This window comes from Maylandia zebra, linkage group LG4 (assembly GCF_041146795.1).
Source record: "Maylandia zebra isolate NMK-2024a linkage group LG4, Mzebra_GT3a, whole genome shotgun sequence".
Classification (NCBI taxonomy): domain Eukaryota; kingdom Metazoa; phylum Chordata; class Actinopteri; order Cichliformes; family Cichlidae; genus Maylandia; species Maylandia zebra.
The window spans coordinates 7,697,996-7,770,084 of NC_135170.1; the positions used below are offsets into that span (position 1 = coordinate 7,697,996).

The following is a 72,089-nucleotide window of genomic DNA, read 5'->3' on the forward strand; positions in this document are numbered from 1 at the left end:
TGTATGTTGTGCAACATTCTTCTTTGTTGAACTCTCACTATTTAATTCTTGCCTCTGCCTTCACTTGCTTTCTCTGATTTCTAAAGTCCTATTACAGACTACCATCCAACGTTAGACAGCTATATTTTCCCCTGATGCAACTTTGAAGTCTTCTGTCTCTTTCAGATTGCACCTTCTGCAGAAGATGTAATCTAGCGGTCCCCAACCTTTTTTGCGCCACGGACCGGTTTATGCCCGGTGTTGTGCAAAATCTGTTAGCATCCATACTTCTGCATTTCTCTCCTTAACACCCTACCTACTCTTTCACAGTCTTCTCCATTGTCTTTTTTTTTTTAATAAATAGACCAGTTTTTATATAGCTTTTCTGCTCTATCTGAACTTCACACAAATTGTACATTCACCAACCTGCATCTATCTAACATTCAACATTAATGGGGTTAGTATCTTGGTATGCAGACTGGAGGAGACTGGGATCAAACCACCAACCTTCCGGTTAGTAGGCGACCTGCTCTCCTACCTGAGCTACAGACACCCCACACAGACCGCTCTTATCATCAATCTGTTCCCCCATAGATCAATCAATCTATCTATGAAACTGTATATAGTAATGTATATAGTAATAATGTTTTTACAGCTTAGTAAAAACTTAGCAAAAACCTTTTGTAGACCCCTTGTAAGTAATCACCCCTCCTGCAGCCACCTGTGTTAGGAATCACATGAGATAAAAGGAGCACACTTGTGTAAAGTCTAAGAGTTCCAGTCTCTGTGTATAGACACTATAGATACTCATATATTTGTATTGTAAATATGTGTATTTGTCTGTATTCTGAGTATATTTTTCAATCTGTAAAACACATCTGCGTAAATAGTTTGAAGACTTCACTATCTTTTTTTTTTGTGACTGCTGCCTTTAGGGGTCGCCAGATCCTATATGCAAAAGTGCTTTCGGTTCTGGAAAAACGCATCTTCATTTTGTGTTGTCAGCAGCTGAGGTGGCAAAAGCACAGACTTTCTTTACTTACCTAGATGTACAGATAGCTGCAGTACTTCAACAATAAAAAGCTGAAGTACTGCAGCAACGTTTTTATTTAAGTAAAAGGGAAAAAGTACAGGCTTTCAAATGTACTTAGATTAAGAAAGTAAAAGGTAGCTCCTTAATGGATAATTCTACTAACAGCTTTTGTGCAAAGGTAGCTGAACCTTGGGATATGTTAATATGATAATAAAATAATATTAGTACATGATAATACAAAAATTGTTCAAATTTAAAGTCTAATTCTAATGAATTTACTTAGCTTGAAGTGTGTTGTCTAGGACACATGCAGTGAAAAATATTTTATATATATATATATTTATCTTCCCCTGATTTGTAGAGGGTGACTTTACCTCCACACATAAACAGTAAAATAAGATCAGTCAGGCGTTGAAGTGGAATTCAGCAGGTTGGGAAACCCGAAGGTCAGTGTAGTGGTTCAGCATGGAGAAAAGAATCACAACTTACAATAATTTCTAATGTGAGCTTCAGTGGGTTTTCTTAGTGTACACGTTATGATCAACTGACCTGCTGCTCTTTGTGGATTTACACAGCTAAACTTAACAAGATGTCTGCAGTTTCACTAGCTTTGATGGTTCATGTCCATCCTCTGCACTGAAAGTCTTTATACTATACAGTATGCGGTTGGTATAAAGCTGGAATTCAGTGATTGAGTCTGAATTCATCATTGTAAATGCAAATTTATTTCTGCATTTAATATAACCTAAATCTTACCATGAGCACCAAAGCCACTGTGCACAAGTCCAACACAGAACTTTACTGTGAATTCACCACAGTACTGCAAACTAACCTGTTTATCCTGAACAAAACTACCCAGTATTTTCAGGCAACATCTGAATAACACAAAGTTTGTATAGCTTTGCTTTGCAGAATACTTCACAACATGAAAATATATAATTCCTCGACACATATCATATACACATGCAATATGTGATCAAAATTAAGACATTACAAGTAGGCTTTAAATTTGCAGTTCATCAAACACCCCTGAGCAGCCCTTACCTTTAAATCTAACCTCTCGTCTTCCTGTTTTTCTTATCTTTCTCCATCTCTGAGTGAAGTTAGCTCTCTCTCTTTTCTCTCGATGTGAAATACAACAGCTGGATCTTTAGCTGCAACACACTGTGAGACAAACTGCACACAAACAGTTTGTGTGTTTGCTGATGTTTGTTGAGCTGACATTGAATTTGAAATTACCTGACACTTAAAAATCGTCATTCTTTTCATGCTTCCTCCTATTCTTTTGCACTAGCTAGAGTTTTGAAGTACTCCTTCCGGTCACTTTAACTCCTGTGTATAAACGCTATAGATGATACTGCTGAACCTAAACTAATGAGTCTGTTTTGAAAATGCAAAGAGTAGAAAGTACAGATATTTGTTTAAAAATGTAGGGAGTAAAAGTAAAAAGTTGTCAGAAAAAGAAATACTCAAGTAAAATACCTGAAAATTCTACTAAAGTACAGTAATATTGTAGAGTATTTGTACTTTGTTACTTCCCACTTCTGTCAAACAGGCAAACTTAAGCTGCTGCAGGAACTGTATGAGAATGGGAAATGGTGCGTGATGGTCCCTGGGTTGTTGACCTGCTGTTTTGAGTTTTGTCATTTCCTTTTTCTTTTTGAATTTGGTGAAGTGGTTATAGTCCTCGTTCTTATTAATTGTGCTTTGTGCTTTTGTTCCACTTATTGAGCTTATTATATTTCTTCTTTCAGTTTAAACCGTCTCGCCAAGTGTTCCCCGTCTATGCTTTAGTATCTGTCAGTGATGTCCCCTTGTTTAGTTCTTCATGAGTTATTTTGTTAGTCATCTGTGCTTGTGCTTTGTTTATACTTACTTCCTATGTCTCATTATTAGATTTAGTTCAGCTCTGTGTTTTTTACAGGTGTTTCCACTTTGGCCACATCCCAATTTATATTTACTCCCTCAGTTGTTCTTAGCTCATTGTCATGTCATCCTGTTCCCCTCTGCCTATCTCCAATCTCACCTGGCATTTGTCTCCACCCATTCCTGCCTACCTGCACTCTCTTCTTCACCGCTCTTGTGAAAAATCTTTTGCTTTGGATGTTTGACCTCAGGTATTTAAAATTAGCTACCTTCACTATCTTAAATCCTTGAAGCTTCAAAGTTAAGAGATACGTATCTGTTTCCAAAATATGAATTATGATTTCATACAACAACTGATTTCTGAAAATCTGTTTGAGACACAGACATGTGTAACATGGTTTGAACATTAGCAGAAATCTAAATTGTTAAAGCGTTTTTGAACAAAATGAACTATTAGCCAGGGTCATCTGCCTAATCATAATAAATTACCTAGCCTGAAGTGCAAGCGTCATGGGTCCATTTGATCTTGCACCTTCATGAGGTTAGAAGAGTATCAGCATGCCAAATAACCCATTAACCATTTGGTTAATGGGTTATTTGGCATGAAAAACTCACTTCTTGTCTAAATAGACAAGAAGTGAGTTTTCATGCCTCTAACTGTATTTTTATTCATATATGTACAGTGCGTGAAAAACAGTTTACTTCCGATGCTGGAAAACCCTTCAGTGTGGCTGAATTACAAACATTCTGAAAAGAAGAATGGACCAGAATTCCTCCACAGTGATCTGAAAGACCCACTGAAAGTTAAAGAAAGAAAGAAAAAGAAAATATTTAAAGTGGGATAATGTAACAAGGTGATATAGAAACTACAATCTGTGGAAAGAAGGATGGGGGCTCATTCAAATTCATTCGTGAAAGAGAATAAGTACCATATTGTGTTATAATATATACTATATTATCGTACATCTGTTGATATGTCCAATAATGTACATCTGTTTGACTGACACTATTTCAGTCAGACCTTTAATGCCCACTTTTGCCATATTTCAGAAACAAACCATAGAAGAGCAATGTCATGCTAAACGCATCAATTTTGACAATAAAGAGAGGACAATTAATTATTAATAAAACTGAGTCAGAAGCTGTCATTCTATCATTTTTTTTGTCTTTCTCTTGTTTTGTATATATTCCTCTTGACTGTATATATATTTTTCTGTTTCCTATTTATTCTTTATGTCTTTAGTATTCATATTTTTTACTCAAGCACAGTTGGCCTGGAGCACCCATAATTTCGTTGTACATGTACAATAACCATAAAGGGCTTTTCTGTTCTATTCCAAAATTCATCTCTATGACCCCATGTTCGTTTCTACACATGTGGTACAATGGATATTAATAATCATTCTTAACTAGTATTCAGACGTGTCAGATGTATTAGGTAACTTGGCGATTCTAGATGGGCTGTAGGTGTGAAAGTCAATGGCTCTCTGTCGCTCTATGTCAGCCAGACCAAGATACTCAATATGGTGAAAACATTTTTCGGTCGAATTCCTACTAATATTTCATCCATACTAATATTTTTTTTGATTGCATGCACTTTTATTCCACCTATTTTCAGGCTGCACATTCACCAAGGATCAATTAAATAAGAGTAGCTGCTATCACGCTGAATCTTACTGATGCTGTTATAAAGGATTTACCTCTTTCTTCGACTAAATTAATAAATAATCAAAAAATAACATTACAATGCATGGAAATATATTTTTCATGACTTATTTAAATACATTGTTACTCTTTAAACCATTAAATATAATTAACTATGAAGTAATACATCAAATAGGTCTACGATCAAATATTACGATTAAACACTGGTGAAAATCAAGAAAAGACAACCTTCATTTCAAAAGTATTATTCAGTTTTATTTCAGGATATCAATAATAATTCAATTTCAGCCAAAATAATAAATAATCTGGTAATAACATAAAAACATTAATTTTCTCTTTGTACCTTAAATTTAAGGATTTCGTCTGATTTCTTGTGCCCTCCGATGAGTTGCAGGCGTGTGCGGCAGCCAGCCAATAATATCATCGGAAAATAAACCCATAACGAACCATTGGCTCGGTGAGTTTAACCACGTGCCAACTGACGTCACCTGATTTCTGCAAATAATTTTCCAGACCACGCCCACACAAACGAAGTCTTTTAGAGTGCTTATTAATATTCATTATGTTAGACACTTTTGAACGCAAATAAATGCGGCATCCACGGGGATGAACTAATTGAAAGTAAAAATAAAAGTACAAGAATATATAATGGCTAAGCAGACCATCTGAAACCAGGACAAATATAGTTTTATTATCTCTCTTGCAGACAGAGAAAACAACATTGATATGTAAAAATAATAATTAGTTTCTCTTTGGCCATATTTCTCTCCACTAACAAAACATGTAATGTCTTTTAAAATCTTTAATTATCATCACAACAGTAGAATAGACAATATTCTTTGTAACTCTGGCCACAGGATCCTGTGCACTTTTTTATTTATTTATTTTTATCTTTTTTAAGCTCCCATTGGTTCTAAAATTCATTCACATGTGCAGACTTTCCTTAAATTAGATTTCCTGCATCTGTACCACAGTGCCTTCTTAGTGTCATAAAACATAACTGCATTTGCTTTTGGGCTTCAAAGAAGCATTATGGAAATCATGAGTGTAACGAGTCAATTGAAACTCAATACAACAAACTTTTAGTATTACCTTCTGTATTCTTGTAGTGTTGTAATAGAAATTAATTTGGCTTTGTAATATTGTTGACACAGTCAAACACACACACACACACACACACACACACACACACACACACAATGTGAAAGGGGGGGGGAGCATAACTCTTCAAAGAAACCCAGAAGCCACGATCAGTTCGGTGGGACTGAGAACAATGTTGTTCCACCAATCTCTTGCACTTCTTTTGATAATTCAGGTACTGGATAGCTGCCCGCATATTACTTATGATAATAAAATAAGAAGTGTCATTTGGCTTGCTAAATGGCACCTCCACATATGGGCTATGTTTACTCCCAAATGAATTAAATACTTGTCACACACAATAGAAAAAAAATGTCACAAAAAACACACCTAAGGCAGCCTATTGGCCATCACTTCAGTAACATCCATCCCTTCAGTTTGGCCCTGTAAAATAGCTTTGGGACTGGAAACATTCTTTTTGGAAAATCAGATTTGTTTTCAGTCATTTCAGTATAGACCATTTGATCTGCTCCTTGGCTGATTGCAAAACCTGCAAAAGTAAAAAAAATGAAAGAAAATTATATAATAACAAAACATGAATGACAACTGCTTTATAAACAAACAGAAAATGCAACCTTTGTGTAGTATGCACATATATCATTTAATGTGTTTATTCTAACTTCTGATATGTATTTGGTTTAGGCATCAGAAATAGTTCGTTTTAGGAAAAGATTGGGTTTAGACTATAGTAACTTAGTTATAACACTGCTCGTTCTGTTGCTCTCATATATGTGTTACAGAAGTTTTTGAAACCTTAGCACAGTCCAGTATTACCCTTTACATTACAATATAATGTCAAAAAGTATCTTACCGTAGAATACAAGTCTGTTTAGTAAAGGTAGAGTGGTTCTAACGCTTTACATAACTGAGAACTCCTGCACAGTAAAGCATGGTGCTACAGTACGACTGTTTAAACACTAGAGGGCAGGCTGAGCTTATGCTCACAACCATGTGAAGTCATGCCACCATGTTAAAGCGCAACAAAATCGTAATACAAAACACATCTTTGTTCTACTGCCACTAAATAAATACAGTGGGTTAATGTTTTCAAAATCTACATGTTTCAACAGCTTGTTCTTGTATGTTCTTTACTGGTTTATCTTTTAACTGTTTTTCAGTCCTTAGAAGAGGTTAAATTACAGCAGTGAGAAATCGGCCAGCAGGTGGCGCACTAAGCTCAAATTTAAAGGCCCTTGATTCAGTATGGCATTTAAAGGCAGCCTAATGTGCAGCGTGTCTATTGTGTTGATCACGTAAAAACGTTAGATGCACGTTAGAGTCAAGATATACCGCAAGTTGTGTTTAGTCAATAGCATTGCATTGGTCAAGATCTACAAGCTGTCAAATTTCTATCATCATGTACAGGCAGCATAATTAGAAACTAATGGAAATGAGATGAGAATGTCAACCAAGGTATGAACGTTCATAGCTTATAATCTTTTCAAAAACTCTTTTAATTTGAGTAAATGGGGAAAACACACGAGTGGACATGATCTCTGAGTTTAGTATTCAGCTCTCCTCCATCTGTCCATCAATCAAGATAAATAATAAATGTGCATGCCAAATATTCTCGGCCAAAAAACTAACCGCAAGTTGCTCTCCGATGCATCAATCAGCGCATGAATGAATGTCAGATATAAAGCACTTTAGCAGAAAAAGCATTAAAATGCTTGTATGAATGGGTGAATGAGGCAAGTTGTAGAAAAGCACTATATAAGAACCAGTCCATTTACCATGTGACTAAAACTTTGGAAATATGTGAGGTCAGGCATTGTCTGTTATAGCTCAAAACATAATTGTAATTGCTCAGTAAGCAATTGATACGTCAACTAGAGAATCTCCTCTTCTGCCACTAATGGTTATCCTCCTTTTCTTCATTGTGGTGTGTCAGTTATAGAGCATTAGCTTTTTTGGGGGTGACATTATTAAATGCCTTTATGTCCTTCCAGTGCCTCTAAAACAGCTCCGACCCACTGAAGGATTGACTTTACAATTAAAACTGCCTTGAAAAGACTGTTGTTGCAAATTGGTGCTATATAAATAAAACTGAACTGAATTGAACTGCATTTGTGTATGCATGTGATGCCTTCATGTTTGTGTGTATAGCTTTGGCAATGATATTCACAGAGTCTGTTTGCTTGTGTATTACCTGAGCCACGCTTTGTTCAGTTAATGGGTTCTCATCCGCCTGTAATCAAAATGACATGAAAAAAAGTCAAATACTTAACAAACACACACACACACACACACACACACACACACACACACACACACACACACACACACACACACACACACACACACACACAGTGCATTAGATCTGTGGAACAAAGAATAGCACACTATAACCCAGTGACATTCAAACAGTGCTAGTTAACAGTTCAACCAGTCACAATTCATAGTGGAGCTTGTAGCCATGCTTGTGGTGTAGCTTCAGGGCAAGCACCGTCTGGTATGCAATCATTCACTTTAATTATCTGATTGACACAGTTCCCAGAGAATAACTCTTTTCACTTGGATGACGTCTTCAGTGTTACTCTAGCGCCACCAGCAGGTCATAGTTATCAAGTATAGAAAAATAACATGTTAGTCCACATGCTCTCCCACCATGCATTTACCTTTTCTGTTTTGCCCATTCCTCCTTCCTCCCTTCACTGAGTCTTACTCCTTCTCATCCATTCATTCTTACTCTCTCACTCACTCACTCTTTCTCTCTCTCCACGTCACTATCTTTCACATTGGCCTTCTTCCTCTCTCACCCTCGGTCTGTCTGTCTGTCTACAGCAGCTGGCTCCTGTCTGTTTGTGCCTCTAGGTTACCGGTGATGTAATCAAAGAGGACGAAGCCATAGGCTGGCTCTGACATTAGCTGACACCAATCAGAAGAAGAGAGAGAGGGAGAAGGACAGGAAGAAAAGTAAAACAGGGAAGAGAAGGCAAGAAGCAAGTCAAAAAAGCTAAAGGGAGCTACAGCAAATCTTGATGTAGCCGTTCTAATCAGACCAAACACCTGCATTGATTTGTATTTCTACAATCTAACACACTTGTTTTCTGTTTGAATTTCCAATGGTTATACTGATACAATAGGTTTTGGGGAATAACTGACAGAAATCTTACCCTGTAGTTGACTTTCTGTAGGACCTGCTGTGGATCACTCTCCAGAATCACCCTGGCAACAGGAAAAACAACCAATAAGGGTAGAGTTCTGTATAAGCAGGACTGGGATTGCTTATGGGATCATGGCATTTTACATACTAAACATTTTTTTATTTTAATAATAGAAATACCTATCATCATTTTGCCTATAAATATCAGGCAAAATGATCAAAAGGAACTCATATTGACTATTCTAGTTGGATAAACTTTTCTTTCTCTCACCCCCCATCAATGATTTCATCCACAACAAGAAACACTCCTTCCATGTTTTCCAATAAACACCTCCGCTCCACATTTTTCCTGCAGGATAAATAAAAAAATTACACGCGTCATTAGATACGTTACTTAGGATCTCATATGATCATCATCATTTTAAGTTAAAGTTTTTATTCCTCTAACTTAAGTAACTTAAAGTATTCACATTTCTGGCTTTTTAAAAACCCATTATTGCTTTATTTTTATTTTTTGCCCTCACAATAGCTCAATCTCTCCTTAGTCTCAGTTACTCACACACTGCATTACTATTGCATTGGTTCCCATAGTAACCATACCCATCATTGTTTGACTAATGTTGCAATAAACAGTGAGGGACTCTGATATGAGCTTTAACAGGTTAAAATGAAAAAGGAGTACTATTTGTCATTTAGTTTAATTTATTTATTAAATATAATTATTTATATTTCACATTATTTATTATAACACTTTGATGCTACTGAGGCTACATGGAGGACAAAAGCTCTAATTCATTTGCATGAAGAAAAGTCTGAAAAAGAAGATTGTGAATTTCTCTATTTGGGCTCTGATTACCTCTGTATTGTTCTAAACATCATTACAAAATATCAATGAAACCACTCACTTATGCAGTTTTTGTTTTTTCTTGAAAACAAAAAACTTTTTTTTGAAGACGGTACCTGAGGATGTGACTGGTGGAGTCAAACAGGCAGTTAAGTACTGACATCAGCATGAGCTACCAAGAAAAAGAAAAGTCAGTATATGAGATACAAAGATATAAATCAATGCAAATTGATGTTAAAGCAGAATCAATTAGATTTCATGGCCTAAATAAGCTAAATACTGCACATTCAACATATACCAGCTTAGCAAAGTATATAGGTCAGAGGTGTCGAACTCCAGGCCTCGAGGGCCGGTGTCCTGCAGGTTTTAGATCTCAATCTGGGTCAACACACCTGAATCAAATGATTAGTTCATTATCAGGCTTCTGGAGAACTTCAAGACATGTTGAGGAGGTCATTTAGCCATTTAACCTGCAGGATACCGGCCCTCGAGCCCTGGATTTCGACACCTGTGATATCGGTGAATATGCTGCTCATGAGAAGTGTTCTTTTATTAATCATTATAGGTTTAAAACTTTCCAACCAAGCTGTAACCCAAAATAATCTCCACACAACTGCAACATATAGAACAATCCCTGAAAATAGCTTAAAAAAATCCATAAATCCCACAGGCTGTACAAATGAAAGAGACTGTAGCTAACTGAACCTTTATGGTAAATGTTACTGCCCTGAAGCACCTCAATTTGAAGAGCAATTACTAGACTAATTAAGTAGATTTCATGGAGTATCTTATTTTTCCTTGAAAATAATCTTTAGCATTTTACAATAGAAATCATTATTATGTGAAGGTATCGCCAAGTTTTCAATTGTAGTGTATAAACACACAACTTTTTCCAGGTTTTTTTCCGTCTTTACTTTTTTTTTTTGCATTGCACCAAAGAGTATTTATAGAAACACATAAATATTATATTTATGTATTTCTATAATACATAATACAATAAAATATATTGTATTTTGTCTACAATATATTGTAGACAAAATACAATATATTTTATAGTCTTATTTTATATTATATAGTAATATTAATATAATATAATATTAACATAATATAATATATAATATAATATATAATATAATATTAATATATATGTAATATTATAATATGTATAATATAATATAATATTTTATAGTCTTCTAGAAATTTGGACAATTGACTTCATTTGATTAACTTTAAGGAGTATTTTACTTCTAACACTGAATTATTAAAGTTCAAATAACCCCCAACAACGTTCTAACAGAGCAAAGAAAACCCCAGCACTGTCTTTGTTTCTTATATTCCTAAAATGTTCATTCTTACTTTGGCTCAGTGTCCAGTGGACATGCTGACCTATTCAAGGTTTTTTGTTTTTTGCTTTCTTTGCCTGTTTGTCTTAATGTCAGTGAAACATTAATCTGACTCTGAGAATGCTGCATAAGAAATGCAACCTTTCTGTGACACCAGAGCAGGCAACTGAATTTAGAAACAACAAGTAATTACCTTTAAACTGTCTTGTGTGCCTACAGCTGAGAATTCCATAAAAAAATATTGATATGAGCCTAACTCTTGTTAAGAGGTTACTACTGTAACTTATGTGATTTGTGTGAAAAATAATATTGGATGAATTTGTTGTTTAAGAGCTGAGAAGAAACAAGAAACCGTCTGGTGACATGGAACACATGCCATTCTGCCTTCAGAATACAAAGCAGAATAAAATTTAAAAAAATAAATAAAAAAATAAAAGCACGCTTATGTGAGTAAACATTTGAACAAAAATGACTGAGCTCCTTTTAAAACATATGCAGATAAACTTGACGTAACATATTCACAATGAATTTTAATTTTATTACTGCAGATGTACTTTATTGGCAGACAAAATTTAATTCACCTCATTTTCCTGAGCACTTCCCACAACGTAGAAGAAAAGATCTATACTGCTCTTGTACACGATGGTCATGCCTTCCAGAAAAGCTATTTCATCTAGATAGAGAATGAGACGTGACAGGGTTAGCATAAGCATGACTTTATTAATTTGCTTCTATATAGAAGTGTAAAATAAAGTTTATTCAGTGACACAACTGCCAAATATATAGTGACAGGCAAGCAAAGGGGTGAGAGGGAAAGAAGGCAGAGACGAGTGACAGAAAAGCAATTAGACAGAAACTTGATATAAAGAGAGGAAGGAGATGAGTCGGAGAAACAAATGATACAAATGAATGTTGGGAAGGAGTGGAACTGATAGATAAAACATAAAAGGGGAGAAGAAAGACAAAGCAGAAGTGGAGAAAATAAGGAATGAAGATTAGGACAAAAGGAGAGATAATGGCAACGTGTTAAAGAGGCCAGGGGTAGAGACTCAGGTATCAGTTGGGTGAAACTTGGAATCCTACAAAAAAGCTTATGGGTAGGTCAGGTTTTTCATCCAAAAGAATGAAAATCCAAAAGTTTTACAAGGGTAATACCAACTACAGCGTTCTGCCACAAATAATGGTCTAGCATGGTTTGGCGGGTGGAAACCAGGTCAATGTAAAAAGTGATTTAGGTTACAAGTGACAAGAGAGTGTGTAACAGTCTGGACACTGGAGACGTCTGTGAACATTCAGCACAATACAAAGGGAGGGAGCGACGGGTGGGGGTGGGGGTGGGGGCGCATGCATCACACACCAGAACAGATCTACATAAAACAGAAGAGAGTGGAACTTACTGTCTGCTTTGTGTGTCTTGTTAAAAACATTCCTTTCAAAGGTTTTCTGCTCCTTCATGGAGGGGTAAAGCTCTGGGTCATAGTACTAAAACAGGAACTTTTATGAGTGACTCAGTTTACTTACATAGTGCGTTGCTAGTAAATTCTAAACTTGATAGTTAAACTTTACCACTTAGTATTTACTGTTACAAACAATGAAATCAACTCAATCAAATGCACCCCTAACCCACACAAACATATCAGCGGCATCCTTTGCACTCACTGTTAGTTACTTTAATCAAGTTGAAGCTGAGAAATCTTTTCTCAGGTTTATCTACTTCGGCCATAGCCACTTATTATTTCTGACTGTAGGTAGACGACTCAGCTGGTGATAATCAGGGCAGTCGTTATTTGTGAATCAGTCACTGAAAACTCAGATTTTGTTTTGTTTGGAAATTTCCAAGCTAGTTGGTAAGCTAACTGACTGGTTTCATATTTACTCTACAGACATCGCTTGTCCTATTTTCTGTCTTCGCTTTTCATTCACCCCCCCCCCCCCCCACACACACACACACAGCAGGTGACTGTCTCTCACTGATCCTGGTCCTGATTGAGGTGCTTTGAAGAAAGGACGTTCTTCTACCCTACTCTCACTAAGTGCTGCTCTTAATCATCAGAGGTCTCTTTCTAATATTGTACAGCAATAATTATTTGGAACAGTTCTGAAATAAACATTGCAGATGTATAAGACAACAATAAGGCTGATCAAGGCACATCTTAACAAATATATTAATGTGTTCCTCAAAATACTGTTTACATTTTCTACAAGAAAAAAGTACAAAAAATTCAGATACAGGGCTTTGAAGTAAATTTAAATTACCCTCAGTAGTAAATGGTTATTGTTTATTGTGCAATGTAAATTTCATGTTTAAGTCGTATAAAACTTATGTCCCATATTGTGACTTATTCATGAAAGTACTCCCTTTCATATTTTTGTCATACAAAACAAAGTTTATATTAAAGCGCTTCCATTTTTTCCCTTGTGTAAAGACCACATTGAACTCACCTTTGACAAAAGTCTGTTTCCATCATTGTCGAGAATAAAAACTGCTTTAACTGTGTAGAGGGACGGTTCCTGCAGCGATAAACAGAAAGAACATTGAAAATATTTTAGCTTCGCTGAGTCATCTTGGGGAAACATCTTGAACATAATAGCATAGCTTCAGTCACATCTGTTCCTCTCATACCTGGATAACACTTAAAAGAGCATTGCAGCAGCAGCCTCTTTTAAATACTCTCTCATCTACTTACACACACTGAAGCTGCCCAGTCCAACCAGTTTCTACAATTTATGCTGCAGTTTATTCAGTGTTTTAATCTTTGTTGTTTATCCTGGTTTGTTTTACAGTTTTCCAGTTCTGGGAATTATCACATATTTCTACTTAATACATTTTCCATTCTCCTGCATCCACATCTAGACAGCTATCTGTCCATCCCTGCGATGATTTTTCAGACCCGGGACAAAGTTCTGTTATGCACTGACTAGCACAGATTCACAGTCAGAGTGTATCACAGAACTTAGACCAGACACTTAGCTCATCCAAAGTCCAGTATTCCAGGCTCACATAACCAGAGTCCTAAAGCTGTAGATGGCTCAGTCTATCCTTCATTTGATCAAACGTGTTTCTTGTTATGTTGATGCTGACTGAACTTTAAGTGATGAGTAAACATACACGGACATACTCCAACATACTGTAGTTATAGCATATAGCATTTGTAGGTAAACACTACATAACCAATGACAAGTACTGCAAGTCTTTTACTTTAATTTGTCATGTAACGAGGTCATTCTTAATACTATTTTTTACTCCTTTCTTTTCCTTTCTCCATACACCCTGGAAGCAGGTGAAGATGCAGCAGAAATACCTACTCTTAACAACATTCTGATTAGCAAAGTGCACGTGAGGTGTATGCTGACAACTGACTGAAGGAAAGCTAGCAGCTAGCTCAAGTCACAAGGCAAGGCCATAAAAATAAAGACTATTATTTGCTACCAAGTGCAGAAGGAGTTCTCAATATTTTTCCAGGAAACCAGAAACTCTAAAGTATAAAAAGAATATCTTTGATCATGGAGTGTAGGTTATGTCAACCTATAGCCCAATACATATTATATTAAAAAATGTTACATCAAATAGTTTTCATTGGGTCTTCAGAACATGTTTTAGCCGGTAAAGATGCCACTGAATTATGAATTAGTTACTAGGAGACAAATGTACCACTGTCCAATTAAACAAATATGAGTTTCAGGCATGAGAACAGATCCTATATGCTTATGTCTCTGTTCTTAGCTAGTTTGCTAATGGCTACAAGCACGAGTACATTCAGCAGTCACCTAGTTAGTAAGTTTTATTAAGTGCTGAAGGGTCCAGGTGCAATATGTCAGCCATTATTAAGTATTGTGCAGTCTATGTTTAGATAAACAGCAAACTTAAACTCATTAACAGATATCAAGCTGAAGAATCATATTTTGGAAAGAGATTTGAATACTGAAACTTCTGGTGCAATCTGCCTCTGACCCTGTCTTTCATATCCACATTGCATAACATTATGATCACTGACTGGTGATATGAATAACACTGATTAACTCTTCATCATGGCCTCTGTTCCACCAGAGAGTCTGGCAAGGGCCAAATTGTGGTGGCTAGATGACTGTCAGAGCATCTCCAATACTGCAGCTCTTTCTTGGATGTTCCCAGTGTATAGTTTTCAATATGTATCAAAAGTAGGGATGGGTATCGAAAACCGGTTCTTGTTGAGAACCGGTTCCCACTGTTTCAATTCCTTGGAATTGTTTGCCATTTTTGCAAACGATTCCCTTATCGATTCCAGTCGCCCCGAATGACGTCACCACGTTGCGGAGCGTCATTTACCTGGCAGGAAACGGCGCCTAAGCGGCTTAAACGCTCAAAAGTTTGGTTATACTTTATGAGAACGGATGACAACAGGGCAACTTGCAATACTTGCAAAGTAGATATTTCATTTGAGGGAGGAAACACTGCGAATATGCAAAAGCATTTGCTCACAAAACACGCGATGACCTTAAATGAATGTCGTGATTTTAATTCCGCTCCGGACTCGTGAATCTCAACCCAGCAGCAGCGGTAACGTTTGCACGTCTTCTCCCGTTAATGCGGCAGGTAAATAATCAACTAACAGTGCGTATTATGTTAGCGCGATCCGCCTTATTACAAAACCTGCTATTACTGTGCATTTAGTGACCATGATGAGACAGAGTCTGGCTGGCTCAGATGCTGGCAGTTCTCGCTGCAGTCTACCGGTAGCGTCTCCTTTCAGGCCAGGATAGACGAATGTGACTAAGTTTGAGCAGTGACTAAGTTTGTGGTAAAAGGCTTGCACCCATTTGCCACAGCAGATGCCCCGATTTTCGGTAAGTGAATGTATTTAATTGTAGGCAGGGACATTACTGGATATTCTTGTGTAATTGCTACAGAATAATTTATGTTATACTTTGTTATTCCTACAGAAGAATATTTATTTTATTATTTTACAGTTTTTTTTTCCCCGGGGACCCTGTGACACCCCATTGAAGAGCCATAGGCTGGATCTCTTAAGATCTCACTGTTGGGTTTGTAAGGCCATGCTACTCCTAAATTTCTATCTTGTTCAAAGGGAAGATATAAAACAAAGTTCTAAGCTAATTGACTTTAGTGTTCTCCTTTTTTTTAAAAAGAATCAATAAGAGAATTGATAAAGAATCGAATCGTTAAACAGAATCGAAAATGGAATCGGAATCGTGAAAATCTTATCAATACCCATCCCTAATCAAAAGTGGTCCAAGGAAGGAACAGTGGTGAACCAACGTCATGGGTGGCCAAGGCTCATTGATGCATATGGGGAATGAAGGCTGGTCTGTGTGGTCGGATTCAAGAGACAAGCTGTTGTAGCTCAAACTGCTGAAAAATGTAATGCAGATTCCGATAGAAAGGTTTCAGAATACACAGTTGGAGCATCATGGCCGCAGAACACTCAGGATGCCATGCTGACCCCTATTCACCGTGGAATGTGGCAACAATTGGAATGTGAATATCAGAATTGGACCTTTGAGCGATGGATGAAGGTAGCTTGGTCTGCCAAATCTTTGAATTTTTTTCACATCAAGTGGATGGCATGTATGTCACTTACCTGAAGAACACCTGGAACCAAGATGCACTATGGGAAGAAGACAAGCTGGCAAAGGCAGTGTGATGCTTTGTTCAATGTTCTATTGGGTTCTGCCATTCATGTGGATGTTACTTTGACAAATACTGTCTCCCTAAGTAGCCGGTCTTTAAGTGATGACGTATCAACCCTGCTTCTGGGTCCAAACTACTCTGCGTTTATTAAGGCTGTTGTGTTTTTAACATGTTTTAATGTTTTGTATCTTGTTCTATTTAATCTGAACAAGCCCCTAAAAAAAGGCAGTGATCACTGTCAGCCTCTGTTTTTATTACCACTATACATTTTAAAGCTCAGTTTTTAAAACCTTATGATGTAACTACAGCCCAGCCCATGCAACAGTAAATTAATGACTAACCTCGTATTGTGGATGGGTTATCTCAGTTCTCCTGACTGAAGTTTGGTCCATTTACAGCATCTTGCCATGCGATTGCATGGTAGGAACACAATTTGCAAAATAAAGGATATTTTTAGCTGATGCTGTAATAAAGGAAATGCTAAATGTGGCTCATTTTAAAGTCAAACATTGATTTTAATAAAAAAAAATGAACTGTACTTTATCAATGACCTCTTTGCTGTTTGGTACGGAGCCCCTCTGATGACATGGTCCAAAATATAAATAAATTGTGGCCACAAAATACTACTTCGTGCCCTTGAAATAGTATAACGTGCCCACGAAATACTTATTTGTGGCCACAAAATACTATTTCGAGGGCACGAAATAGGTATAACGCACGCACGAAATGCTAATTTGTGGGCACGAATTGAGTATAACGTGGCAACGAATTATGCGTTTGTGGCAACAAAATAGATAACGTGCGCACATCATATTGATACAATTCCTGGACAGCTGTGTAGAGACATAAGCATAAGAGTAGGCTAAACCTATACACCATGGACAGAGACAGTATGATTGAGTTTTATTTTAGGCTGGGAATGAGCTACAAATGCATTTTGAAAATCCTGGCATTGCAAGGAACCATTATTACGGAGAGACATTTAAACAGGATATTAAGATAAGATAACCTTTATTAGTCCCACACGTGGGAAATTTGTTTTGTCACAGCAGGAAGTGGACAGTGCAAAAGTTATATAGCAATTATTATTATTGAGAGCCCAGTTGCTTTACAGACGTAAGTACGACCTGGACGCCGGGATAGATTTTATTGCCAACCAACTGCAAGGGCCTGGGAAGGATCACGGTTATCGGTCAAGTGTTTTGTGCCCACAAATTAGCATTTCGTGCGCACGTTATACCCATTTTGTGCCCACGAAATAGTATTTTGTGGCCACAATTTATTTATTTTTTGGACCATGTCATCAGAGGGGCTCCGTAGTTTGGTGATCTATTATGTTTCTTTTTTGCTGAAGGGTTGTCGGATGTTCAATACTGATTATAAATTTTACCCCTGTGGCTGATACTTTTATTGTCCTCTTAATTTAATTGTTCTGGTACACTGTTATAATGTTAAACTTTTGAAAATATTTTGTGGCTCATCTACACCTTTTGGACTACAATGTCAGTCTCAAATCTCTGAGATCAGTTTTGAGCTGCAAAACTTGCGCTTTGTGTGGAAGCACAGTTAGCATGAACAAATAAACGGGGTTTAGTGATTTATCATTGTAATAGATTAGTCTCCTCTTGCTAACCACCTTGGCCAACATGTTGAGAAGATAACATGAGTTATTAATAACTCCTTTAGTACATTGACAAGCAAAGCTCTAATGATGATGGAGATGGAGAAGCAACAGCAGCTCTCACCATGTCTGGGCCAGTAAATTGGGCTAGCTAACCAAGTACAGACTTAGCTGGTTTAGCATCTATGTGAAATGAATTTGTTGGCTGAATATTTCACTTGACCTTTTTTTTAATTAATATTTTTAATCCCCTGTGTAGATATTGAGAGTTAACCATGTCCCCCAGTGTTTTAAATGTGCAACTTATAGTGGGGGGTTTTTTCTGAAGGATCAGTTGTTTTAAATGACTCCACTTAATAACAGTGATCCAAAAGAAAAGAACCAGAAAAGGCCAGATTAAAAACAGATCATGTAAATGTAACTTTAATTTCACAGACATGCAATAGTAAATAGGGGGTGTAACCCTGTTATTAAGATGCAAATGCATGAGAAAGGAGCAAGACACATACAAGGGGCAGAGATGAAACCAGGGAGGCAGGAAAAAGAAAGAATGAGTCTGAGAAAGACGCATAATCAAAAATCTCAACGGAAGTGAAAGAGCAAGATGGTGAGAAGAAGTAAGAGAAAAGTAAAAGAATTACTCAGATAATTTACATTAGCTAGACATAAATCAAATTATACAGCTGGCATTGTAAGAATCATACGCTGACGATGCAGTTCTGAGTATTATCAGAATAATGTACTTATATTACTTTATTTAGGATGTCAATTTAGAATTGTAGTTACAGTTACATTTATCCAAAAGTATTTGGATAAATATCCATCAGTGCATGGATGGGGATGCAGTAGGCCAACATCTATACCAGTAACATTTGGGCAGTAACCAGTGGCATCTGTAGTATTTTAAAGAGTTGCATTTTTACATGACCTACCTTATACACGAGATACATGTTTTTATATTTGACTTTTGCTATTACTTTTCCATTGCTCACTTTTAGTTGTAAATCAGCCAGTTAATTGTAGAAGATTCTTACTTTAAACATCAATATCAATATAAACCACGATCTCTGAACATTTAGCCAGTGGAAAATGGTTGTAACACAACTAAAAATAGTACACTGATATCAATAAACACATTATCCCTGCTTTCTGTCCTATATATGAATGTATTCCTCTTATAAACATGTAAGCAGCAATTTGGTGCTGTGGCTGTTCCAGCCAATTTAGAGCTGAAAGAAAGGAATGGAAAATGTGAATCTTTCACTTAGATTAAGTTACTTTGTTGTAGTACACATGGTGATTACTTGAGTAGCAAAGCCACAATGTAAAAATACTCAACACTCACAGACTACTTACACAGAAACTACTGACTAGAAAAGTGTAAATAGATAAGTATATTGAAAGTAACAGCCCTTATATTATATGATATTCATTCATTATCAAGTAGATTTCTCCTGTTATAGATATTCGAGTTGGGGCTGTTGGGACAATAAAGGATTTTGTATGTAAAAAATGCCAAAGTTCTACAGTAACATGCAGTAAAATGCAAAGTTTCTTTAAAATACTTTAGTAAAATTACATAAGAAAGCTACTTTTTGCCTTTGCTGCATATTGTTCAACAATATATAACAAAGCAAAACATTGTGTAGGAGTATCACTAGTTTTGTATGCAAAATGATGCAATTTACGGTCCTTTATAAGGAAAACGATGATAAGCAGGCTAAGATCATACTTTTAAGAGCCGAGAAAGAGTAAACCAAGAAGAAAGAATTAGGACAGATAGAGGTATTCTGGAGAAGCACGGATGAGAGAGAAAGAGAAACTTACACTCACACACGCAGAGAGAGAGAGAGGGCGAGAGGGAGTGAATAAATGGTGCGCAGGGCAAAAGAGGAGCGAGCGAGCGAGAGAGAGAACAGTGGACGTGGCACCTGCTCTGGTCTACACGTCAGTCCACATATGCTCAACACACGCAGGCATTTAAATACGCAGACCGGCTTTAACCATACCGCTTGTTCCATTAAACACTACAGTGTCCGCTTTACACGCGTGATCCGTGCAGGAACCGAAGCTTTGCTTGATTACCGTGTAGCGCCATCCTGTTGCGCTCCACGCTGGACTCTGTGTGGATAAGTGTGTAACAGCTGTGGGTCAGCCGCTCCACGGTAATGGAATTTACTTCACAACGTAAGAAGTTGTCGCGCTGTCAGCACCATCAGCAATAATATTTGTACATATGACATACACATAGAAAGAAAAAGTGTGACTTTAGCTTCGTGACAAACAGTTACCAGGCCTGCGTGTCCACAGTCAGCTCCAGTCCGAGTCCACTAGCATTAACTTAAAAATAAAAGCTGTTTCTGCTTTATGGACAATCTGCACCCAAGCCCCCCTCCCAGCCTCCCTCCCGCCTGTCTACCACCCCCCTTCTTGCCGAACACCTTAACTGCTATAGTGCAACAAATGTCCCGCACACTGCTAACCAAAATATATAAACCGCCGAGCACATTAATATCCCATCCACCTGGAAATGAAAGCACACTGGTTCCCGTTCTAGTTGGTGAAACGGCGGAGAGGCTCACCGGAGACGTGGAATCCATTGCTGCTGCTGCTGCCGTCGCTCCGCTCTCTCGGTGTGTTGACGTGGACAGCTCTGAGCTGTCACGCCGAGATCAGCGCTTTTATTTTTTTTCTTTCTCTTCTTTACGGAGCCGCCCGGGCGCGCTCACGCGCTCGCAGCAGCCAACCGGATAGAACCATAGGAGTGAAGCGCGATCCCGACGCTTCGCCCTCCTCCCACTTCTTGTCTGTCTGAGCCTTTCACGATAAAAGTCGAGATGCTCTTAAGGAGTCTACTCTGGATAAGAGCAGTTCATGTGCCACATGTAGCAGGCGGCAGTCAAACACACCACCCCGCACATGCTAGTTCGATCCACATCTACAGTAAAATCATTCCTTGATCCAGTTATTTACTGCAATACTTTTCCTAATCCTAGTGTGGTGATGTCACGAATATTCCACGGGGGGGATTGGTGGAAAGTATTTTTAGATCTTAACAAGTTAGATGTGGAAACTGTTCTTTGTGCATTTCTGCTATGATGTAGAAATATAATGACAGCTGACTGGTGAATTTGGAAAAGCAAACATTGTATTTTTACAGTGTAAGAAAATCACAGTCAAGGCTTTACATGTTCCGCTCTCCCTGTAAAATGAGAAAGATCACAAATAAAAACACTGTAAACCTTTTATAGAGGTAATTGGTTATTCTTTTGTGTTCTATTAGAAAAACGTATTCATTACTAAAATCACATTCTTTGTTTGAATGATTCAGCTGAAATGTGAAGTGCACTGATCATGTTAAGTGGGGGTAGGTGATTATATTAAATACTGTCAAATCTATACGGTAGTCAAACCTCTCTCATATAGTGCTATGTACCCAGATCTTACCTGCAGAGACATCTCAACCTTAGGATCCTGCAGTGCATATAGCCATAGTCACTTCATTTGCATCCCACCAGCCTATACTGTTCACAAGCTCATGCCTTTGTTGTCACCACTGTGTTGCTGTCTCTTGTTTGATCCCCCATACTTTTGCAGATTTGGTCAAATAACCCCATGTAGGTTCTACATTTCTTTTTTTGTCAATGACATAAAAATGCAACAAGTGTTTGTTATTGTGGATTATGTAAGGACTGATTTTTACAGAAATCTGGTACTTTGTAACCTGCTGTATTTCTCCATAAAAGTAGCTATTATGTCTAGTAGCTGTGCTAATGTTGCTATCAATACCTGTATTGCAGAGATTCGAGGATTCAACCTCTAAATGCTCAAAATATGCATGATTTTCATTCCTGACACTTATCTGCACATTAGAATAAAAATAAATACAGAGCGTGAAGAATGAATATCCACACAGATTGTCAGTTGACCTGATATTGGCTGCTTCTGTGCTTGCCCCAAATATCTATTTTATGTTCTGTAGAAGACAAATGTCCTGTACATGACATTTTATGCAACTTTAACTTCCCAAATCTATCCCAGCTGACGTTGTTCACTCTGGACTGGCTTCCAGTCTGCTGCAGGAAAGTTTTGTTGTTTTATTTATTTATTTGTTTAAGATTCAATTAATCTGTGCATTATTCTTCATAACCAAGCAAAATAAAAAATTACTAACTAAAAGAAATAATGGTATGGAGCACAAAGTATAGCATTTGAATCAAGAATATAGTGATGCAGAAGTAGAGTAAGATGCAGAAAAAATATATAGAAAAAGCACACTGAAACTGTACTTCAATAAAGTACTTTTTGGAAAAGTTACTACCACTCGTCCTATCCATGTTCTCATTCAACTGCATTGGGTAGTGGGGGTGGCAATGTCACTGTGGACAAGGTCTGGGTGCTGTCCAGTAAAGGAAATTTTCACTGGTAGAGAACATGGTGGGGAATGTGACTGTATCTAACTGAAGATGGTGAAGCAGCAACCCTGAGGTGATGAAGGCAGACCCATCATTTGAAGTAGTGGTCACACATTCTGTAGCCCTCCACTGCAACCCTAAGGAGATCCTGAGACAGCTGGAAGGAGCTAAGCAGGATGGACGGAGGACCATAAGAGGGTCGCAGAATACTCACAGCAGGATGTAATCTTAGACCTAAATCGGTCACTGGTGACCTGGTAGATGTGAAGAGGTTAAGCAAGCTGTACAATTAACGGCACCGCACAACACACTAAAATAAATAAATAGATATATAAAAAAAGTCCAAATTTGACACAAAAACAATCACATTTGATGAACATACAAAACAAAGGAAGAACAACCCAAAGAGCCATTTCAACAGTTATGTCTTAGTTTTTGCACATTGATACATGAATGTTTTAAATAAAAGGCGATTACTGGCACAGCACTTTGTCTGTTATGACTGGCTTTGAAGAATTACGAGCTTTTTTCGTGATGGCTTGCAGCACAATGCTTCCTTCAGAATGCCATGAAAAGAATAAAGATTATGCTCTCCTCCTCTGCATTTATCACGCTTTGTAAAGAGTGATAAATGCAAAGATATGAATTACTCCAACCATATCTCAAATTCATTTCTGGTCTAGAGTGATCAGTATGTATGAGCAAGGTATGTAAGTATACTGTTTCATATCCACCTCCCACAGAGGTCTCACTTTGTAAAATGTCATAGCTTGTGGTCAGTTTTTCAGCTGCCTCAGCCAGCAAATCTCACTATCAATGACAAAGGTCTGACAAAGGTCTCTCCTGGAAATTTAAAACAACAAAGAATAGAATATCTGTAAAATTGTTGTGGTTAATTTGTACTGGATCAAATTTGGTTTGATCCAGTGGGACTATTTATTTGGAAAGGTTTGAAAGAATTAGATGCTGGTTGAGAGATGAAACACTAGTATAAAATTAATTGTAACGGCATTAATGGAAGAGAGAAAATTGTGTTTTCAGATTAATGATGAGGCAGAACCATAAAGCGCTTTGAGGGCTCAGATATAGAAAAGCGCTGTATAAGAACCAGTCCATTTACCATTTACCATATTATTGTTGATATGTGGAACTATCTAAATCCTCTGTCCAAAAGGTATCATTCAAAGAAATCATAGGACGTATCCAGAGGTTTGTACCTTGAAGTCAAATAATTATCACTTGTTAGTATTTTTGAAGACAACACCTGGAGGGACAGAAACATTTTATTTTACGGTACATCTATTTCATAAGTTTAGTTTTACAAATTAAGATTGAAAACATGAATAGGTAACCCCAAAACCATTCCCTTCTTCTGAATACTCAAATTTATTTTTATAGTTTCAGTAACTATATACAATTGAGAAAACAAAATAAAAATATTAAATAGATTAAATCACAAAGCAACTATGGGTGCCTTTCAAAAAAAAACAAAACTTTTTTTCCTGTGCCACGCGTGGACTCTGTGTAATATAATCGATTTTACTGAATACAGTCGAAACTAGGTGCTAATTGATAAAAATAGCAAACGTGGCAGTTTAACTAATGTAAAACATTTTAACATCCTAAAATATGCTCCACTTATTGACTGAGTACAAAACACAACGGGCTACAAGTGAGTGGTAATAAGAGGTATTAGTAAGGATACTTCAGTGTTCCCAAACTACTGCGTGGACGAGCGCGCATTCTCGCTATTAGGGATTGCGCGCTCGAGCCAGTTCGGCTCTGAAGCGTTCTTCCCCATTTCTTCGTCCCCCGTTGCACTCTGGGAAAGCTCGTGTATTTATCGCTTAGAAAAGATGGCAGGCGTGCAGCCGCCACCCCTCCGGAGTCTGGATGATTTCCTCCTGTGTTCGACCCGGTTCGCCACGCCAGATGTGCGTAACTTGGACCGCTGGAATAACCGCATCATTAACAACCTGCTTTACTACCAGAGCAATTATTTCCTGTGCGTGCTTGGCTTCCTGCTCATAGTGGGGTAGGTTTCGTTGTTCTGACGTGGTCAGCACCCCCCTCTCACACTGACCATTCTCTCTCTCATTCTAGTAAGCAGCAAAGTTTATGAATTTGCAGGGTTGTGCTGAACTCCTTTTAGTGACTTGCATTTCAGCAACAGCCAAAACGAACAGGCTCCATGATCATGACATCGTCTCTTGGCCATACAGTTTCACACACGAGAGCGAGACACAGATTTGGAGTAATGAACATCTTAGTCAGATCTGCCAACCTCCATTTCTCGTGGGAATGGAAGAAGGCAGCTGATCTCAACGATCTGTTACAGCACGTTAAAGGAAATGCCACACAGTCCGAGAACTAACACATTTCCTTCCAGTTCTATCCTTAAACCCAAAATTTGAGGTTGTGCACCAAGAGTGTGTGTTGTTTGTTTGTTTTGTTTGTTTTTATAGAGTAGCAAATTGGGAACAAACAAGTTTTAGAGACCGGACAGTGAGCTCATAGGAAGGATGAAAAGCGTATTAGAAATAAACATCAAACCAAACAACCTCCACATTGGTTCAAGTTTAATTACTTTAATTGTGGACAGACCTCCTGCCTCCATAAACGTGCACTAGGAGAATCTTCTGGACCACACTGAACCAAAAGATTCAAATGCAAGTTGTAACTTTAAGGAGTGGAGCAGATGACTTGGAGGCATATCATCCAGTTTCAATTTGACTAATCAAGATCATCTTCTTATGTGACAAGTACATAAGGTGATGAAAGAAGCTTGTAGTAGTTTCTCTTCTGGCACAATATGGCTTGCTGGTATGCACCACAATTTAGATTATTTACACTGAATGTAAGAAAAGCACTGTTTGTGTTTTTGTTTTTTTTTCCTCAAGAAACTCAAATTACTTTCTTTAGGACATTGAATGCACACACTGTTCATCTGCTGTAGACAGTTTTTCAGACCCACGTTTTTGTTGAACTTTGAATTTAGTTTCCAACAGGACTGCTAACATATTCAATGAATTCATGTAGAGTTACTTTATATAGTACACTTAGTAATATCCAAAGTCTGTATATGACAATAACATAGAGAGTGAATCAGGACAACGTTCATTACAGTTAGTCCAAATAACAAAGGCAGACGACAGATCAGGGGTCTGTACCAGAAAGCAGGATCACTGACCAGTTTCTTGGTCTGAGTGAACGGGGTTTAAGCAGCTGATTTCTCAGTGACTGGCAGAACCAACAGAGAATCTCTCAGTAATACTTGTTTTTTCCTTATTAAGCATTAAGCTCCTAGGACCTGGCGTCCACATATGTGGACATCACATTTTGGGTTGTCTGGACCAAAATACTAAATTTTGCTCTACAAGGACCTGATATCCACTTACGAGGATATTATACTGCCACTGTTCTATCGAAATTTAAAACTAATTTCTTCATATGTGGATGTCATTTTTTTCAGAACCAAAAATCAGGTAAAAAAAAAAATCACGTAATTCTTTATTTTTACAGTCATCAGGTCCCAATCAGCCCAAATAGCAAAGAGAAATTGAAAATGCATGACATGAAAGAGTTCGGGTCTTTGGAGGTCAAGATGCTAGTCTCATTATGTATATCCATTACTTACAGTTATTCCTGTCTCCTCTCAGGTATTTCGAGCCCTTCCAGCTTTTCACTGGCATGACGGTGGTCACCTTGTTGTTCACTGGCTTTGTCTGGGCTGCAGAGAACCAAGCTCCTATTCGCCGTTTCCGTAGAAACCACCCAACAGTCTCTATGTTGGCCATTCTTGTGGCTAGCTACCTCTTCATATCAGTGCTGGGAGGAGTGGCCGTATTTCTGTTTGGGATAGCCTTCCCTATATTCAGTAAGACAGAAAAATACACACTAAATCGTATGCTGCAAATTTGACCAGATTATGAAAACAAAGTTTGGCTGTTTTGGGAACCTGTGAAGCAGGCATTCTTTTCACAAGTGCATGGGCTTGGTTTTGATAAATCAACATCTCTAAAGACTTTCCAAACCACTGCCATGTGATACATTGGTTTGCTTTATTAGCACTGGAGTCAACACTTGTGAGTTAGTCTGACCGATCAGTAAATTTGTCTTCATTGTTGTTTATCAAGTTGCTTTTTAAAAGACATTTCTGGAGTAGCCAGGCATTAAAGTCCTGATGCATGATGACCAGCTCTACCTACTGAGCCACAGCTAGGTGGTAGAGCAGATAGCATCATAGCCTGCATAACAGCCCCATCTTTACTTCTGTATATGGTGTTTGCCGATCAGTCTTGGTGTTGCAATGTAAAAAACGTTGATGTTTTGACTCTGTCTCTTGCTCATATTTAAATTGCGAGAAGTTATACATATACTGAGTTTTTGTACCTGTGCTTTGATACAAAATAGGATAAATGAGGAGTTGCAGGTGAGCATTCTGGATAAAAAAAAAAGAGAGATGAGACATTAAAAGGACACGTTGTAAATTAATGGTTATTCATTATTGGGTTGTACAATTCTCTCATTGCATTAAAGGGAAATAGTATGACGTGTAAAGGCTTCTTGCAGATGACAGCCTCACGTTTCTGTTGGATTCTCCTGAACCACTTATTGCTTTGTCCTTGGGTTTTCATAGCAATTATAACTCAGGCCATAGGTTTGTTTGTTAGGAAGTTAGTTTAAGTTCTAAAATCAAACTTATGAAATTATGCTGTGGGTAGAGCCATCATATTTTTGGGTTGTCGCTCTAGAAAAAGACTTAAAATTCTAGCCAGAACCACAAAGTTATCAACTTTTTTTGCACAAATTTGCAAAAAAGCAGCTTGTTTGGGGAAAACACAGATAAGGTTCAAACATAAATCGAAGCATGAAAAATTATAAATATTATTATAAAATAAAGGCCTTTATTATTAGGTAATGTGTTACAGATAAGAAAATAGCTGCCTGGTCATCCAAAGATAACATGATTGTTTTTTGGTGTCAATATGGACAGCTGCTGAATTTGAGCAGAAGCTAGAAGAAGGAAAGCAAATAGTTTGCAGAACTTGTTGAGGACTTATTGTGTGTCTGAATGCAGTGTGTGTGGGTCTTATTCAAACAAGAAGCAGAAAAGTTCTGTTGTACAGAAAGTCTTGTCTCTCTTCTTTCCAGTGGTTCTCATCCATGCATCAGTGAGGCTCCGCAGTCTGAAGAACAAGCTGGAAAACAAACTCGAAAGCATTGGTTTGAAGAGGACTCCAATGGGAATTCTTTTAGAGGCCTTGGGACAGGAGCAGGAGGCAGGATCCTAAACAGAATGAAGAAGATGATGGTGGACAATTGGGGGGAGAGATGAAGGTGAAGATGTAGGTGGGCGATAGCAGGGAGAGAAAACAGAGCATCACAACATTACCATAGCGAGAGAGGGGGAGTCAGCCAAAAAATGTCAAGTTGTGATTTGGTTTGTTAACTGATCAAAATCAGAAGTAACAGCATGACTGACAGGTGACAGTCTCAGAAGTCAACAGATATGAAGTCATTTCTGGTCTGTCTTTGCACTTTAAGCACATTGTTTTGCAAAGTCTGTCAATTCACTACATGTGAAGTGATGTAACCATGTATTTAGCTTTCTGTGGATGATATTTCCATAGAGCTTGATAAACTCTAAATATTTCTGGAAATTACTTAAAAAGAAAAACACATACACTCTCAAAGTGGCTTATTTATATCCGTCCAGTGTGTAATATCTAGAAAATTTATTTTTACATCAAAATATGTATTTTGAAAAGAAAAAAAAGAAAGAAACAAAACCATGATTTGTGGGTTTTATTCTGTTGTGAGATCTGATGCCACAATTTAATTTTGTCCTCTGCACTCTTCAAATCAACCGTCTGAACCAGAACAAAAACTGTGCTGCATCCTGTCTCACACTGAATACCAAGTAATCCTTTTTATTTCCATATCCTAAAGTATGACAAAGCTTATTCCTAAAAGCTGTCATATGAGATTATTAGCAGAATTCATGTTAAACCAGCCCAGCCTGTTTACTTTGAATAATGAATCTAACCGCCCAAGTATCAATCCAACCATGTTTTCCTCATACAATTACAAATCAATTGTATAATGTTAACTTCAAAAATGTCTTCAAATATATTTTTCCCTGATTTTTAGTACTCTACTGTTTTCAGTTATTTCTTTTCCCCGTTGACATAATAGTATTATTAGTACTAAAAACTAAAACATCTAGGTTGCACAGGCAAAAACCTCAACTTAAGGCTTCGCAGTGGAACTTGTGTATTCAATCAGCGACTTTAGAGTGGCTACTTCCATATTTTATGTCAATTCTTTGGTAGAGCTGAAGTGTAACGTCCAAATAAATCTGACTGTCCTGCCAATACGGGACATTAGAAGTCAAAATTACAAACTATCTATCAATCCATTTGTAACAAGGCAATAAATGTAGTGTAACCTATAAACATTATAGCATTTAAGCTAATATGGTTTTGTGGAAGCAGCAACAGAAATTGACTTTATAAGATGGATATTTTGTATTAATACAACAAGCAGAGCCAAAATCTTGAAACACCCTTGGTATTGTAGTAACCCAACCTGTATTAACCAAATTTTTTTATAAGTCAGTTTCCTGTTTTTGGTGCTAAAAATGGGGTTGTGCTACAAGAAAATCTTGGTGTGATATGAAGAATGAGGTCAGGATAAATCTGATTGATTGTAGAAATCTTTGAGGACCAGTAAGTGCAGAATAGGTGTATGAAAGAAACAAATTAATATTTAAAAATAATTATTATATCTATTTTCTCAAGAAGAATAAGCTTTACTCACATAGCTCCCCATTACATTCCACATCTTCTTATCACTGGGATTGCCCAGTCTCTCAGTGCTGACAGCTGATTAAACCATTTCAGGAGGAGATCAGTAAAGTAAAATTTTCTTAGAATTTCTTAATAAAGTTTTGTTACCATAAATAAAATGCATTGCCTGCTTTAAGAGCATTTGTGGTAACAGTACACTTTTCTCCTAGCCACACTGATGTGTCTCAGCACAGACTGTCTGAAAATCTTCTTCACTATTTTTCTGGACTGTAGAGAAAATGTTGATAGACTTTAGTGATCTCGCTTGTGACTGAATATATTATTTTAATCCTATTTGTGACTTTTCTTCTGTTCATTTCAATGCAAGTTTGCAAATAATGCTTCAAAAAGGTTCCTCCAGTACTGTTCTCTTTAAACCAGTCATTATGAAGTAAACAATATAAGATTTTGTTTATGTGTGCACTTTTTAATGTTTAAAGAACTTGTTACCCTGTTGTATATGTGCCATTACAGATTTGAAAATCTCTGTTAGTACAGGTAAACACAGCAATCGTGATTCTTATAGATCCTGAACAAGTCATGCTTCTGCTAATCTTTTTTTTAACCATCAGCCAAACCTCTTAATGGTTGGTCTGACCCTGCTTCACAACATAACTTTGGACACTTAAATCCGAGCTGCAAGAATGTAAATTGAAAGAAGTTTGTTGAATGACGATAAAAATGTAACAAATCCTGAAGTGTTGCCTTCAAATCAGCTTAATGTTTGAATTGTGTTTCTTGAACAATGTCCTGGAATGTTTATAGCATTTTTTTATAAATAAAAAAGAATGTCAAACTGCAGTTTGTGCTGATTTTCTAGTAAGCAATGCCAAAAATGGAATAAATTCAACTAAATTAATGTGCAAAAAAACATGATATAGAGATTTTCAAAGAACCTTTGGTTTGTCAGAATGATGTACCAAGTAAATATCTTACAGTAAAAGTATGACAGCGAACGCCAGACAGAGGTCACAGTCAACTAGTTGGCAGGTTAGAATACAGAAGAAATTATATCAATCTATCTTACTTCACCAAATGTTATAAAAAGAGGCAGATTTTAACCTAGGTCTGTCCTTACATTGTATGGCTTTAATGTGCTCGGCTGTGGTTATAGAGCTGACATGACACCCAGGGAAATCACTGTAGCAGTTGTGTGTTTTTGGCCTGTGAGCAGCATCTGAAGGTAGGGAGCATCTACTATGAGGCACTTTGACATTGTATAGGTCAGGGGAAACTCCTTGTTTGCTGCAAGATGATGGAAAACAATGTGATTCACCTTAGAACAGACAGAGATTTATGATCTATATATTTTCTTACTTATGTAATTCTTATTTCTTTGTGCATTTCTGGTGACCCTTCTCGAGAGAGTGAGCACAACCTGAATGCTCAGTTTCAGGTCTGTTTCTTTGCGCTTGTTAACTTTACAGTGTTAATTCTAGACAAACACAGTGGAAATTTTTCGGTGTTAGGGATGTAGCCATATGATATGCTCTGCTGGTGATATTCAAAATATCATATTTAGAAATATGTTAGTAAAATTACTTATTAGTCCCTGTATTCTTATTTTGATTGCTGGGAGAAAGACACAAATCACGAGACCAGCAGCCTGTTCTTATATTTCACATTCACTAATAAATTCTAGTAAACTGTTTGCGACAGACCGAAGTAACACGTCTTCAAAATCTGCCGTCAGCTTTGCGTGAACGGAGAGGAAACTTCACGGCCTGTATTATTGTTGTCGCAGGCATTACTTGGTGAGCAATATTTTGTTTATTTCTTTTAAAAGAAGTCCCCAGCTTAAGTAGGGAAATGCTAACACACACGCCAGTGGGTTTTTTTTTCCTAGGGAGGGCTTATTACACGTCACCACGAGGGTGCTACTTTAAAAAGGTCCCACCCTCCAGGGCAGTTCTAGTGAACAGAAACATAAGCTGCGGTAGTGTAGGAGAGATCAACAAACACCCTGAGCACACACTAAACCTGACTGGTAAGACAGCATCTTTTATGCCCACACTTATTATCGATATATTAATTACTTTGATGTGCTTTTGTATATTATTTTGTGTCTGTATACTTCTGTGTGAGGGTGTGTTTGGGAGTCGCCAGTGGAGTCACAGCAGTATCCCGGTAATGCTGTATAATGTACGCTACTAACGTGCTTACACTGTTAGGCTCTCGTTGTGTTATGTTTCTTTTTGTAGGGTACAAATAAAATGCATGTGTATGTATAAACGGCTTCTCCGCGATAACACAGTTATCAGGATGTTCTGGATGATCGGGGATAAAAACACTGTGCAACCTGCTGCTCAGGCTCTCCGACTAGATTCCCGTCATATTTATAACCAAGCCTAATTTCAAGAGGCAATGTTACATAATACATGTAAAATGCAATCGTATTTTACAAAGTAAGATTTAACATTTGACATATACAAGAGCCAGCCGGACCAGTAAAGACACACATTAATCCAGTAGCAGAGAAACATTTTTCTGAATTATGATTACTTGATACTTGGTAATAGCCTAATACGCTTTAATTGATTCTTATGGTTATGATCATAAGATGAGAAGACTGATCAGATAACAACAACATTCCTCAATTCTAGCTTTTCATTCTTTTTCCGCTAATTGCTTTTTACATTACACAGAATTGTTTGATAAACTGAGAAGGGGCTAAAATGTTATGATTTAATATTGTTTTACCTGTTCATTTAAAATCCACTCACTTATGACCACAAATCAAAGTTAGCTACTGCTCTTCTGTGTGTAAGAGAGAGTACTGAATTCCTTTGCGTTCACACTTTTTTCACAGTTGTGGGCGCTAACAACTTTTCCGTAGGAAACCCTGAGTTTATTAATCATACTTCCCACAATGAGAAGTTTGCAGGGCTGTATTAGTTTGCCAGGTACCAAGTACAATGCCAGATGACTGTCTCAGTCAGGAGTTCTACACCACCTTCTCTAAACAGATCACCACAGAAGTAAAAGTAAACTCAATTCTTGGATGGAGTACATGGAGAGGGGTTTTCCAGGCAAACATTGGTAGTTACATCATGTGGCTGCAGCGAGTAACACAGGCGTTGTGTGCCAGGCAGGTGGTTACCAAAGACTTTCTAGAAGTAGGTCAAAGTTACTGAGAGCAGTGATACAGGCCAGCCCTGCCCTGTGCCTGCCTTATCTCCTCATACTAACTGTCAGAGCTCAACTGCTCTAAAGCAGGCTACACTGACAGTGGAAGATTACATTTGATAGCTGGAGTTAATATCAACATCATAATGGTGGGGGGTGTAGTACTAGCATCAATTATAGGCTAATCGAAGGGTAATTCTAGTGGTTAGAGCGTAGCAGTAAGAAAGTTCTAACTTTGTTACAGCTGTTAAAATGAATCAGACTTTGTGAAGTTGTAAATGGGACAGAAACTGTCTGGGCATCACAGTTTTGCAGGGCTTTGCACTCAAATTACAACACATTTTCATATGGAAGGGACTAAAATATATTTAATATATTTATTTGCAATGATTAAATAAGAAACAACATCTAAAATTTGCCAGATTGCCTTTTTCGGATTAGGCCCTGATCAATGGAGAATTGGTGTATTTTCCTATCTTCTTTACTTTCCCATTGAGCCACGATATAGAATAGAACCTAAAAGAGCTTCTTTTTGCTTCTTGCAGGAGAACCACGCAAAAGAAGAGACACCACAGCGGTGGTGACCAACATCAAGCTTTATAGTCTGCTTTTCTAAAACTACTGTCATCTGCCAAAACAATGCTGCACCTCAAGAAATACTTTACAGAAGGCCTTATCCAGATGGCCATCCTGCTGAGTCTCTGTGGCGTGAGGGTGGACGTGGAACTGGAGCCCTACCTGCCTTCCTCTTTGCATGACATGATCCTGGGTCCAACCTCAGCCCTCACCCAAACACAGTTCCACAACCTCCGCAATCACCTGGAGGAAGGCTTGCACCCCAAAAATGTAGAACTAGATGGGTTCTCCACAGCACAAAGGCTGCTGGGCTGGGTGCGCTCTTTGGACAGACTACACGTAAAAAAATGTTTTTCTTTTTAATCGTTATCTCTTTAGTCATCAATACTTTGCATTCCAATTATAAGTTCATGCAATTTTAAGGATTAAAGGAGCAGTTTAAAAGTATGCTTAGATATGATTATAGATAGAACTGTCATGTGAGTTTGTTCAGTAACAAGTTACAGCGGGCAGCAGATTTCGCTGACTTAGCACAAAAACCTGAAACATTTACCTCTTAAAATCCACCAGGTCACCACAGGAGTAGGCTTAAGTGTATTTTTACCCACACGTTAAACAAACATAGTTTCAGAAACTACAAGATCAGATCAAATCAGAGTGTTTTACACATATCTGATCTTCTGTTGTAAGATTTCTGTTTGGGCATGCTATATAAAGAATTCTACATAAAGTAGTAGCGGTGCACCTAACTCTAATCCTATACAGCTTATTGTAGGACAGCAAAATGAATGCTTTTGGTAAGACTCCTGTGATCTTGTGAGAAAAGTTCATATAATTGTGAACCTTTCTCCACAGGTTCCACATGCAGAACTAGAGACATGGCTGGTCCAGCGGGAGCCAGAACCCCTCCCCATAAGATCTCCAGACCAGGCATCCTTGCTGGAAAGAACTCCTGCTGAAATAGAGAGAGAGTTGACTGCTCTGCCTGCGGAGCCACAAGCTGAACTTGAGGATGAAGAGGAGAAAGAGGATACAGAGGTACAGCAGTTTTATATGGAGTGATTTGCAACATTCAAATATAGGTTTTTCTTCTGTTTATTTTCATCTTCATGTGCCATGCTCCTCTAAAACCATTTTGACTTATGTCTGAACTAGGTTAAGTGCAAGTGTGTGCAAAGGTTTATTACATGTTCTCTGATAAAATCATCAATAAACAGTCCCATAAGAGAACACACAGCCTTTATACAGGGATGTCTATGCTGTAATAGTTAACACTAGGCCAAAGAGAATTAAGTTACAAGGGTTGACCTTTATCCTTGAGATAACAATGTGTTATCTAGAGGATAAAATCCTGTTCACATGCAGCTTTTACAGCTGTTTGTGAAATTGTTTCTTGACAATTGGCTCTGTCTGTTTAAAGCCTTTTCTAATTGGTATATTGGCACTCATAGGGCTGGGAGTAGGGAGAAATAGATGTGAACTGAGTGGAGATGATGAGTCAATAATTTTTTCTTGTGAAGAAAGAGAGCAGACCAAGAGAACATCTGTGTATAACACCTGCCAAGCTGCTGTGTTAAACGGCCCTGAAAGTTCCATTTTTGGTTCATGAAAGTGAAAGGATACCATATGCCCGATAACCACTGTCTTACACCTCAATATGCACTGAGGCGGAGGAAGAACGGAGTGAGCGTGCTTATATGTCCAATCCATTCAATAGTTTGATTTAAAACCACAAATGTCAAACCACAGGGGACCACCAAATCATTAGGTTGCACTGAAAATAAAAATGCTGCTTCTTGTCAAATATCAACAGATTTTTACAAGTCTGTAGGTCCACCCATATTATCACTGAAGTATCAGTGTAGATATGTTGGAATGAATAGAAACCGCTGGCCATTATTTACATATATACTATATGAACGAGTGATGTCGACTAAAGAGCTGTTTTTGTTTGTTGACTGTCACCCAAACTGAGCTTGATGTCATGAGAGAGAATGAGTCAGAGATTGATGAGTCACTAGGAAACCTCACCTCACCGCACATGACCTCACTAGGAAGCTGAAGTAATAAAATCAGTACAGTTGCAACACATGAAAGAATAAAAGCAAGAGCCTGCTGTTAGCTGTAGCTTTTCTTCTTTTCTTGTAGTACACTGTTTGAGTCTTTGGGGTCACGCACACTGCTCACTACTCTTTTAATGCCCACCGACTGGTTCAACTAATGGTACTAGATACTGAATAACTGCAAGTTGTACAGTTTGAGTTTTATTTATATTTTAATCTTAATTTATTCAGATATTTTCCTAGTGAATTTCCCCCTTGAGAATTTGTTGAAGCTTGAAGTTAGGGCCTGGCCTCATTGACAGGTGTGTAGACCCAGGCAGCTGCTGATTGGACTTCTCCAGTGTCTCTGTTGTTTTGGTACCTTTTGCTAATGGCAAACAATATAACTTGTTGTGTGATATAGACTCAGTTACTGAGGACTAAATGGAGGGATCTGAGTCTGTGCTTTGCACCCCTACAATTTATGGATGAAGCTTGCTAGCTAAGCTTACTAGCGTTAACGGATAATTTAGTAGTTCAAATATAGTCACATCTTAAAAAAGAAAAAACAAACAAGCGGCTCTATAGGTCTGTGTGGTGCTCCACAGTGTGACTTGTTGAATCCATGTTGATAGTTTACTTCCAGTTCATATCTACAAATCCACTGGGGAAACAAGGCAGGTGAACTAAGGATGAATATCCCACATTGAAACAGAGCCATAAATAATAGTAGTAGTGTCAAAATGTTAACTTTAATTTTAGGTAAGCGAATGTGCTGATGAACAGTTCACTCCATGTTACTGCTTGCTGCTAGTTCCATTTAATAATGGCAACAGCTCTCACATGCCTGGTCAAGCTTTGACCAGAATTAAACACTCACATAACCTGTCTTAGTATCTGAGTACTGTAACAGTAAAAGGGCAACCACATCTCTCTCAGCTTACAGTGTTAAGGGTTTCTTGAAAAATACATAGAAAGATCACCATGAGTGTATGCTCAGAAAGGTGCATTTTACATTATTTAATCATCACTATAGACGGGGTTACACACACTAAATTATGACTAAACAAAACACTGTGACCGATGCCAACAAACAGAATGTACAGTATAAAAATAACCCACATGCTGGCCAGCATGTCCAGTCAGGACAAACACACACACACACACACACACACACACACACACACACACACACACACACACACACACACAGCTATCCCCTCGTCATCAAAATGAAAACAAATATAATGTCAGCTATCAGAATCAACTAGCCAGCGTACACACAAACACAGTCACACTCATACAGAATGAAAGCCTTATTAGTGTCCTTCAGCCTTGTGACTGTCTGGCTTGTTTTGAAACCTGATCACTAACTTATTGCTTACTGACACACATCGGCATTACTCCGTTTTGCAATCCCTCCTGTTTACAGCAGCAGTTCAGACATTCACAAGCAATGAGCCGTCATGCTTGTAAACAAACGCACATTATTGCATGAGGTTTTAACTTGCACTTGTGGTAGGAAGTAAACAGGAGTAGCGAGCAGTGATGAAACTGATCATATAAATAAGTAAATAAATCAGTTACATTGCTATAGTCACAACTAAAACAATTTAGCAGTTATGATGAATGGAATGATATGGGCGCAAAATGAGACACTAAGCTGAACTCCTGTCATGCAGCAGCAATCTAGCTTTGATTTATATTCTGTATGTTGAAAGCCACATATTTGTCTCAGCTGACCAGCTGCTGGGGGTCTTGTGTTTGTCTCGAAAGTCCCCAACCAGGTCAGGAAGGTCGAAGATATTTTGAGCCAGTCTGTCTGTTTGTTGCCTGGTAAAACAGAAAATGCATCTGACAGATTTCAGTATGGAAATTACCCAGTATAACTGGCACACGTGTGAAACCTTTGGTGAGCAGTAGTTGCTGGATTTGTAATTGTAATTAAATAATGTATCTTTTATTAAATGTTACTGTTTGACTTTTGTGGTAAATTCTTACAAAATGTTTACCATCTTTGGAAATGAATATAAGTGGGCAACCAGGGAGATAGATATTCGTTTAATGCAGGGGTGCGGAACTTCAGGCTTCAAGGGCCGATGTCCTGCAAGTTTGAGATGTGTCCTTGATCCAGCACTGCGGATTTAAATGGCTAAATTACCTCCTCAACATGTCTTGAAGTTCTCCAGAGGACTGGTGATGAACTAATCATTTGATTCAGGTGTGTTGACCCCGGGTGACATCTAAAACCTGCAAGACTTCTGGCCCTTGAGGCCTGGAGTTCCCCACCCCTGGTTTAATGTACATTGTTTGCTAAACTGCTGGTTTGACTGTGAAAATAAATCTTGTTTTATATATATATCCCCTCAGCCTTTCCTCTCCTCGTTACCATCTGAACGATATTCCAATGTCACGGCTGTATGTCAGTGAATCAATGTCTTGTTTGCTCTTGGCATACAGATTGATGTCATCCATGTAGAGGAGGCTGCTGACAATTGCTCCATTCTGTAGTCAGTATCCATAGCCAGTCTTTATCTCACTGAGGGGGTTGAGGCCTATGCAGAGCATCTCCTTGGTAGATCTCACATGATAGTGACTTGAAGTTGGTTCGCCACATGAGTTCCTGATGAAACAACTGAAGGTCCTGATGTACAGTTCTAGGCTTTCCTGGATCCAGGTGTGGGGCATCTTGTAACCAATCCAGAAAGTGCACAATCTCTTGCTAACCATGATTAATAAACTACAGACACCACTATCCAGACCACCCCTGAAGGTCAGCTAAAATAAGCACCCATGTGGTTATTTTTTATTAGTCCTTTATTTATCCAGGTAAAATCTCATTGAGATTAAAAATCTCATTTCCAAGAGAGACCTGGCATCATGGTAACAAATGTCAAAATACATGTACTACATATGTATATAACATTAAAACAAATACAATATCCTGTACGAACATGTGAAAAATATACAATAACAGATCAAATTAAGAGCGATATTAAAAACAATCACATTGAGTAAAAGAGTTATTCTCTCGTTCTTCAAGATGGACTTAAACTCCCCCAAGGTAACCAGTTCTGATAATTTCAGTTCCTTCTGCAGATTATTCCAGGAAGCAGGGGCAGCATATTTAAAAGCCTTTTTCCCCAATTCTGCTCTGATTTTTGGGACAATCAATTGTATGATATTGTGAAAATGAAGGCTGTATTGGTTGTGGTTTTTACGCATATAAACACATAAATAAGCAGGAATCAGCCCAAGAAGAGATTTATAGATAAAGATGTATCTGATTTCTTAGTCATCCAGCAAAGATTAACGATAGGTTAAACTCACTTTTTTTTTTTTTTTTTTTTTTAGACTTCCCTCCAGGAGTGTTTCAGGTTATTGGAGGAGACCTTCCCCTCCACAGAGGAACAATGGGTAGGTTGCCACCATAGTCTGTTCTCTTCTCATTTGTTTTTAATCCTTTCCTTACGTTTAACAGTGCTCAGAATTTCTTTTGGTTGCTTTGACCTCAGCTAAATGATGTTGTTGGTGGAATGGGGGACCTGGAGAGGCAGCCCTCAGACAGAGACTCTCTACTGTTCCCCACTGATAATCCCTCCATGGATTTTGAGCTCCATTGGCAGGATTTGCTAAATATCATGGAACCTGAGGTGACTAGGAGAAAAAAAATGAAAATATATTTACTAAATAGAGTGAGATAAAATTATGGGATAAAATTAAAAAATCAAGATACAGTAAATTTAGATACAATTCTCATTTCTGCCCTCCAGAACACAGACATGGACATGGCATCATCAGACCACAATCTAAGTTCAGGACCATCTGGAACCTTTCGAGGAAATGTGTCTGGAACAATGTCTAACTGCTGTGACAATCCTGTTACAGAAGCTGATCAGGAGACTCATTTGCAACATGGTAATTAATTTCATAATAAACCATAGCTGTTTATGTTATGTCTATGTTTCCACAGCTTTTAAAAATATCTTGGGACCTTTTTCAGTAGATGCTTAGAAAAAATAATTAGGACACTGAGCCCAACTTAACAAAATTTTGTCTGGGTTTTTAAAAATAATACAAAACACTGATCACTTTCATAGTCAAGATTACAGATAGGAATTTGTAAGTTCTAATAACTTTGGAAAACCCTTAAGAAAACTCTAGAGAAACTATATAAGATCCGGACATTTTCTAAATATATGGCATAATTTGCTTTTCTTGTTTACAGACAATTCTGTGAATGTTTGTTCCAAACCCACAACCTGTTGTAAATAATATATGTATATTTTTGCCACCATGCCCACACCATCTTTCCAGGTTTATTAGAGCCTCAATCTGAGTCTGAGCCAGTCCTGCTTCCATTAACCCCTACTGCAGAATTGGATGACCACAACTCAGCATTAAACACACGGGACACTATGAATAACATTAATGGACATCCCTTGAATAGTCCTCCAGACCAAACAGATCTGCTTGCAGAAGAACCTATAGAAGACTTCAGCATGGAACTAATGGAAGAAGATAACATTATCAGTTTTTTATCACAAGTTGATGTGGGTAGGATGGAACCAGAACATCGTCCTGGCATTGATGTTAACTTTCAATCTTCCAATTCCACCCTACCTTTAGATGGAAATGTTATGACCCAAGACCTTGTGGGGTCTCCTTCCAGTCACCTACTGGGGTATGAAGACAATGAAGATGATCTTCCTGTTCCACTTAGTGATCTTTTAGAGGATGCTGCCATTTTGGATGAAATTAGATTGTTGGACCAGGCTCTGGAGGAAGGATTCAGTCCTGAGATGGCAGCCAGATTGGAAGATGAAAGCTGCTTCAACCATGAACTAGCAGAACAGGAAATTGGCAGTGATGATGACCACTTAGGCTCTAAGATTGCAGTCATAGAAAATCATGGTCGACCATCAACACATCATCATGGCAATTCCACAGGTAGGCAATACCATAACTATTTTATTTACAAAATCTGTAACACTTACAGTTCAGTACAGTTCTTTGAAGAGCATGATAAATAAAAAAAGTGCAGATAATGAAACTGTGAAACTTACTTTGATCTTACTTTTATCTTAATCTTCCTAGATTGTGAGGGTGAGCTAGATTCAGACTCCGGTCTATCCTTGGACTTCAGCCACAGCCTTGCTTCTCCATGTACTTCTGAGGCCTCCTCTTGTTCCTCTTCGTCAACGTCCTCTTCATTTTATGTCTCAGCTACGGGAAGTTCCTTCTCCAAAGATGATGATGAAGATTCTGAGGAAGACTTAGCTGGTTCAGATGTGGAAGCAGTAATGATGATAAAGCAGGAAGAGCTTGAAGAGGAAGACATGGGGGCAGTAGGAGGAGAGAATCATGAAAATAAGCTTGTTCCTGTCGACTATTCTGATCATAGTCTGTTTCATGGGTTTTCCTGGCTGGAGCATATTGGCCATGATCACACGTATAACATGCCCTCGTCCTCCGCCTGTTCTATCCCCCTTGGCAAGATGCATACCAAACACGCTAAATCGACTCGACAACACGATAGTGTCAAACCTTACCCACAGTCCTTTTCTAGATCCATCTCAGAGAACAAAATTTGGAGTCAGGATGAGCGCCGTGCACGAACCCTGAAGATCCCTTTCTCCAATGAGCTAATTGTTAATCTGCCAGTGGAGGAGTTTAATAGCCTACTGTCCAATTACCAGCTCAGTGAGGAGCAACTTACCCTTATCAAGGACATACGACGTCGTGGTAAGAACAAGATAGCTGCCCAGAACTGCAGGAAGAGGAAACAAGATGTGCTGTTGGGCCTGGAGGACGATGTGTCCTCTTTAAGGCGGCACCGTTCACGTCTACTAAGAGAAAAACGGGAAACCCTAAGGAATCTGCAGGAAATTAGACGCCATATGGAAAGGCTATACAAGGAAGTATTTTCCAGGTTGACAAGGGAGGAAGGGAGTCCCATGGATGCTACAGAGTACATGCTTCATTTTAAACCTAATGGAAGAAACAGTAAAAAACAGAGTCAAAGGGACAAGAAGAAGTGAAGAGATATCAAAAATGTAAAGAGGTTCTTTAAAAGGAAGTGTGACCACAAAAATGAAGGTGGTAGGTTGGTGAGGAAGGAACCCAGGGTCATTTTTAAACAAATAGTCCTGAGTGTCCAAAACCTCAAAGAACCAAGCATGTTTCCCTAAGGGTCCTTACTTGTTGGCATGATTGATGGATTGGGAAAATGGAAGTTGAGCAGTAAATGGAAAAAGACTTGATTCTGGCTTGTGTTAAGCTTCTGGGCAATTTGAGTTTTTATTTAAGTGGGTAGCGAACCCGGGACCAGCATTCTAGAATGCTAGTTTAATGCCTAAGAATTTCTTATGCTTAAAAATATTGTGTTCAACAGCCAGTGTATAGAAAACGGATAGAAGGCCTGATCCTTGCTATCAGCTAATAGACCCCAAAAGTCGTTGACACTACACTGACTATGAGCCAGCGTACACGAGTTGTTTATAGTGATACAGGAAACCTGCACAGGGAAGACTTGGATTTGTGGGGCTCAAACCTGGGTATATTCAGTTCCTAGACTGCACTGTACCCACACAGTACCCTCAGGACAACATAGTTAATTTCCCAAAACTTGAAGACATAGGGTAGAATATTCAGATGTATATTTTCAGATCTAGGCACATTGGAAGCTTTGTGGTATTGCATATACCTTTTTTTTTTTTGGCTAAATAAGCTATATCAGTAGGTTGTAGCATTTCATAGGACATATCCAACAAAAAAAAGATTAAATATTAGCAACATCATGTGTCATGATTTAGAATTATATGTGAGAACAAATTCTGGTAGCAGCACTGTATATTGTTGATGTTTCAGGACTGTTGGTTCAGAATGTGTGTCAATTCGGATGGACTGCTATGTAAACAACCAGGAAAATGAACAGAGATTTGCTCAGTTGTTAACGCAACCAGATGGACATGCTGGCTGATACTATTGTCTAAAACACTGGGAAATACAACTATCATGGCAGGCGTTCAGTGCTTCACACAATGTAAAGAATCATTGTCTGTGATCCCTGTAAGTCAAAGAAATGCAGTAAGACAACTACATAATCAGAATCCTGTTTTTGAAATTGATTTTAAAAAAAGGGTGAAATTTCCAACCTGCATACAAGCCTTGTTTGTATTCTATTAATTCCCAATGTGCTTGCTGGTATTCAAGGACATGGGAACTTAACTTTTTGTAATATAAAAAACATGAAAAAATAAAAATAAAAGTTTTACTTTGCGCCTAGCAGTGTTGTGTTTCTGGCCATTGATGCTGAAATATTGAATTTGGAATATATAACCTGTATACGTTTCATTCTGTATTTTTTCCCCTGCTGTTACAGTTATATATGTCAGGCAACTATTAAGGAAAAAAAATTGCTGAGAGGATGCAATCTTGCATTACAGCTAGTGCGCCCCAAAATCAAACACTTAAAATGGAAGGATAATGCAATAATGGTGAGGATGGCTGACATTATGCTAGCAATATTAATAAACACCATTTCATTGAAAGCTCTTAGTGGAAACTATCTTTTAAATTCTGCAGAACAATGCAATGTCATGTTATCACTACTGAATTTTATCCAAGCAGACTAAAGAGTCCGTGCACTCTCAGAGGTGGCATCATCTGCTGTTATAACTTGTCCTTCTACATTTTTCTAGTTTTGAGTTTAAGGTTCTCTGAGTGAGAGACTATCTCTCCACTCCGTGCATATGGAATATGTAATAGAGTGGAGAGATAGTCTTGATATGATAGAGAAAATGCTCCACACAGAAAGGCTCCAGATCACCACACCGTTCAAACCAAAGTTTCTTGCTGATAAACAGTTGTTTATCAATTTATTTATGAGCACATTTGAACAACAACACAAGTTGACTAAAGTGCTGTACAAACTAAAAAACAAAAAAACAAAAACAAACTATAAATGAATATAGAAAAATAGAAAACAAGACTCAAAAGCCAAACAGCTCAGTCACAATTAAAAGCTAGGGAGTAAACATGTTTTAAAAATGTTGAGTGTTAGAGCAGTCATAATTTGAAAAGGCAGACAGCTGGCTACTGCTAAATTTACACAAATTGCGCCAAATGAATATATAGGAAGTGGACTGATTTATTGGTTATGCTGAAAATATAGCCTTTGCCAGATGTATCCTTTTTGGTTCTAGTACCGGTATATTAATAGTATATTCACAATGATATGTAACAATAAGGATAGAGTTTGTAAGAAATGTGTATTGACCCTAAACAATTAGTAGCACAAAGGTATAGAACAGGTTTTATTCCAAATTCAAACTTAGAAACACAGTGTAAAATCTAAATACTACATGATATCCTGATGTTTTCCATCAGTAAGCAGTGGCAATCCTTAGTGAAACTTGTGGATCTAACATTGCTGGACTCAGACACTGTGAATGGGCGAATGTAAACTGTTTATCAGAGAAACAGTGTGACTTTTAGAACACTTGAACTTCAAGCTAATCGGTGTACATGTACTGTTACTGTTTTCTGATTTAAATAAAAAAAAGTATCTTTAAGCATAGTGGAATTAATGGTGACGAAGGGCTTTCAATTTCACTTTGGTGGCCTCAGAATCTCATCTCTGCTTTTCGCAGATGATGTGGTTCTGCTGGCTTCATCGGGTGATGGCCTCCAGCTCTCACTGGAACGGTTCGCAGCGGGAATGAGGATCAGCACCTCCAAATCTGAGGCCATGGTTCTCAGCCGGAAAAGGGTGGAGTGCCCACTCCGGGTCGGGGATGAGTTCCTGCCCCAAGTGGGGAGTATCTCGGGGTCTTGTTTGCAAGTGATGGGAGAAGGGAGCTGGAGAGCGACAGACGGATTGGTGCTGGAGTTGCAGTGATGCCGACGCTGCACGGGTCCGTTGTGGTGAAGAGAGAGCTGAGTGTAAAAGCGAAGCTCTCAATTTACTGGTCGATCTACGTCCCTACCCTTACCTATGGCCAAGAGCTGTGGGTAGTGACCGAAAGAACGAGATCGCGGATACAAGCAGCGGAAATGAGCTTCCTCCGAAGGGTGACTGGCCTCTCCCTTAGAGATAGGGTGAGAAGTTCAGCCATCCGGGAGGGGCTCAGAGTAGAGTCGCTGCTCCTCCACATCGAAAGGAGCCAGCTGAGGTGGTTCAGGCATTTCACAAGGATGCCTCCTGGGTGAGGTGTTCCGGGCACGTCCCACCGGGAGGAGGCCCTGGGGTAGACCCAGGACACGCTGGAGAGATTATATCTCTCGACTGGCCTGGGAACGCCTGGATAAGCTAGAGGAGGTAGCTGGGGAGGATGTGGTCTGGGCTTCTCTGCTTAGGCTGCTGCCCCCACGACCGGCCCCGGATGAAGCGGAAGAAGATGGATGGATGGAATTAATTTTTAAAGAATCTTTTTTCCCAAAAGTGAAATATTGTTCCTTTCGTCACAATGCATTAAGTACATGTCTGGAATAATTTTAATCTGTCTGCTCTTTGTTCCATGCATGTGACCTCTAAGACATTATAAACAGATGATAAAATTCTGATGATCTAATGTCATTCATCTCAATTATTTCAACAACAAGCGTGAAAAAGAAGCTTTACAAGACAGTTGTGAAACTTGCTATAAGGTATCGTTTGGTGCCGGTCAAAATAAAAAGACAGGAAGCAGAGCTGGAGAGTGGATGCTAGGGATTTCATTGTTAGATACCCGGATGGACAGGATTAGAATTGAGTATGTCAGAGGGTTGAGTGGCTTGGACACATGTAGAAAAGGAATAGTGAATATATTCAACAAATTATGTTGAATATGAAGCTGCCAGACAGAGGAAAACCACACAGAAGATTTAATATGTGTTGAAGGACATGCAGATGCTACATCGACATAGGATGCTACGGCTAGGGTGAGATGGAGGTAGAAGATCTATTGTGGCAACCCCTGAGTATTCGGCCATTAGAAGTAGTTCAACAAATGTGGTTGGTTAAACTCTGTATTTAGGCGTTGAAGGCTAGGTGCAGATAAGCTGTTGCTTTGGCCTACACCCTGCCTGAAAGGCTTTTTTTTTTTTTTTTTTTAAACCTTTTTGTTTTGTTATGGCAGACAGACACATCCCTATCTTAGATTATACAGAATCTAGAATCTTAATCTGCACTTAACAACTCAGGATATTTATTTCAGCATCTCCACTACTTTTCTTATTCTGCATCTGCTAATACTGAGAAAAGTGGCTACTAGAAAAGAACACATTTTAAGTGTCTTGGTTGGTAACTGTATGGAGATTCTGCTTTTGCAGTTTTTCTGGTCAGAGTAATACATCTTTGTGTGCACCTTTAAAAAGTAATTGAGAGTCCAAAGCCCAAAATAATTAGAAAACAAAAACCTTTTATTTTTTTCAAAACAGCTAAAAGTAGATCAGCCATGATGCCAACATAGCAAAGGAAAATGAACATGCAACAAGACAACACAAGCTAATCCACTAAAAACAAACAAAAACACAACAACAAAAGTTTGACACAAGATGAGAAAACCTAAGTAGCAGACCTGGGTGCAGATAGTTCAGTTCCTTCCAGTCAGTGGTGAAGTAGTCAGGATGCAGGACGTGTCAGGACTTCACAGTAAAAACTTAAACCAGACTAGTTTAGCCTCTTGTGTTTGATTTAAAAGGCAAGAAACTGTTGCAACCTTTACCCAGTCTGTGTATGCATGAAGTACTCTTGTACGGCTTCCATATGTGACAGTCAGGGCTAAGGCTAATAAAAGGAGCGAAAAACAAAACAGGCACAGCAAAACGCCACCTGAAGTATGAACCGTTTTGAACCAGCTTACCCAGATATGCCAGCTACTGTTCTAACTTTAATACAGTATACATACATGTACACAACCGGGCTACATTCAACACAGAACACTTGACAAGTATTTTTAAACTGATTCTGCTCAGCATGCTAAAGTTTTAAAGATACATCCTAATTTATTCACCAAAATAAGTGTCAAGCAAAGAATGTGAAAGAATACTGTATGTTAAGTGTTGCCCGGGCAGTGCAAGCTCAAATAATACAGCCTACAAAACACAGGTAAATGTGTGTGAAGATATAAAAACAAATTAGTGGAAATAAAGATCATCTGACAAACTTTCAGCCATCTGCCACAGCAGTGAAACCCACTTGTTTGTTATCGAGTCAGAAGACACCGCCACCTACCAGCCAAAGTGGCAGCAAACTTAACAAGCTGCCTTTATAGTTCAGCAGTTCATATGGCCGTTTTCCTGTTCTTTCCAAGACTACAGAAGCAGCTGACCTTCAGTGGACTTAGTTCACTTAAATGTTTTGCCCAATCAGAACAGCTTCTTAGGAGAGCTCAAGATGTGAGTTTTTTCAACTTAGGCCCCTTCCAGACATGCACTTTTTTCCTGAAAAAAAAAAAAAAAAAAATCCTATCTATTACCAGACTGAGACTAACAGGGCACAGGTCTGAAGATCACATGAATAGATGGGACCAAAATGTCCCCCCATGTCTCAGTCTCTTTCGCCTTTTACAAATTCAGAAGAAAGATCCGACTCACCAAGTGTGCGCAGCAGAGGTTACATGTTCCAACCCTGGCAGCACCTTCAAGTCTATGCACATTGTCAAAAAACATGAAGTCTTAGCATACAAGACACAAGGCTCTTGGAAACTGTATGTATCAGTGACCCATGTTTTAGTAACAATGTAACAACTTTGACAGAATGTATCTGAAAGGGGCTTTAGTATCACTAAAATAGTTTTGAGTACAGACAGAGTGGAGAGAGTAACTTTCAGGAAACACTGCATACAATGTTCACAAGCAGCTCGTTTAAAATAATAACCACACCAGACAGTACTAGGTAACCAAACAACCAAGTATAACATGGTAATACTGGCTGCAGTTTGGGACTCAAAACCAGCGACTAACAGCAGGTAACATACTCCACTCTTCACATTTAACACAACCTTTACCACTTGAAATGTCTGTAAACTAGCGGCTAACAAGAGCCTGTTTATCCCAACACATAGCTTATAACATGAAGCTACTGTCATAGTAGTTGAGTGTCAAAATGTCCAACTATACTGCATTTTTTTTGGTGAAAATACATTGACTGGTATTAAATCCACATCTCAGAATAGTGGAAATTCCCTGGTCCACTTGTACTGTGACATCCGTAGCTGCCACGCTGGCTGGTAGGATGATTAAGGCCCCTCATGTAGTCTAACCTATCACTATGAACAGTCAATGATGCATGAGATTAAAATGACCACATCAACAATAATGAGAAAATGGGTGGCACAAAGAACAGACACTGAAAGGACATTGTTTGTCCATTCTTTCACTCCTCACTTCATCCCCATTCAAAAGAATTTCCCACCTTTGTATCCTGACAAAGCAGGAAGTAAACTTTGTCCTGTCTGTCACAATTTGTGATCTTCTTTTACAACCTCCCCCCCTCTTCTTTTTCCCCTCCTCCCCCCTCTTCAAACAGATATCTGAAATAAGGAACAGTGACTGGAGGAGAAAAACTTACAAATCACAGCCAAATTTTGAGCTTGCTTCAAGGCAAAGAGGTAAGCTGACAGCTGGCTGCCACTTTTCACTAAGTGTAGGAGAAAATTTCATAATTTCCACTGTTTTCAGTTGAATATTGGTAAACATAGTGGGGGTTAAGGGAGGAAGTTAAGTATCAGCATACTTGTTTAAAAAAAAAAAAAAAAAAAAAAAGATGGTAAAAATAAATAATTAAAAATTTTTCAGCCAAGATACAGGTGGGACCATCTTTTGAGAATTCCTTGCAGGGCAGGAAAACAATTCTTATTCCCCCTCTGTCAGCCACATTGGCAGATATTTTTCATTGCTTTTGCTGCCAAAGTTGCTGCTAGAGCTGACCAACCTGGATGACACCTCACCAGGGCACAGTTGATTTCCTGCCCTGCACCTCCCTTTTTTCTTTGCACCCCCCAAAAAATCTAGTCTTTTTTGTCTTCCTCTTTCTTCTCCTCTTCTTCTGTGGGGTAGGAGTGCCATGTGAGGCGTTCCTCATAGAAAGAGATGACCACTTGTGGACATTTGACGTTTGCTTCCTTAGCTGGGACAAGGTCAGCCTCATCTGAGTTTTTCCTGTTGAGTTTTATTGAAGAGAGAAATCTCATTAATGTCAAGAACCAAACTTCTTATTTTGAAGCCATAGCCAATGGACTCACTGGCCTTTTTAATAGGCCCACCTGTTCAGCTATATTCTGACAGCTGGTGCGTACATGCATGCTGTGCTGAAAATACATTGTATATTATTCTGTAGATGTGGTTACACTACAGACACTTCTTAAAATATTGACAAAAATGCCAGATCTTTTCTTGTAAATGTCCATATCCATGCAAAACAAAATGATTTTATTTGGCTGTAAAATCTCAGGAACAACCCAGTCCAACCAGACACAGATAACCTAGATGGGATATTGTCACTTAAAATCCTTCTCTTAATCTAAAATCATTCAACAGCCCTGAATGATCAGGACCCAATATATCTTAGACCTCACAACACTTCCCTCTCAGTCTGCAGGCTTATTTGTACTTCCTGGAATTTCCAAACAAATAATCACTTTTCTAATCCTTAACAAAAATGTAAAATGAATAACCTTGAGTAACAAAAAACCCATAAAAGAGCTTTACCAAAAGCTCTTTGAGTTAAATTGATTAAAACTCACAGTTTCCCTAATAAAGTGCTCAGTTACACAGTACAATAAACTCTGGAATCCAGAGTGAGAGGAAAAAATAACTTGCATCTATGAATTTATAAGACCTTTCGCTGAATTTGGATAACTTCTAACTTCCAAATGACAGAGCGGAGAAATAACGGATTCATTATGATACGTTTGTGACAATGAAAACTTACCACTTCATAAGGAACATCAGCTCTCCACTCGAGTCTGTCGCTCCAATAATCCTCTCAGGCTGCAGTCCTCTGCCAAAACCTCTGGCCTTCTCACCCTAGACACAGGAAGGCATTTGACAAAAGGTAAGGAAAACAAGCAGGCAGGGGACATCACTCCATAGACATTAAAGCAACTGTTTCTCAGGATTACCAATGATGTTTGGGGCATGTTTACTTATCCAAAAGTCTCAGAAAACAAAAAATTCCCAATAAACATTGATTATATCTCATTATAAACTCCATTACTAACCATTTCAATCAATATTTGGTGTAATGGTGTATACCCCTCACAGATCACGGTTCAATTAGGATAATTCACTCGTTTTTCATAAAAAACATTTTAAAACTTAATGTATGTTGGAAAGATCAACATATATCAATAGTTTTACATGAAATTGATTATTTTAAAGTTATTTTACAATTTCTATTTTTCTCTTTTTTATGCAGTGATGCAGAAAAAGTAACATGTGACATGTCTTCTGGGTTAAATTGACCTGCTGACTTAAAATCAAAACTAATGACTCAAAAGGATTTGTAGTGAAAGTAAACTTTATTTAAGCACTGTTTTAGATCCAGAAAGGATCAAAATACGAGATTAGCAATATGAAGACAGTGTGTGTGTCTGAGTCGCCACAGTACACTAGTGACAGACCATCAATGTTGTGACAGCAACACTATGCAATGTTTAGAACTAGAAATACACAAAAATTAATAGGTGGAACTGAAACAGGTGCATGTGTCTACACAGCACATGAGGGACATGTCATCACTGAATGTTTTGTGCAAATGAATTTTGCACTTTTTACAGAGGTCATGCTTGTCTTGACATCATCAGATGGCTTGCAGAACTGGCATCTCTGCTTCTTCCCACCAGCAGCAATCTAGAAAGAAGAGGATGATGATTACTATGTTTTTTGCTGATCTCAAGACACACACAACATACTCTCACAGAGACACACACTTACCTCAAGCACTGGTGTAATGGGTGAAGTCCTCTCCCTCACTGTAGCTGCAGCAGGTGGGGTCCTTGGCATGTGCTGCCTCCATTGTATATGCGGTACCACAAGTGCCTTCCCCAGCTCCTCAAGAAAGATGCGCCTCTTGTACAGCTTTGACATGTACCACTCAGGAAAGATCTCCGTCCAAAGGACAAATGCGTCATAGGCGGACAATCAATCATGTTGTAAAAGATGACCAGTGGCCAGCGTGCAGTCATTCGCTTGGTCCTGTAGGACACTGTGACTTTGTCCAAGTTGTCCACCCCCCCTTAGGTGGCACTGTAGTCTTTCTCTTTAGAAGCTCCTGACCCAAGTTGTAGCTTGTGAAAAAACTGTCACATGTTATGCTGTGCTCCCTGAGACCTTGTGCCCCGATTCTTCTCTGGGACTCCTCCACCCAGCTTTTCAGCATGCATGTTCAATGCATAGCTAGTGTTTGCATCACATGCTGCCCAGATTTTTATGCCATATTTGGCTGGTTTGGTAGGCATATATTGCCTGAATGGGCAGCGAGCTCGAAATGCCACTAGTCTTTCATCCACTGTGACATTAGGGCCTAATGGGCCTTCGGGGTGCACATACGTAAATGAACCATTTTTATTTTATTTGTTGATTACCCTCATTAAGCCAAGTACAAGAAGTTCCATACTCAAAAAAACCTTTTAACTATTTTTTTTAAAGATTTTAAAAATGGGTCAGTTTGACCCAGACATAACAGGAGGGTTAAAGCAACTGTGGGGAGATTTACAACACAAACAACTTTTGCGGGGGGAGCTTGACTGCTCAGATTCTTTACTGAGGTTCTCACCTCCTCCTTCTTTCTTTTGCTTCCTCGCTCTTCTCCATCTCCCGAGGTTTCACTGGCTGCTTTCCGTTTGCTCTCCTTCTTTTTCTCTTCCTTCTCTTTGTGTTTCTGCATGTACTCAGCAATAAGGTCGGGGCAGTCCAAGTTTTCTTCTGGCTCCCATGTATTGTCCTCACTAGATAACATGAGTGCAGATGGAAAGATGTGATTTGCAGATATTCTAGCTCAAATTAAATCAATCTTTAATCTAAAATTCCTAATTGTATTCCCTAGTTCTTTTACATTTTTCAGTCCATTGCCTTGTTCAATGAGCACGTCACCATGACAAATATAAAAGCTACAAAAAAAGCTGAAATTTGGTTAAGCTAAAAAAACAAAACCTCAGACATGTAATTTTAAGAAGTTAAAGTTTTATAAAGTTCACTTTTCAATTGAACACAGTTAAACAAAACTAGTCACTACATTTGATAAAGATGTGTCAGAATAAAGAATCTAACTAAAATATGAAAGATACATTTGCACTCACTCTGAGAAGCCCTTCCATTTGAGCAGAAACTCCACTTTGCCCTTCACCACTCGGCGGTCCAAAACCTTTTCCACCACATACTCCTCTTCTTCCTCCTCCTCAGCTGCTCCTGCTACAGGGGCTGCTGTTGCTCCTGCAGCTGGTGGTGGAGCTGCTGCAGGCTGCTCCTCCTCCTCTGCCTTCTTGGGCTTCTTTCCTGCTTGGGTCGCCAGCTTGACGTCTGATAAGAGAACCTCTGAAGGTCCCAGGAGGAAAAGTGCACAGGTTATAATGAACTGGTTAGAAAGTTAAAAGTATCATTGCAATTAAAAGACATCAAAATATTACTTTGTGGTCTGCATTATCTCCTTGATCAAAAACTATGAAATGTTGACAGCGCATATCTGATCAGCAGCAATTGGTCAGCCTGTAGATGACAAAAGTGGGTCTATGTGTTTAGCAGAGACTGAACATCTAGAATTTGCGTGAGAGGGCCGTCTCCAGGTAAAACAAATGTTCATGCAGATGATTCTCAGTTAAAATGCATGATGCTTCTACACTACCAAATTATTTTTCCCCACAACTCGTTCTACAGGTCAATAGATTACACTTATATGTTGCATACTGTCTTGATGCATGCTCAATCATCCAGGCAAGGAAATCCCAAGAAGTTGATTCTGCAGGTTTCTCCAACCTTAAACAAGTTACACATTAACAATCATAAAAATTAAACATATGACCCATTGCTGGTCAGTGGTGCTAGTTTCATTCATTATTCAAATGTACTGTTTAAAAGGTTGGGGTTACCTGCATCTAAATGTCTTATCTAAAATACATTTAGATCATTCTCATTTAAACCTTACTGACGGTAAAGGGAAAAAAAAAAAAAAGAAAAAAAAAGAAAAAAGTCAAGGTCTCTTTCAGCCAGTTTGCGTCACAGGTGAACTCAAATGGTGAAAACAGTCTTTGTTAGGAATGTGATCCCCTCTCTTTTCTTCTCATCCCAGCCCCCTCAAGAAACAAATTCCTTCAAGCACCCAGGTCATTAAAACATGACCAGCTACAGGACTTTTCGGAACTGGTCCATTTCCAAACTGCAGACAATCACTCAGTCTGTTTTTTTTCTACATTGACAGCATTCTTAGACAGTACCATAAGCTGGAACACTACTAACTGCATCTGCAGGTTTCCATCCAGCTTTTCAAATGTTACTTAGCCCTGTTTGTGCATTGACATGTTTCTGTTTAAAGTATAGCTTCCCTAACCCTAGTTCATGATCATTTAAGGATTGTTCTGCTCTTAATGCATGCATTGGAGCAAAAACAAACAAACAAAAACTCCCAAAACAAAATAAAACTAAAAACTGGGTTCTCAGAACTTTGCCAGTATTCTTGCTTCCACAATGTGCACACAGAAAGTGGGGGATCGTAAGAATTATGCAAATTATGAAAACGGTATAAAGTTTGGAGAGTGTTAGTTGGCCAATTTTGTGGAATCAACATAGGCAAATAGGAGAATACTAAATAGGATAATACAGTAAATACTAGCCAGGAAGAGAGGACGGTGCTGATGGCTTAATGGCTTGACCAAATCACTGTTTAATGGCATGCAGGGGTTCCAGCTGAAGCAACAAATGGTTGTTCGCCTATACTGCAGGCTAAACTTTCCCTGCGATTTCGAGCATCAAAGATGATAAAACGCCGATGACCACACTGCCTACATACGTGTCAACTAATACGTTTTTCCTATTCACTCTTTAAAAGACTAATGATATGAGATGAGCCTCAGTCGGCAGCAAATTTCTAGCGCGAAATCCTAAATGATACGCCGTTTAAATTTCTCGAGTCTGGTGGTTTGGTAGCGAAGAAAAGCGCCCGCCTCCATGTTGCCTGTATCACCATGAATGCAGTTTGCAGCATGCCACCACCTGCAAACGCAAACTGCGACAACCTGTACACACAAATTCAATGATGAATTTGTAATCACACATACAACAATACCAGTGTTTCCAATCTATTTTCAAGTGCCAAAGACAACGAGTGTGGCTCGCAGTTTGTCCCTTATGCATGCACATGACGTGAGCTCCTTGCGCAGCACTAGCTTAATAATGGACGAATGCTAATATAATTTCCAGACTAGTTGGGTTTACTTGAACTGGACTCGCCAGAAATGTAAAGTTCACAACATGAGCACGGAGACTAGCCAGACGATCTGCCTCCTGCAAGCGAAGGGCAGGAGGCAGATCGCGGGCACGTTTTGCCTCAAAATGCTAACGAACACGAGCCTTACCTTTGAAAAGAAAGCTTCGCGGCGGTTGTATGGCTTAATGGCAGGCCCGAGGGAGATTTAGCCGTATCCAACAGACGAGTAAAGAAACTGGATGCACGGCAGTGGCAACACAAGAATATGAGCTGGCTTTGCAGCGTGCTCGAGAACGATATTTGCAACGTGCTTTCTTACTGAGTCACACAATAGCCTCTGCCTCGATGCTAACAATCCGCACGACCACCTTCTGCCCGCCAACAGCACCACCGGATGTTACGTCAGTAGGTAACGTTACAAGCAAGGCATGGGAGTTGAAATAAGAGCTTGGCCTTCTTTTAAACCGTTTGTTCAGAACAGTACCACAGTGGATTAAGTAACATTTTGATGCAGCCTAAACTATCGATAACCAACCCAAGCAACCCAAAGGAGATAAAAATGAATGTAATGTGGTGACGCTAAAACCTGCATTTCCTCTCATATCCGCTTCAGACAGGCTTCGAAAATGAGCCAATGCCCTTGGACTTTGCAGAGCATACAAAAATGTTTTGGCTTCTATGGATAGCTTCCCCGTTTATAACACGTGTCGTTGGATGTTGACTAACTTTCCTTTGCAGAGTAATCGGTGACACAGTAAAGTTATTTATTACAGAGATGTGAAGAATCTATCTATCTATCTATCTATCTATCTATCTATCTATCTATCTATCTATCTATCTATCTATCTATCTTCTTCACATCTCTGTATATATATTAGTGATGGTAAATTTTTACTGACTTTGAATGAGTCACTCACCAAAGTGAATCGTTTTTTTGAGTCATTTGAGTCACTGAGTCAGTTGGCCAGAGAGTGCAAAAAATTTACATTTTCCCTCAAACTTAATTTATTTCTCTTTTCATGTAAATCCTACTGCTAAGATGAGTGATTGAAAAAGAAAAAACAACTATTTTTATAGAGCATAAAAGAGCAAAAAAATATTTCTAAAGGGAACATTTATTTTATTTATCTTTATTTAATTTTATTAGTATTTTCCTTAAATGTGTCAAATATATATTTTCTCATCTAAATGTCCACTGAGCTGTGTGCCAGGGGGGCGGTAATGCTCCTTAACATTGGTTGCCAACCAAGAAGAAGAAGAAGCTGTGAGGGGGGGGAGTGAGTGAGTGATTTGCTTATGCTACGATCAGTGTTGGGAAGGTTACTTTTGAAATGCATTCCACTACAGATTACAGAATACATGCCCCAAAATGTATTTTGTAAATTATTCTGTTATGTTACTCAATGAGAGTAACATATTCTAAATACTTTTCATTACTTAATATGTTATCATGCTTTTTACAAGTACATGGATGTACTATTGCTGTGTGATTTATTACTATTATTGAAGGTTACTCGCCATACAAATATCAACAAGATTTTTAAATCTTAATATAAAATGAGTAACAATAGGATGGACATTAGGTAAAGATTGAACTTTTTGCAGTCATCTCATATAGAAAACTATTGCGCGCGTATATAAAACAGGTCCGCGGCTCCAAAACGTAGTAAAGGGACCTCTGGCTAATACGTCGGGTTCGTGTCGGGCTCGTAGCCAAAAAATAGCTTTACTTTGTTGTCTTGGTCAACTTTGCTAACGAGAGACAGAGAGAGGCATTGAAAGGCTGCTCCAACTGAACTTATTGTTTCGGAGGAAAACACGAACACAGTGTACAGTCGAGTCTCAATAGCTTACTTACAAATGGGCTCGTCAGGCACTCTTTTTGGCTGCACTGGTTATTATTATATTTACATGATTCCATCTCCCGTTTCTGGTTGGTGACAACTCGTACTGTTTGGCTCTCCTTTTTCTCCCTCCCTCACTCTCACAGACACATAAACGGGTATGGCAGTCCATTCTCCCCACAAACTACACTGCCCATGAGGCTACATTCCTTAGGGCCAACACTCTGCCTATTGCCTTCCCATTAAAATAATTTTTTTAATAATAATTAAAAAAATATTTCTTCACATCATTTATGCAGGCCACAAGTAGGGGTGACTTGGGCCGCAAGATTGAGACCCAGGCATTAGAGCCTGTTATTGCATGTTTTGTTTGGGTTTCCACTGGCGTGGAATTACCAAAAATAAAGAGGGCATAGCCTAACATATGAAGCAGGAAAAGACCGCCATGTAATCCTTTTTTAATTCGACAAGTAAATGTATTCTGAATATCACCTTTTTAAACGATAACTGTAACAGAATACAGTTACTCATATTTTGTATTTTAAATACGTAACGCCGGTACATGTATTCCGTTACTCCCCAACACTGGCTACGATTCAGCACAGGAAGGGAGCGGGTGAGTAACTCAAATGTGCTGTTAGCATGTTTGCAGAGCGATGCTACTGTGAACCGAGGAGCTATTGTATTGATGTGAGCTTTCTACTCAGGGTTTTTCTTCCAGTTCAGAGCAGCTAGATATATTTCTACTAATGAAATTAGTTTGCTAACAGCAACAGGGATGAGTCAGTGAGTCAGTTGGGCTTGTGAATCATGATTCACGAGTCAGTAAAGTGATTTTCAAATTGAATGATTCGTTCATGATTCGCACATCACTAATTTATATATATATATGTGTGTGTGTGTGTGTGTTTTTTTTCTTTCTCAATAATCGAGTAGTTGAATTGATTTGATAATTTCATCATTGCTTTTGGGCCTTTTGACACCTGCGAGTCTACTAGAATTTATCCTTAGAGTTGAGCAGGTTTGTGAGCAGGTTTGTGAGAGATGCAGCTATGGTAAAAAAAAAAAAAAAAATCCTGCAGAACTGCCTAGAGGAAAACACTCAGCATACTCACTCCTATAAATCAAGCTACAGTGGAGTTCTCTTAAGAAAAAAAACCCTTAGGATTCATGGATCATTCCCATACTACAAATGCTGGACAATGCATTTCAGCGAAATGCCTCACCTGTATTCACACAAACTGCAACACAGCTCAGTGACAAACTCATAGAAGAGTCACAGATACACTGTGCAGTCTGGAACCATTCAGCTTGACGGGACTTGAAACACTGCTGGACCCATAGCTGGACTGGCCATCGGCCCACCGGGCATTTGTTGATTTTTCATTTTTATGGGCTGATGGTCTTTTTCTTTCGTTTTTTTCCGTAACGGTATAAACACTGAAAGGTGGTGGATTGGCCAGATGAAGGGAGATGTGTAAAAATAACTCAGTTGTTTGGTAGTGGCTATGGCGGAGCTTCCACAGATTCAGTAACATTAGCAAGTGGTGGAAGCCTGCAGATGCAACACACTGGCAGGTGGATGACGGAATGGCAGGAGGAGCAGAGACCCGAGGCGGTGAACTGAACTTCAGGTAAGAAGTTATGACCTGCAGTCTATCTGGGTCAGATATAAACCAAGTTTAGGTGTAGTTTATTTTCGTTATGCTGACTTTTTACAGTCAGTTACAATAACTCGTACTGCGTACTAGCTAGCATGACGGAGTTTATATACTGCTGGGCGGGTGCTATGATATTATTGATGTTGAACTTGTTTTTATCTTATTTTATTTACAAGGTTAGTTATTAGAGTTGCCAACCGTCCCGTAAAAAACGGAATCGTCTCGTATTCAGAGAAAATATTGTGCATTTCGTATTGAGGTGAAAAGGAACACAGTTTGTCCCAGACTTCAGCTACAATGAAAAAGACACAAAGCTGGAGTTATTCTGTGTCTTTGTTGCACAGCTGCCTCTTCTCCTCTCATTCTCACCCCCCCCCCCCCTCTCCTGTTTCTACTTCAATCATGAAACTGATCAATGATCAGCTGATCAGTGTTTCTCTCTCTTGTTTGTTTATCGCCCAGAAACCAGTGGATGTCGCGCTAAACAGCAGCAGCATGTTTAAGCTTGATCAGCTGTTGTTAGAATTTATTTAATATTAATTTCTAGTATCAGCTGATGTTTGCTGGAGCCACAGCTGTAAAAGCTGCTGGTCATGATATCGGTTTGGTTATCTGGTGAGAAGGAAACATGAAGATGAAACCAGGAGATGTCCTTACTGAATCATCAGAGCTGAACAGGTGATGGAGAAGTTATGAACTGTTTCTGAGAAATAACACCAGGATCCTTTTCTAAGTAGCTGACAGCTGGTAACTGTGCAGGGGCGGGTCTAGCAAAGTTTTGCCAGGGGCCCAGGTAGGGCATTAACACAGAAAGGGGGGCACAAATAAAATACTTTTCTTTCTTATTCTCATTTGAAATGTCTCACTTTTAATAAATAATTATCTGAATCTTACAACAAACGATTTCATCTGATCAAAAATATATAGAAATCCATTATTGTACATAGTAATTTTTTTAGGGTCCCATCATAATTTCTTCAGAAGTAAGTACTGTATATGATGCCAGTATTTTCCCACATTTTCTAGATACTGTACCAGTACTGTGTGTACAATGCCATCAAAAAGTCAATTAAGTTTTATTCTTTCTCAGCTGTCTTTCTATCTCCTTTCACTTTTTAAAGGTTGCCATGTTAGAAAAAATATTTTGCCCTGCCATATTGATGTGGCAAATGAATGGTTTATCAAAATATATCTCAATCTGTCATCAGTAATCAGTAATTATCATGTCTCACCTCTAGTCTTCTCTGTCTTAATTTCAGGTTTTCACCATGTGTTGTAGATAGTTCAGGAGGTTAACTCGACCAAGCAGTCTACTTTCGGGTACTGTTTAGAATACCAGAATAGGGAGGATGGTGTAGATTTAAGTTTATTAGATTGATACATATGTACCAACAAGACAGTGTACATCACTGTGATAACAGTGTTTGTTTTCATTCAAAGGCTTTATGGTTTTTCCTATAATACCTGGTGGGCAGGTCTCTAGTCAAAATGCCCGGGCCAATTTTTTGTCCCAGTCCAGCCCTGGCTGGACCCCAGATACAAGAGTCTTTTCTTTCTAAGTTCATCTAAAGTCAATGAAGCAATAAAATGTGTTAGCCCTGAGCTGACCCCATCAATTGCTATTGGGAGAAGATTGGAAAAAGCACAACCTGGACCTTCATCACAACATTTACCATTAGCACCCATTTCAGACATCTTCTTTCTTAGTTAATCTATGGCAGCAGGTATATATGGAAGTTTTGGAAAACAGAATGAATTCTAATACAACTGCGATAATTGAATCCAGTGATATCCGTCACAGGGCAGGATACCTTAGAATACTGACAGAATCAAAAACACACTTACTACACTTCTACAAATTGGCTTTAATTTTTTTTAAGAGTTGAAATTGCCTCAGTGACAATACGCTACAAAAAAATTCTCATTATTAATAAAATGTGTAAACCGTACTTTCTCCCCTCACACACAAGTACACAAGCACTCCCACTGTCACAAGCACCCATTTCCTGAACAAAACTTTGACTTTGATCTCAATTTTTCACTTATACTTGCTTGCAAAACATATTTTTGTAAATTTTGCATTGGACACTGTATTTTTTAATCCTATTATTTTTTTGTTATAATCAAATTATCTGAAATAAATATTTTTCTCTTTTATTCAGTTAGCACTTCATCATCAGCTGATTATGTAAACAGGATCATTCATCACGCATTTGGTGTGCAGATGCCAGAATGAATGAACGAAGTTCTGACCCTCTCCACACTCTTTATCTGGGTTGCTACAATGATTCTTAAATCTAGCTACGAGAAACACATCAAAACAATGTCACTACAATGTCAAAATATTAAGGGAAACTGTGTCACACACTCCGTGAGGTGTCCTCTAACCCATCACTAGATATCATTAGTGATGGGATGTACTGTGCCGAAGCTTTGGAGCATGTATCAAGAAATCCAGGAAGTTTTTTATAAAGCACATATCATGGCCTGTTTCTTTCAGGGTGAGTGATGTCACTGATCATGTCTGAGGCCTCGCTGTTATAGAAGGTGGTTCAAGTGTTACTGTTATAAGACACCCAAGAGGCCACTATAAACAGCTGAAATGACAGCAAAGATTATGACCGGGGGGGGGTCTGAAGCCTCATGAAATTACACTTTTTCTGAACCAATTACACAGGAAACTTCACGACTTCCTGTGGTGTCATCTGGTCATCACTAGGTATTATTGATGCATGGTGCATAAATGCAAGATGTTAAATAAGGAAACAGACACTTTCTAAATACATACTTATGCTGAATGGTATTATTTTTGCTTACAGTAATATGGAGAAATTTTCACCTATGACACTGTGAGAAATCCTGGAGTCCTTTTTGACCACCTTATGTCCTTCAATGTGCACATTCAACACGTTGGCATATTAAACAAATATGTAGGACTGCCTTATAAATCAAGAATTGAATTCAAAATCCTTGTTCTTACATGCAAGATTTTGAATAATCAGGCCCTGTCCTAACTTAAAGATCTAATGCGCACCATATGACCCCAACAGAGCACTTTTCTTTCAGATTACAGACTTATTTTTAGTTTCTTGGGTGTTTAAAAGTATAAAGGGAGGCAGAGCTTTCAGCTTTCAGGAAGCTCTTCTGCAGTTTGGATTTGGGAGACAGACACCCTCTCTACTTTGAATATTAGGCTTAAGACTTTTCCTTTTGTTACAGCTTAGGGCTGTATCAGGTGACCCTGGTGTCTTTTTTTCTGTCTCCCTCCTCTCACCCCCAACCGGTCGAGGCAAATGGCCGCCTCTCCCTGTGCCTGGCTCTGCTGGAGGTTTCCTCCTGTTAAAAGGGAGTTTTCCCTTCCCACTGTCACCAAATGCTTGCTCATGGGGGGTTGTCGGATTGTTGGGGTTTTCCTCTGTTTTATTGTAGTGTGTCCCACCATTAATTCAGTTCAGTTCAGTTTTATTTATTATGTCCTTTAACCTGTTCTATGTTGTAATGAAGGTGTTTCCTTGCTTGCTGAGAGTAATTGAATTCTTTGTTTTAGGTAACAATGGATGCTTTTCTGGGCACATTTACCCTTAGTTAGCACTCCTCACTTTAGGAAAACATTTGCCATACCATTAAGAACCATACCTATACGTGATAAGTCATACATATTTATTAATTATTTGTTGACTACTTTGATTATTTATCATTCTTTTGTACAGCTACTCAGTGTATAATAGACAGATGCCATAAGACAAAGACATAATGTTAACCCTGGTCAAAACCAGTTTCTTTCAGGATGCTGACTCTGGAGATTATCTAAAACAAACAATCCCTGGCCATGCTCTTGGCAGAGATGAAATGCAAAAGCAGTGCTTCTGGATATCATGTTACATAATGGTAAAATGGTCCAATGAGGTTTAAATAGAACCTCCATTAATGGTAAAGGATGCAAAGGTAAGCCTAGTTACATCAGTGATGCATATCTCCTCGGATACCTGGCTAATAGAATTGGGTTAGAATTCGATGCAGAGTTTAAATACATCCCATGTGACCAGCCTTGTGGTTATAATGAGCTGCCTGTAAATAGATTTCTGGCAGCTTAGTAAAGAGTTTTGGGTGAAGAGTTTGGTCATTCAGGTGTGAGGCCCTGGGGCAGACCTAGGACAGGCTGGAGGGACTACATTCCTTTGTGGCTTGGGTATGCCCCACGATCCAGACCCGGAAAAGCAGCAGAAGATGGATGGATGATGGATAAAGCTATTTTCACAAAAAAAGAAAAAAAAAGTGATCTAATGCAAAATGGTACCAACAGCACAAACAAAAGATTTAGAGGACATAAGTAGTAATGGCAGTAACAGTAACTTGTGTATGGAGATTGACTCGCTTACAGAAACTGCAGTTTCTGGTATTTCTTTGCAGGCATCATTTTTCAACTCCAGAAGTTCCCACTTGGCTTGCACTAAGTAAACACAACGTAATAACGTTCCCTTCTGTATTCCTGTTATTATTTGAAAAGGAGAGTTTCTCTGACTGTTTCCTTTCTCTTTATATAGCTACATGTTTCTCCTGCAGAGTGCACCAGATATTGGAGACTTCAAAGAACCCAGGAGCTTTTCCATTCTACAGGTACAAGTAGTTCTTCTTTAGTCTTCTATCCCTGGTTCTCAGGATGAAGGTAAATGTATGCATTTTTCACAAGATACCCCGAGGAACCTGGTTGAATGCCTTCTCCAAGTCAACATTGCACATTCCCAGCTCAGGCTCCTTCCCCACCAGTGAGGTTAAATTCTGTGTACTACAAGCTTGTTTTGCAAACTGGATCAGGACCTGCACCTCTGAGTGCCACCCAATCCACTAAGCACTTAACCCCTTACGGCCACTTCTGTGGGTGGTGGACTCACAGGAAGACGTTCCCATGTCGTGTTTTTGGCCCACCAGATGCTCGCCCTAGAGACTCTATCAGGAGGTTAGTGTAAATCGACTGCAGTCTTGCCCTTCACCTGGGATCAATCTGCCATGGAACAACATAGCTCCTGGGATCACTGGGAGACACAAACTCCTCCACTGCAATAAGATGGCAATTCATAGAAAGCTATGTGTTAAAATGTTGTCTACAGGAGAACTGAAAGCTTGGAGCAGACAGTACAAATAAGTTATAGTATAAATAAAAGGACTGTGAGCACTGAAATGTGCGTGTTACGCTGGGCAAAAATGAACACTAACGTGCGTTACAATTTCTCTTGAATTAACTTGCCTTCCAGCTCTCATGTCCTATGAAGCATTTTTGTCGTTCTTAGCCCATAATCCAGTCTGAAAGAGCAGGACCGGAGTTAAAAGAGCTTGCTGATTTTAGGGTGAGGCTGCTCTCTTGGCTCTTGTACCAGTAACTCAGACCATGGTGAATCCTGGATGGGTTGCCAGTCTGTCACAGGGTTAACACAGAGAAACAGAATGACTGGCAAGCTATCAAGGACGCACCCTCCCTCCCTATGGCAGCCGGAATAGGCTCCACCCACCCTTCACCCACCTCGAACCTGAATTGAATAAGTGGAAGAGAGCGGAAGGACAAATAATATAAAGAGCCTGTTCATCTTTATATCACAGTTCTTCTGTTGAGTATAAGAAAAATGGAAACAGCCATATAATGACTGTAGTTCCATCAGAAAACGACAACTGGTGGCTGCAAAAAGTATTTATAAAAGTCCTGACGTTTAAAATTTGGCTAAACTTATACAATTACCACATCTAGTGGCAAAACAATGAAGGTGCAGCTTTTAGTATTTGTTTTGAAGAAGAAGAACAACTACTACTATTATTAAAATGAACATTTTAACAAACATTTAAAGCCTTTTAGAGGAAACATCTTGTCACAGGATAAACATCTAGAAACATATTAAAATCTAAAATTAAAAATAGCAATACAAAACAGTGATGGGGTAAGCATGAAAACAAACAAAAAAGTAAAAAAGAAACCCCCCCAAAACAAATCCCCACAGTCATATAAAAAGAAAACCAAAAGGAGGAGGTCTTCCTTAAAATATCATTGACTGTTGGACTAGGAAACAAATTAGTCTCAGACAGGCTAAGAAGAGTAAAAATTGAAAAAATGTAAAGAAAAAAAAATGTAGCAATAGGAAGAATATAAATATATATGAAGTTTGGACAGACATAATTTCATTACACATTTCATTTCATTTCTCCCCATGTCCTTTAAAAAATATGTATTTAATTTTAATTATACTGAAAGATAATGTTCGTCATGTTTTATGACTGCAGTGCCAGTACTAACAACCAGATGTCGGCATTGTGAGGCTTCGCGTAAATGATCTCCAGCGTGAAAGCGAAACTTTTTGTTAGATATCACAAGCCGCAGTGATCCTTATTAACATTACAAATATACAACAGCTGTTTACTCTTTGTGTGTTTGAATGTAGAAGTGAAAAACTGTAGTGACACATAAGTGAATGCGTGGGAAGCTCTGCTCTGAGGTAATAAAGTCAAGGAGAATGCTGAACACTAAATAACTGCAGGAACTGTTGAACACCACAGACTGCTGGTGTGTAAGAGCACTAGAGCATCAGCAGGGGATTTCAACACCATAAAAGAACCCAAATGAAGTAATATAATACCTCTCTAAATGGTGTGGAAATACATAAATATAATGTCATTTGGTGAACACAATATGATATAATTTTAAATATGCAACCTGGCTACAGGAGAAAGATTTATTTCTATTCTGAATGTATTTATTTATTTATTTATTTTAATCTTCCGTCTGAAACATCGATCTTTCACTATTTTCTGCATTTTCTGTTACCAACTCATTCTATGCCAGAAAACCTACATCTCTAAATAAATTGCCTAAATTATTTGTTTTTCTGTTATTAATTTACCATTATGTTATGCAATTACTGCACACACCTTTTCATTAGAATATATTTAAAAACAAGTATTTTAATTTTATAATTCATGATATTCATTTGAATATGAATGTTATTTTAATTATTAAAATAATGCTATTTTTAATATTTCAGGGTTACTTGTAATGAATATAAATATATATAAATAATATAAAAATATACAAATAAGATGCACACACACACACACACACACACACACACACACACACACACACACACACACACACACACACACACGCACCTTTTACATGTGCTTGTACACATTATAATATAACAATATTCAAGAGCAACTGACGCAAGTATGTCTTCAGTTCTTTTAAATTCATTTTTTTGCTGTACAAATATACAAAAATTAGAAGACGGACACATTTATTATTATTATTATTATTATTGACAATGTTATGAAAGCAAAAACAGTAATTATAATTGTAATTATGTTTAAAAAATAAAATTGTATTCAACATTCTTGTGCACCACTCCAAACCTAATAAAAGGGACTAGTTTCCGTTAAATATTATTTTCAAGCAGCAGAGGGCGCAGTGCTGCAGTCCAGGATTTCAGGTCAAGGGACTGTAGGCAGATTTGTCTGATAAAATAAGATTAGATTTTCTGTTTCTGTCAATTAAAAAACAAAACAAAAAAGACCTTTCACCTACCTTCTTGGTGTGAGAAGTAGTCAACTAATGAGTTACCTGTCTGTGTTCTGCCTCCTGCATGCTCTTGCTTCACATGAGAAAGAGCAAACTTGGGACAGTATCCTAGTCTGAATATCCTGACAGAGGTTGGAGTTGAAGAATGAAAACAGCTTAATGGACTTGCTTTTCTACTGTACATGAGCACTCAAAGCTCTTTATACAACTAGATAAGAATAGATACTGTGTATACTCCCCACATAGAGCCTATTTAATAGGATAAAAAAAGTAATACCAAGAATTAATAATTTAATAACAGTAAAATTAGACATAGGATTGACCTTCACCGGCCTACATCATAAACCCAAGTTTCATGGAAACCAAAACTTCACTGCTGCTTTTCTTCAAATCTACCGCTTGGAATTCTTACACACACACACACACACACACGCACACACACACGCACACACACACACACACACACACACACACACACACACACACACACACACACGCGCGCGCACACACACGCACGCACACACTCAGCTGAACATATGCACCATCTAAAGAAATGATCAATATTAATGGTGAGTTAAACATCTAAACATCAGCTGCACCATCAGTTCACCGCAACACTTAACATGCTGTGCGAGCATGAGATAGAGAGAGTTGATACTGACTGGTGCAGTGGTGATATGAAGCAAATCTCAATAATCAACACTGTGAAATTCCTGAACCCCGACCCTGCAGCTGACTGCACATAATTTTTAGATGTAAGGTGGCAGCTGAAGGAACCATTTGTTTATCTATCATTCCTAAGAGACTACAGCATTGAATTGGCTATCATGCAGGTCAACCTGTTATAACCCCTTAGCCACACTCAACCTTTAGAACATAATAAAGGTAAGGCACCACTTTACGAGCACACCGACACTACTTTTCCCATTAGGAAAAGTTTTTGTTTTATCCTGCATACTGGTCTATGTAAAAAGGCTAAGCAAAAGTGACAATATAAAAGTCAATTCTTAAGGGTGAAAAATAATTCAGATACAAGCAGCCTTTGCTAGTTTAGTTTTTTTAGATAAGCAAACTAAAAGCAGCAATGGCAAAAACCCAAATGAGGAGCACACCAGTGAATACTAGTACTAGTACTGGTGACATGTGGACAAAACACAAAGATCATCTTATAAACAAGAGTAAAAAGATATAAACACAATCAGTGACAAGCACAAGGGTGGAAAACAATTTGGAAAGACAAGGAAAGTAATACTTAAAAAAAAAACCAGGAAAAATACTTAAACATTCAAACCTAGCGTTAGTTTCTATGGACAAGAATCCAGGTGAAGGCTGAAATGGGAGTTATCTTTCAACGAGCTTTATTATTGCAGTCGATACATAAATTCTGAAATACATTAATACTTACATCTTTAAAATAAGCAAATATTTAACCAAGACTCAATCTTAAAATATAGCTTCAGTTTTGTACTAAACTGATTTCCTGTCCTTGCACATAATTTTGCGCCTCTGACTTTTTAATCAAAGAATCTGATATTTTGTAATGCTCATAAGTGGAAAAGCTTGATCCATGTATATATAAACGTAACAGTTTTGCTTTTAGGCTTTCTCTGGGGCCTGTGTTTCTAGACCAGTCTTTATTTTTACATTTGTACTTGCAAAATCCAGTAAAAATATTGAATGCAGCTCTTTTGGAATGGCGTAAGCTCTGCAAGAGAAGATTCAGTACATATGCATTTATCAAGCTTTGACAAGTGCAGAGATCAAAGAGGAGAGGAAACACAGGAAATACATGTGAAGATGAAAACACAGCAAGTGATGGGAGGATGAGAGATTTTCATCAGTGGCAAGCAGGCAGCTCAGTTTTCCTTCCAACCTTAAAATGACCTGAGAGTGGATGGATGGAGATACAGGAAAAAAACAGATAAGTAGAGAGTAGCTAATGGAATTGTAGAGAGAGAGAAAATGAACATACTCACACACACCGATTCCAATCTAGTGAAGACATTCATTGCTTTCAGAATGGCAGAGAAAAGAAGAAACCAAGTGTGTGTCTGTCTTTCAAATTACCATGACAAAACGCTTGCCACCATGTGTTTAGCTTTAGGAGAAGGTATTTTTGTTTGAGTGTGACTTACTCAAATTCTTGCAGAAAGGGTAGTGAGGTCATTGAAAGGTTTTGGAAAGCAAAAGCTTTTTTTTTGCATGGTGCATGGTAGTTCTAGACATTAAATAAAAAAGAAGTCAAACCAACCAAAGTCACATATATACGACAACAAACCTTCCGAGGTCTAAGTCATCAAAGGTGACGACCCTAACCCTAACACATTAAAACATTGATTATTACAGATATAATTATAATTACTTATTGTCAGCAGATTCCCATCCCATCTCCAGACAGCTGACAAGAACCCAGGTAAACAACAACAGCTGGTTATATGCTAATATTAATAAGATTAAGATGTTAGGCTCAAGCAGTGACTTATACAGAAAGGCAAACAAAGACAATCCCAAGTTTTCTTGCTGATGTACTAAAGGAGTTATTAACAAACTTTTCCCACTCCATCTTCTCTACATAGAAGACTTATACTTCCCCATATTTACAGTTGCTTCCACAAACTGTGGACATTGATGCAGGTGATTTGAATCTGAGCACAGTGCTATAAATAATCTCTGACTGCAATAGGATCTGCCTGTCTGTTATGTTTTCTCCCTCTAAATGTTGAAATATTTTAAAAATAATGAGCCTGGTTAGAATATGTAAGTAAGAAGGAAGTAGTAATATTTGTTAAAATGTAGATTGTAAAAGTAAAAAATTGTGAAAAAATATTTTGTAAATAAGGGTAAATATGTTAAGGCTTTAAATAATAATAATAGCAGATCCTCTACCCTCAGGAGGACAGTGAGGCTGCAACTCTAACTCTGAAAACAGAAGCTGTGAGATGGACCTTTAAAAAGGTAAATCCTCACAAAGCTCCAGGACCAGACGGCATCCCAGGCCGGCTACTCAGAGTGTGTGCAGACGAGCTGGCAGAGGTGTTCACCAACATCTTCAACCTCTCCCTGAGGCAGTCAGTGGTCCCCACGTCCCTCAAAGCATCCACCATCATTCCCGTTCCCAAAAAATCAGTGGTCTACTGTCTGAATGACTACCGTCCTGTTGCACTGACATCCGTCATCATGAAGTGCCTGGAGCGGCTGGTCAAAGGTCGTATCTGCTCCTCCCTCCCTGACACACTGGACCCTCTTCAGTTTGCCTATCGGACAAACAGAGCCACAGAGGATGCCATCGCCCTGGCAACGCACACCACCCTCACTCACCTGGAGAAAGGGAATACATATGCAAGGATGCTCTTCATCGACTACAGCTCGGCATTTAACACCATCATCCCCTCAAAACTTGCCACGAAGCTCGTCGACCTTGGGCTGGGAACACCGATCTGCAGATGGATTCTAAACTTCCTCACAAACAGGCCCCAAGTGGTGAGAGTTGGTAAGCACACCTGGTCCTGTGTTTAGGATCATCACTCATCCTAAACACAGGTACGCCACAGGGTTGTGTGCTTAGCCCCCTCCTATATTCCCTGTTCACACACGACTGTGTTGCTAAACAAGAGTCCAACATCATCATCAAGTTTGCGGATGACACAACCATCATAGGCCTCATCACAGACAACGATGAGACGGCCTATAGAGAGGAGGTGATGGCGCTGTACGAGTGGTGCCTGGAAAATAACCTGACTCTCAACATCAGCAAAACTAGAGAGATGATAGTGGACTACCGGAAACGACCAGTCAGAGAACACCAGCCCATCCACATCAACGGTGTCAAGGTCGAAAGGGTCAGCAGCTTCAAATTCCTTGGAGTCAACATCACTGAGGACTTCTCCTGGACCCTTCACACAGACACTGCTATCAGGAAAGCTCGCCAGCGGCTTTACTTCCTGAGGAGGCTGAGGAAGTTTAGCATGAATGCCAACATCACCTCAAATTTTTACAGATGTGCAATTGAGAGCTTGCTGACGAGCTGCATCACAGTTTGGTACGGACGCTGCTCTGCCAGCAGCCGTAAATCACTACAGAGGGTGGTGAAGGCAGCAGAGCACATCACTGGCACGAGGCTTCCTGCCATTCAGGACATTTATCTCCAGCGATGCCTCCGTAAAGCACACAGCATCATCAAGGACCACAGCCACCCAGCACATCAGCTCTTCTCCTTGTTACCATCTGGCAGACGTTACAGTAGCCTGTCTGCTTGGACTACAAGACTTAAAAACAGTTTTTACCACCAAGCCATAGAACACCTCAACCACAACACTTAAACACACACAACACAGCACTCAGAAGCTACCCTGCAGCTTCACAAGTACTCTGTTTAATCTGCACTGGTCACTCCATTTTATTGTCATTGATATTTATATTTAAAAAAGTGCAATACTGTAATTTTCTGCTGCTCATTCCTGTGCAATATCCCATCTGCCCTCCCGTCATATTTCTTTTCAAGATTTTCTTATTTAATCACTAGTGTACATATATTTATATTTATAGATACATATATATTTAGTCATCTTTTCTCTTTTACCATGTCTCTCTAATATTTGGCTCCTTACTATTTTTCTATTTTCTTTAATATTTTCTTTTCTTTTATTATATTTTCTCCTACTGTATCATGCTGCTGAGTGACTGCTGCTCGTCAAACACATTTCATTGCAATGTTGACCCTGTGCTAACTTGCATATGACAAATAAAACTGAAAACTGCAAACTGCAAACTAACAGTTATTCAACAGCAGACAAATTAGTGTTTTCGCTCTGCCCCAATCACACTGTCTTCCTTTCTTTATTGTCAGATCATCTGTAATATTCAGTGATTTCAGTCTGTTCAGTTCTCCCTGTTTTGTTCAGCTTTGTGAGTGTGTGTTTTGGAGACTTTTGGACTTTTTCAAGGACTCCGTATTCCACCAGAATAAAGTCTGATCTTTTGTTTATCCAGGTTGCTACAAAAGTCTGCATTGGGTCCCACCACAGGGTCTGTGTCACTCCTGTTGGCCTCTGACCAAGCCTCTTGTGTTGTCCTGCCACCTTTGCTGATGCCAAACACTATAGACAAGCTATTAATTAATATTAATTACAATGAATGCCACAACCGCTTTCAGTCAAACACAGTGCATTACTGTGAACTTCCCCATATTTACAGTTGCTTCCACAAACTGTGGACATTGATGCAGGTGATTTGAATCTGAGCACAGTGCTATGAATAATCTCTGACTGCAATAGGATTTGCCTGTCTGTTATGTTTTCTCCCTCTAAATGTTGAAATATTTTCAAAGTAATGAGCCTGCTTAGAATATGTAAGTAAGAAGGAAGTAGTAATATTTGTTAAAATGTAGATCGTAAAAGTAAAAAATTGTGAAAAAATATTTTGTAAATAAGGGTAAATATGTTAAGGCTTTAAATAACAGTTATTCAACAGCAGACAAATTAGTTTTGTCTATCTAAAGCAGTCCTGGGAACATCTTCACTGGAAGTCCTTAGTTTAGCTTGTTTCTTGTGGTTGTAATTTTCAATTTTGGTGACTGATGTCAGCCTACCAACTACATACGTCCCTCCACACTACATCCTAACTGTCATCATATCCTGCCAACCTACTAATCTCTGCACAGGGAGAGCAGTTAGTTCTTCACCACTTTACCTTCCTTTACTGAGATGAACCAGACAGAAGAAATACTGTTGACTTCAGTAATGTTGGAATGGAAAACTCTGATTAAAGCTCCTCTAATCAAAATGGGATGATGCCAGCAAAAAAAAAAAAAAAAAACTTTGAAAAATTGGAGTCCTTAAAAGTTTGCAAGTGTTTGCTCTAAGCATCTGTTTTTTCAAAGTCATTTTTTATTAGCCTCAAGTCCCTCAAGTTTTGACAGTTAGGGAATGTAACCATACACATCATACTCATACCACTGTCAATAATGGTGGTTTAGGGGTAATAATTTGGGCTTGTCTTGTAAACAGGACCTGAGCCCTTTGCAGTCACTGAGCTGACTATAAATTCCTCAGTATAGTAAAATATTTTAGAGTCAATGTGAGGTCATGTAACTGCTAAAACCAGACCAAAAATTGGGTCATGCAACAGGACAATAATGTCAAGTGCACCAGCAAACAACAGAATGGCTGAAAATGTAAAAGCTCAAGATGCTCAATATTTTTTAAATGCCTTGGCAGGCTCCAAACGACACATATGCATAAATAATTCTCACAAACCTCAGTTAACTGAAGAAACTGTAAAGTAGTTAAGGCATAGTGAATTGAATGAAGTGATATCTTGATAGAAGATGCATATGGGCAAAATGGTTGAACGACAGTTAATTAGAAATGTTAAATCTGCTAGTTTCTCAAACCAGGAAAAACTAAGCATGCCTGTTTAGCATGTGGCTAAATTACAAATCATAATTTTATGTCTTCGCTAGTGACCTGGTTAAGAGGTTAATCTCAAAAGAACCTATTTGGTCTGTGGATTGTAAGTGGAGCCACTCTACTGTCTCCTTCTCTTTCTATTATTTACACCTTTCCCTTCACAGTCACTCATTGAGCCGGAGCAACCAGAAGGTGCTCATTTGGTATATCTGCACACTCACAAGCACACATACACACTCCTTAATGCATGGCAGCATGCTGTGTCGCATGTCCCCAGGGTGTATGTGTGTGATGGAGAATAGGAAGAAAGTCATTGCCCTACTGATGAACCCACTATGGTTCTCTTCTCTTCCATCACCTTCCCATGTGTGACATATGCAGTGCAATGATAGCAAGCCTGAAACCGTTCCTGTCCATCTTCATTTCCAAAGCAACAGAACAAACTAAAGGAATTTACAGAATTAATGAATTAAACACCTTGTAGGAAGTGCACATGCACACTCACACACACACACCCCCACGCACCCACACACACCCCCACACCTTGGGGTCATCACTGATGACCTCATAGGTTTAAACCTGGCTAGCAATTAAACACACTACTTATGAGAAGCTAAATGCATGCAAACACAGAGTTACTGAAATACCAACTATAGTTGGTATTTCAGTAACTCTGTGTTTAACAACAGTAACATACTGTTGCTAGTATGTTCAGTGTATAGTTATTAATTATGTAGTTATAGTTATTATTATTATATAGTTATTATATAGTTATTATATGGTTATTATATAGTTGTTAGTATGTTCAGTCTGGAAAGTGGTTTCTATAGAAACCACTTTTCAGACTTAAACCAACTATTGGATGAGGCTCTATAGAAGTGACACACAGAACCTACAAGCACTTTTGATTTTCTCATTAGCTACATTGGGTAAGATGTTCACTCACCCAAATAACCTACCATGTATGTTAGGAC

At 38.5% G+C, this 72,089-nt stretch overlaps 4 protein-coding genes across 5 annotated transcripts; 2 read left to right on the plus strand and 2 right to left on the minus strand.

The window, feature by feature from the left end:
• Window positions 1–4,776: 4,776 nt before the first annotated feature.
• On the minus strand, window positions 4,777–20,934 carry copz2 (COPI coat complex subunit zeta 2). Of its 2 annotated transcripts, XR_001167946.3 has the most exons (10): window positions 20,809–20,934; window positions 13,419–13,487; window positions 12,374–12,458; window positions 11,558–11,649; window positions 9,750–9,805; window positions 9,061–9,138; window positions 8,800–8,851; window positions 8,443–8,551; window positions 7,833–7,871; window positions 4,777–6,173 (listed from the first exon to the last, which is right to left on the minus strand). XR_001167946.3 is itself a non-coding variant. In XM_004568629.4 (9 exons), exons 1-9 carry the CDS (start codon window positions 20,824–20,826, stop codon window positions 6,126–6,128), a joined length of 537 nt encoding a protein of 178 aa, XP_004568686.1. In that variant the 5' UTR covers window positions 20,827–20,934; the 3' UTR covers window positions 4,777–6,125. The 2 variants fall into 2 exon arrangements, 1 of the variants encoding a protein (XP_004568686.1); XM_004568629.4 differs by lacking the exon at window positions 8,443–8,551.
• A 3,521-nt stretch (window positions 20,935–24,455) lies between these two features.
• On the plus strand, window positions 24,456–30,293 carry praf2 (PRA1 domain family, member 2). The gene is made up of 3 exons (XM_004568630.2): window positions 24,456–24,676; window positions 26,301–26,518; window positions 27,796–30,293. Exons 1-3 carry the CDS (start codon window positions 24,498–24,500, stop codon window positions 27,933–27,935), a joined length of 537 nt encoding a protein of 178 aa, XP_004568687.1. The 5' UTR covers window positions 24,456–24,497; the 3' UTR covers window positions 27,936–30,293.
• A 1,092-nt stretch (window positions 30,294–31,385) lies between these two features.
• nfe2l1a (nfe2 like bZIP transcription factor 1a) lies at window positions 31,386–42,523 on the plus strand. Its single transcript, XM_004568631.2, has 8 exons — window positions 31,386–31,479; window positions 33,164–33,533; window positions 34,050–34,232; window positions 38,591–38,653; window positions 38,752–38,889; window positions 39,010–39,154; window positions 39,554–40,186; window positions 40,334–42,523. The coding sequence occupies exons 2-8, from the start codon at window positions 33,258–33,260 to the stop codon at window positions 41,275–41,277; spliced, it is 2,382 nt and encodes a 793-aa protein (XP_004568688.1). The 5' UTR covers window positions 31,386–31,479; window positions 33,164–33,257; the 3' UTR covers window positions 41,278–42,523.
• Window positions 42,524–45,619: 3,096 nt separating this feature from the next.
• cbx1a (chromobox homolog 1a (HP1 beta homolog Drosophila)) lies at window positions 45,620–54,053 on the minus strand. Its single transcript, XM_076882933.1, has 5 exons — window positions 53,791–54,053; window positions 51,523–51,757; window positions 51,000–51,171; window positions 49,155–49,249; window positions 45,620–48,382 (listed from the first exon to the last, which is right to left on the minus strand). Exons 3-5 carry the CDS (start codon window positions 51,108–51,110, stop codon window positions 48,232–48,234), a joined length of 357 nt encoding a protein of 118 aa, XP_076739048.1. The 5' UTR covers window positions 51,111–51,171; window positions 51,523–51,757; window positions 53,791–54,053; the 3' UTR covers window positions 45,620–48,231.
• Window positions 54,054–72,089: the final 18,036 nt, after the last annotated feature.

What these genes read in the sequence shown, in the direction of transcription:
- cbx1a (XM_076882933.1), bottom strand. Translation starts at nt 51,110, where the DNA reads ATGCAGAAACACAAAGAGAAGGAAGAGAAAAAGAAGGAGAGCAAACGG. An exon ending in GCAAAAGAAAGAAGGAGGAG is followed by an intron (nt 49,250 to 50,999) that starts GTGAGAACCTCA and finishes TCCTGTGTCTAG; the next exon opens with GGTGAGAAGGCCAGAGGTTT. An exon ending in CTGATGTTCCTTATGAAGTG is followed by an intron (nt 48,383 to 49,154) that starts GTAAGTTTTCAT and finishes AAAACTCAACAG; the next exon opens with GAAAAACTCAGATGAGGCTG.
- nfe2l1a (XM_004568631.2), top strand. Translation starts at nt 33,258, where the DNA reads ATGCTGCACCTCAAGAAATACTTTACAGAAGGCCTTATCCAGATGGCC. An exon ending in AGGAGAAAGAGGATACAGAG is followed by an intron (nt 34,233 to 38,590) that starts GTACAGCAGTTT and finishes TTTTTTTTTTAG; the next exon opens with ACTTCCCTCCAGGAGTGTTT. An exon ending in CCTCCACAGAGGAACAATGG is followed by an intron (nt 38,654 to 38,751) that starts GTAGGTTGCCAC and finishes CTTTGACCTCAG; the next exon opens with CTAAATGATGTTGTTGGTGG.
- praf2 (XM_004568630.2), top strand. Translation starts at nt 24,498, where the DNA reads ATGGCAGGCGTGCAGCCGCCACCCCTCCGGAGTCTGGATGATTTCCTC. An exon ending in GGCTTCCTGCTCATAGTGGG is followed by an intron (nt 24,677 to 26,300) that starts GTAGGTTTCGTT and finishes GTCTCCTCTCAG; the next exon opens with GTATTTCGAGCCCTTCCAGC. An exon ending in GATAGCCTTCCCTATATTCA is followed by an intron (nt 26,519 to 27,795) that starts GTAAGACAGAAA and finishes TCTTCTTTCCAG; the next exon opens with TGGTTCTCATCCATGCATCA.
- copz2 (XM_004568629.4), bottom strand. An exon ending in TACAGAAAGTCAACTACAGG is followed by an intron (nt 7,872 to 8,799) that starts GTAAGATTTCTG and finishes TTTTGATTACAG; the next exon opens with GCGGATGAGAACCCATTAAC. An exon ending in CTGAACAAAGCGTGGCTCAG is followed by an intron (nt 6,174 to 7,832) that starts GTAATACACAAG and finishes TTACTTTTGCAG; the next exon opens with GTTTTGCAATCAGCCAAGGA.